The 66821-nt window shown below is 38.8% G+C and overlaps 2 protein-coding genes across 2 annotated transcripts; both read right to left on the bottom strand.

Moving 5' to 3' along the window:
- Nucleotides 1-976: 976 nt before the first annotated feature.
- Nucleotides 977-2469, bottom strand: LOC139742758 (uncharacterized). The gene has a single exon (XM_071653280.1). It carries the CDS (start codon nucleotides 2465-2467, stop codon nucleotides 977-979), a length of 1491 nt encoding a protein of 496 aa, XP_071509381.1. The 5' UTR covers nucleotides 2468-2469.
- Nucleotides 2470-17861: 15392 nt separating this feature from the next.
- LOC139742750 (uncharacterized) lies at nucleotides 17862-59094 on the bottom strand. Its single transcript, XM_071653271.1, has 14 exons — nucleotides 58567-59094; nucleotides 50226-50461; nucleotides 42757-42955; nucleotides 41186-41620; nucleotides 40639-40889; nucleotides 39616-40039; nucleotides 38547-38785; nucleotides 32766-32921; nucleotides 31874-31983; nucleotides 24208-24473; nucleotides 23251-23320; nucleotides 22400-22516; nucleotides 21655-21867; nucleotides 17862-20801 (listed from the first exon to the last, which is right to left on the bottom strand). The coding sequence occupies exons 1-14, from the start codon at nucleotides 58655-58657 to the stop codon at nucleotides 20564-20566; spliced, it is 3045 nt and encodes a 1014-aa protein (XP_071509372.1). The 5' UTR covers nucleotides 58658-59094; the 3' UTR covers nucleotides 17862-20563.
- Nucleotides 59095-66821: the final 7727 nt, after the last annotated feature.

The raw sequence follows: 66821 nt of genomic DNA, 5'->3' as shown, positions 1-66821 counted from the left end.
ATATAAAATATAGTAATATGCGGTATTTTTCCTTTTGTCATAATGTGGACATGGGACAGCTAACTGTATAGTAGAAAGTACAACGTTAAGAAGAACACCATTTATATATCGCACCTGAAGTCAACAATACAGCATGTTGTATCTTTCCGATAACATTCATGAGGATTTAGAATATAATAATAGCTGATAATGCTGCCGGAATAATATCCATAGTTACGATTGGTCACTAAAGTTTAGCATAGTAATACCTGTAAGCATAATTCATTATACAGCTGAAAATGTTGCCGAAATGATATCCATAATCATGATTGGTCACTAAAGTTTAACTTAATAATACTTGTAAGCATAATCTATTAAAAGGACGATCTAGGCAGTCAACTCATGGTTTCTCACTTTACGAGGATTAACCATTTAATCATATAAAATTTGTAGGAAGTTACAAAGGGTTACAATATCAACCTTTACGGGGATGGACAGAGGGGTTTTCGCATAACACAATTTAGAGGGCTAATCGACTTTTCTAGTAAACTTTAACCGTAACATCTTGAAAAATTCAAAGTTCATTTGAGAAAGGAAAGATTGAATAAAATGATGACGGAATAATCATTGACGAGTTCTTTATTTCCTCCTCCGTGTAAAGGGTATATTGTATTCTTATTTTTTTATAACAATATTGCAGACGAGAGAATTTATTGGCATTAGGATTTCAAGCTTGTGTCTGTCATCACCTCAAACGAAATATTCAAACTAAAATTCGCTCCTTTTGTAGCAGCTGATTGTCAAGATATGTTCAAAAGCCACACGGGCACGGGAGTAGCAATAATACGTACACACATGTGGCCAACTTGGTTGGTTGATGAAATATTTGAAATAATCATATGAATGAGAGGAAAAACATAATGATCAGGGATATGCTGTGCAGTAGATGACTTCTTTTCTACCCTATGTTGTTGTTCATGCTCTAACAGTTCCATGTTCATGGTAACTTGGGAAGTCCACTGGAATGGTGTTTGTGTTTTCTCCGTTGTTCTTTCAGTTCTCGTAGAAGCCTGCCCTCAACGTTAACTGGCGGTAGGCTTACACTAGTCTCTCTCTTTCCTCTCGACCTGCGTGTCACAGATTTCTTCATGGTCTTGGCGTCTGCAAGCTCGGGTAGCACGATGCCGACTTTCGAGCGAGCGAGCTGGAGACGCGCCACCACCTCGGCCTGATGAATGCTATTCAGCGCCTCGTTCGCGCTTGCGCGATTCATCGTCTCGTCGGGGCTGACGCTTCTTCGATTTTTGATGTCCTCTTTCGTTTTGGCCGCGAGATTGGAGAGTCGCTTTTGCATCATCCTGTCCCTGCGACGAGCGGACTCAGTTCTCGAGACCTCGATAGGTTTTGTGGGTCCCTGGATGTCTGGAAGACGCAACCTCTGCTTCTTTTTTCTCTTCGTCGGTGGTTTGGGAGAGTGCGGCTGAGTTGGAGGTGCGCTTTCATTCAGCTCTGGGACCGATGGCAGGCTTTGAATGGTCTCCTTTCTTTCCCGCTTCTTTCGTTTTCCCTCGACAAGCTCGGAGTCGGCGGAAGCTTCCGCGCTGCTGGGAGGAGAGAAGCCAGAATTCAGCGGAATGAGACTTTTAGGGGGTCTACTCACGGGGAATAGTCCAGGACTTGTTGTTGTTTGGGAACCACCCCTTGGAGAACGTTCCGAGAGCCCGTGTGATTTCTCACTTTCATCATCTTTTCGTTCATCATTCATTTCGACGGCAGGCTCCGTGTCCTTTCGTTCCGAAATAGACGCTCTTTTAAACTCCTTGTGGACCAATTTGACAAGGCTTGCCAAATCACTTGAGGGAGGAGGGTTACTCGCAGCGTCCGTGTCGACTTTGCTTACGTCTTTGGTCTCTGCGGAATCGCTTGCCTTAGCCTGTTGCAGATTTTTCAGAGGTGCGAGCCACTTCCCTTTGTATTTGCCTTCCTTGCGCGAGGCCTCCCGAAGAGCTTTCATCTCAACATTCTTCAGTTCAGAGGACAGATTCAGAGCAAGGAGTTTTGCATTTGGTCCCTTGAGCTGCTCGCTCAGCTTGTCGAGTTCCAGCTGTTTGTGTTTGAGCCGCTGGTACTCCTTCTGAAAGACCGGCGACCGGCGTCCGCTTCGCAGCTTGCTCTCGAACTCCGACTCGCTGTTGACGTACTGGCGCTTGCTCTTCGCGATATCCAGGAGCGCCACGCGCATCTCGTTCTTGACCCGGAAGAGTTCCTTCAGTTGCGCGTCGCTCAGGTCAGTGATGCGCCTGTGTTTCCGGGTCAGGCGATCCTCTTCGAAGCGGTTGCGGAGGTTGAGTCGGTCGAACGAGCGGCTGCTGCTCTGCCGTAGGGTGTTCCAGCGTTCCACAGCCGTCTGGAACTGACGTGATTTCCTGGTGATTAGCGGCTTGACCATCTCGCTGTCGGACGATGAACCCTGGACACTCACCGACATGGTGAATGGTAGTCTCTCGTCCCTCTACTGCGTTGACTCAAGTTTTAGGAGATCCTGAAAATTGAATGTACAGTGATAAAGAATCGCTTGTTAAATGTGGCAATAAAATGTCAACATCTGATGATATACTGTTAGGAGGCCTACGAAATTTGATTTCGACAGTAATGATCACAACTGAAATTGACTGACTTGAATTTGAATTTGATTTTGAATGAAAACAATCATAGACAGAAAAAAAAATCCACCTGGTGGTGAATTTTGATTGATTGAATATCAGCAAACAATACATACTGTGACCTTAAAGGACAAGTTCACCTTCATAAACATAAGGACTGAGAGAATGCAACAATATTAGTAGAACACATCAGTGAAAGTTTGAGGAAAATTGGACAATCGATGCAAAAGTTATGAATTTTTAAAATTTCGTGTTGGAACCGCTGGATGAGGAGACTACTACAGCTTGTGAGTCATATGCGTACAACAGTATAAAGAAAATGTAACAGAAAATTCAACATATTTTCACTTTTTTCGCATAATAAAAGAGCTCTTGACTTGCCTCTTTCTAAAGGCAGGGGGAATAATAATACCCATAACATTTGTCGGTAACGAGTCAGGGGAATGTGTACTTTTTTCAAAAGATGGCATTTTGTGAAATTCTCTTTATATTTTCCTTATATTGTTGTACGCATCTGACATCTAAGTTATTCATACACTGGAGTAGTCTTCTCATCCAGCGGTTACTGCACAAAAACTTCAAAAATTCATAACTTTTGAACGGATTGTCTGATTTTCCTCAAACTTTCAATGATGTGTTCTACTAATATTGCTACATTCTCTCAATCCTTATGTTTATGAAGGTGAACTTGTCCTTTAAGATGATTTTTCATTTACGCGACTCTGATGCCAACTGCATGAATATAAGACTATTCTTATTATCAACTTTTTATATTTCTTCAGTTTGATACGCTTCGCATGTTTTCACGTTCGTTTGAAAATAGAGCGATTGAAAACCAACCTTCTTTCATCTCCAAACTGTTACAGACTCATGTTCTTTCTTTACTCAAACACAATAAAGCTTACTGCGTTTTAATATTAATGTGAAATATAACAGACCAGGGACGGATCCAGCTTTTTGCTAAGGGGGGGGGGGGGGGACAATGACGATGGGCGATGACAAGCTATAAAGAGAGGTCTTTACATTTCTTTGCTGCCACTTCCCTCCCAAAGTAAAGAAGAAGAAGAAAAAGAAGAAGGAGAAGACAAAAAAGGACGCATAGACGCCTTACAAGAAAACCGTTGACTATAGTTCCCCGTCGATACAAGATTATGAATTTGAATTGACTTCAAGCAAACTCTAATTGCTTTTAAAAGGATCATGATTACTTGAACATCACTAAAACACACTTTCGAATACATTAAAATTGATCTTAAATCTTTGCAAGACAAGGGTTGCACTAAAGTCATTTTCAAGGATATTCTTCTTGATATCATGGAGAAGCCTTAACACACAAACAATCCATTCTATAAACCCCATAAGCCTTTGATATATACAGGCTGTAGGCCTAATCATTGTCTGGTGTCGTCACGGGTTGTCTGGTGAATCTGAAGTGTTATAGGAATACCAATATTAAAAATTATCCAGAACTTTTGTTAAATCCCATAGGCCTATACTTACTCTCCCTTCCCTCCCTCTTTTCAGTCTTTCCCTCTCCAAATATTGTATATCTTCCTTCCCCTCTCTAAATGTCTATCTATTATCTATCTATCTTTTTATCTATCTATCTATCTATCTATCTATCTATCTATCTATCTATCTATATATATATCTATCTATCTATCTATCTATCCATGCCATGTCTGCATTATTTTCTGAGCCCATCCCATATCCCTCTTTAGCACACACATGTTTGTTGAAGACGCCACGTGAGAAGCAGAGACAAATCTCTGTGTACATCCACACAAATACCCTGCCACTTGCCACTGGAATTCAACGCCGCTCGTTGACCTTAACCTGCCTTATAAAACACACACATACACACACGCACACACACAAAATACACACACCGTTGCCATGGGCACAGAGACCGCGGGAGGTAGCATAAAATTCGGGGGTCCCATTCAAGTTCGGGACGCGCACGAGCAGACAAGTGTAGCGAGTGAATGCCAAATAGATAGCAATGTACTGTATTTACACACTGAAACTCTTCGTCGTGTGACGATTTAACTCTTCAAAACTTTTTTATCGCTACCACCATAACACACAGTCATAAACTGTTAATAATACATGCATAACTGATAAAGAACCTTGGCATATAACCATATAGCCCCAGAAAAATGACGTCTCACTAAAACCTCTTTGATATCTTCGTGATAAGCAATGATCAGCAATTTTTACAATTATCCATATCTAAGCTTACTGGCTTTTAGATTTTGCTATAGTACACTGCTACTAGTGCAGTGTATTTTTTATTGGGTGACACGATAATTTACAAATATGAATGCCAGTTCAGGTTGCCTGGAAATCTATGAAGTGTTACTTAACAGTGATAAAGTTTGGATTGAAAAATAATCCGATTTTCCCCAGCAATTAAACCATTTGGCGTTTCATCGCAAATAAGTTGTAAAGAGCCTCCAAGAGATGAAAGAAGAAAGTCGTTAGACGTCGCAATAATAATTTGCGCATGGCGCCTCCTTTTTGGATGGTACTATGACAACATAATATACATATCGTTAAGACTTCATAAATAATAATATGGCACCGATGCAGTGGCACTATCATGCTAATCAAAAGACCACGTGATCAAAAGAATTCGGCAGGCTTCCAGATGCGTATGACTGATATTGGAAGTGGAAAGAGATGGGCCCATGTTCTACTGGCATCATTTCAAAGTGATCGCTGTGTGTCATATTCTCGATTGAGCATGAAAACAAATATAAGGAACCAACTGACTTAAGGCAATGCTCAGACGACACAATCATGACGTGGATAGCTAGGTTACAGTTTGCACGTGATATGATGGTATGTGAAGATGTCAAGTGACTACCACGTTATTGAAGTGGACGTGATGAACTAGCAAGCTTTGTTTGAATTGCACCTGCAGCTTTTAACAATGCTGGCAGACGCTCCTCAAATTGTTTCTCAAAGGACCAAAGCGTATGGGCTGGCTGCAGTATAGTTGGGACTGATTTCTTTCAGGGATGACAATGGACATTTTATTTATTGTTTTGCTTTGTTTTTTTAAGCAGAAAAAGAAATGGATTGCTACGTGACGCCTGTGTGTACAGTAACTCTCTCAGAAAAAAAAAGAACACACACACACACACACACACACACACACACACACACACACACACACAAAGAAACCTAATACTAATCAGCTTCACTACAGAACAAAAGCCAAAGGACCGGAACCAACTTTTGTACCTACATGATTTAATTATTTTGACTAAATCTCCAACTGTCCGCACTTTATTGATTATTAAATTTCTCTGTACGGCTTAACATCTAGATTTAGAACAGTTCATCATTGTAGGTTTCTTGAATCTCTCCTGTTCTTCGTTTTTTGGATGACTTTCCTTACATTAGGCCCTTATTAGTTCGTTCGTTTCTTTAATCGCATTCCTTTTGTGAAATGCTCGAATGAAATCCAATTGATATGTCTGAGAGTACTACTAATCAAGTAAGAAAAAACGTATGGTGATATAATGTGAGGTTCAAGTCAATATTTAAACCGTTTGTGGAAGGGTTTCTGCCATTTCCCTGTTAGTGATTACATTCACACATACACTGTAAACATCAAAAACAAAAAACATAAACTTGCATGACAAGGAGGGGACCCGCGTGGAACTCTACGGGTTGATAATCTAAAAGAGCATTAACTCATCTTTACTCCAAAGAACAGATTTTCGAAATAACACCGAGGCATCTTGGAGGGCTTCCCGCTCAAAAGGCAAGACGAAAATCCACAAGGCGGATTTTACAAGTGCTTGTTACAGTATTACACCTTATCCTCAAATCTTTGCAGCGTTGTGATTCTCCTCAGAGAGTATACACCAGTTAAACCTTGTGACTGATCCACCACATTTAGTGCCATAGAATTCGCCTACTCATAAATATTACCTTTGGAGTACATCTATGTCTACGTACCATAATATACCGCGACTTTATAGTCTTGTTTTCCGATGTTAAGTTTTCACTCGCTGCCTATTATTCTCTTTGAAACGGGCAACAAACAAGCAATTCACATATTCAATTCGCTAGCATTCAGTATGTCTTTATTGTCGGGGAAATATATTCAAAAGACAGTTTTGCAAAGTTTTGTGGAAACGAGTTGTGCAAACACAATCGGACATGCTAATGGGGCTGGTCGCGATGCGCCTCAAACGTAACCAAAACGGAGAGAAGAAAGAGTATGATAAATACGTCACAGACAGAATTATGGTTTCGAATGTTCGCGCAATCAGCAATGTGAAAACATCAAATCATGAATTTTGGGCATCTGTACACGATAGCCCCTTGACATCTGAAATAAGTGTTATCTGCGACTGAATACAACATAAAACTATAAAATGATCGTTGCATTGTACCTAAAGAATGAATCAAGCAAACAATAATGAACAATGTACTTTGACACTTGATCTGTGTTTGCTTTGTAGACATCTTGTGAAATGCGTGGTAAAAACAAACTCATGTTGCAAGTATATGTGCCCTCGGATATGATGATGAGGAAAATATGAGACAAATATTATGGCAGCAGCGTGAAATGCATATATAATCTTACCATGACGTCTTTCGTAACGTCAGTCTTCTTCAAACAAAGTTTTGTTTTCCCGAAGATATTTTCGCGTCACTTTATAAAGTTGTTCACCGTCATCCTGCAACCTGGTTGGTCGTTAAACTCGGCAACAAATCCATTAACAAGCCACAAATGCCTCGCAAAATGTCAGCTACGTCGATCTTAGAAAAGTCCGTGTCAGTGATTGCAATCGCTTAATTCACTGGTAACTCCTCGCTCACTGACAAAGAGGGTTTGATATCATATCACAGGAAACATTTACCACAGCGAATTCGATTCTTGAAGTAGTTGAATCTTAAAAGTTATTCCTTTATCGGTGGAGTCGACTTGCAGCTGTTTATACCCATGTTCAACGAGGTACTGACACGCAATGTCGCAGTCACCTTGCAAGCGGGTTGTCTTGGAATAAACCTCTGCGACCAGACTGCTGCGTCCGGGAACGGAGTGGAACGGTGACAGGGGTACGTGAAGGAATGGTCCAGTAAAACGGTACAACTAGAATTTTGTTGGTGGGATCCGCCCAAGGGGACATACATTGTAGGGTGCGAGAACTGGGGTCACGGGCTGACGAACCGGACAAAGTAGGCAGGCAACTGGCGGTTGAATGCGGAGACTTTAAGTAGCCGACCAATGTCATCCAACTGTGTTTTGCACGTGCTACAAAATACTATACATTCGTTCAAGTGCGATGTTTAGACAATGACAGAATATGCTATCAAGACAACCGCAAATATGTCTCATCGACAACAAAATTCAAACCACATGTTTTTCTCCGAATTGAACGGAGGAACAACACAGCGGTGGTGCAAGTTGTACGAGAACGTGGCTTGTAGTTGCCATGGGAACTTGCTCGGCTTTTGAGTCAGCTCAGGTCAAATGTGTCCGTTGTCGGAATTCGTAGTTTCGACTGTGTCGGTTTTTTACTCTCTGTATTCAATTCATATTCATTCAGCGGTTCAGAGAGCAACTGTAATGCCATTTTTGGATTTTTATTGTTTGTTTGTTTCGTTTATCAAACCGGGCAACTGTGAGTGACGCGTTTCAAATTGTCAGCACCAAACAGTCCCCCCCCCCCTTCTCTCTCCCTCTCTCTCTAAAAGTGTTTACCTCAATTCAGCGTTTTGCACCTCTTAGCTGTACAATACTCTGAATGCGCATCCAACCGTCTTTCTGCGAAGAGATCTATCTCGGTTTGTATTCATATTTCTGTCTTGAACTTTCATGACATCTTTTATTGTCTTTGAGCCTTTTCTCCTTCTTTCCTTTTCATAAAGTCTAACGATTTCTTATCATCAACAATAAATCACGCAGAACAAAACTAATGATATTACTGATGACATTAACAATGACTATGAAACACAGATGATAATGATAGAAATAATAATTGTGATGCAATGTGATAACAACTACATTAAGGACAGTAATGGCAAAATAGTAGTATTTTATCGTTATTGTCATATTCATATCACTTCATAATCACAAAAAGAACAACCATGTTAATAAAACGATGATATTGGTCGCAGTGACTATATCTTCAGCTGAGGATGATCAATATTTCACTGATTGGTCTTTTTGTCGATGCCGATATTATCAACTCTGCTTGTTTGCAATCGTCCGTTGTCCCCAAAGTAGCATCCTGTTTGTTCCTTGTTGCTCTAGCTTAGCCCATCGATCACTGTGTCGATGGGACTCAATCCCGGGCTCTCGACACTCGAGGGGATGTTTTACCACTCAAAAGAGACTCGATCGGAATGTTCCTTTACTGTCATGATATACGTTGTTGTCTTTGTTTCGGGTTTTTCGTTGTTTGTCTTGTCTTGTTTTTCTCCTTGTAGATTTGCTCGGTGGAACAGAATTAAGTGGCCACGGCCGACATGCGTCCATAAGGAGTTTGAAGGAGAGGGCTATTAAAAGGCACGAAGACGTACAAATGCAGATTGGGCAGAATAGATACAATGATTATGTGACAAGAGCGGAGGGCGCAAAGTCGCACGCGAACATGCAAAAAAAAAAGAAAAAAAAAGGCAACTTGAAAGATGCAATATAGAGAAAGAGACAGAGACAGACAAAGAAAGAGGGAGAGAGAGAGAGAGAGAGAGGAGAGAGTTAGTGAGGAAAATAAGAGGGGAAAATAAGGAAAGAAAGAAAGAAAGTAAAAGTGAGAGAGACAGAGAAATAGATGGAGGTAGAAGAATGAGAATCTATAGTGTATACGAGTATTATAGATGTGGAAGGAAAGAGATAGAAGAATAGATGTTAGTGTAGAAGAGAGAGGGAGGGAGGGAGGGACAGGGAGAGGTGACGAGGGAATAGCGGAGGAGCGAGGGAAGGAGAAAAAGATGGAGAAGGAGAGTTTTGTGAGATATCCATCAGTAGAAAAGTTGAAAAAAGGATGATTGAAAGGAGAGGGATTCCTTAACTGTAGAGTGTCATTTGCCGGACGGAAGTGGACGCTCAATTCTATAATCCCTTAATGGACCTTGACCATACCTTAACAAAAGAGTGCTTCTTGACGATACGGTGGATTCATGTCCATACAGTTGGAGACGTCGTGAATCATTTTTTTGAGTCATTTTCTGCGAAAATGCGACAATGGAGCGATGTGTACTATTTGCACTGTGTGACGTAGACAATTCGAGATAGAAAGTATTATTGCTGAGCAAATAGCTCGAGTTTACCCACAGCCCAGGTAAAGTGGTTGTCGATGGGTCTCAGCGCAGGCTAAGCAAAGATCAGCATTCATGTGCTACATAGCTCACTGCTTTGTTTCTTCGTGAGCTGATAACCATTTTATGGCCATGGGTTGGTAGGCAACAGCTTTTAGTTGCCTACATACTCGAATCTGAATATACGTTAACACGAACATACACAAATACACATAAATACAGTATGCGCAAAAACACACACCAGCTCGGCAAGTATTTTAGTCTAAACTAATAAAGTTTCAGTATTAAGCGGTGAACACAATATGTCATGCACTGTCTTATATGACCATACTAAGCAGGTATATCATATTCCAGACATTTCTTATGCAGAAAGCTTTTTTTAGCCAGGTCGCTGATATATTATAGAAAACATTACAGCCGACTCTTTACCATTTTGATAGTATCGTCTCTGCTTTGAAAACACCTAATGTTAACTAGTAAAAGCCAGAATCCCTGTATAGTGAAATGGAAGCAGTCTCATGTGTAGGCCGGGTGCAATCATTTGCAGTTCCTCAACTCCTCAACAAACACAATTATTACTGAGTCGCACCCTAGAGCAATGTCAGTCAGTGGTATTGCTTCTGGGGTCTAAAATGATACTAGTCTTTCCCCCCTTCGCAGATAGCTTGGGTTCCTCACACGATGGAGCCACTCCGTATATACAGGGAGATGGCCACCTCCCTTGTCCCTGGTATATATTAGTTCCATGCTCACACTACGAGAATAATGAGTGTAAAACTATGGAGTGTATAGTACCTCCATGGCAAAACGTAGTTCTGACACTTTTTCTTTCTTCCTTTTTGTGCAAGTCTAATCCCTTGTGGATAACACGTACGACTGTACTTCTAAGACTTCGTCATTTTTTTCCAGGAGAGTCGTTGAATTTGGCCAAACTCTCTGAGAGTATATCCAGCACAATGGCAAATACCTACAATGAATATCCCTTTCTCGTACTTAAGAAGTTAAGTCAACAAGAAATGAGAGTTTGAAAGCATTTTCTTTCTTTCTTAGTTCTTTTTTTTTTGAGGGGCAGTCCTGTCGTTACTTCTTCTTTTTTTTGAGAGGGTAAACTTATCTTCAGAAAACATTACTGAAGGGATCGTGTAACTAACACACTAAACACAGCGATCCCTCCAAATCGCCTCCTTCCACAAGAAAAAAACATTATCATTCTGATGCATTCTCTTGAAGAAATGACATTGGTTTACTTTTTAGGATCAATTAAGGATACAAGACAGGTAATTCAATATTGTAATTATTGTCAACATTACCATTGTCAAATTTTGTTGATAACTTGTCGTTCTTATATGGTGTGATGTGTAACAGACAATATACCCAAATATTTAAAAAAAAAAAGAAGAAGAAATGAAATGAGTACAATTTCAGACTGTAAAAAATGCTCTTGGTCTGATATAAACTTGTCAAACATTTAGAAGAGTGTCAATAGTCAGCGCCGCCATTATTTTATTTGTTTGTAAAAAGTATTGAAAATTGAGCAGAGAAATGATATATGGTACTTGTAAACTTTCCCTTTTGCTTTTTCGCTGTTTAATCCTCTTTTCCAATACTCCAATACTCCTTCCTGTAAAATACGTACGCATTATTTACAATCTAGATCATGCTATCATTCTTATTATTATCACTTCTATTACTACTACTATAGATACTGCCACGATACTACTTCTACTACTACTACTACTACTACTACTGTCGGTATTATTATTTCTATTTCTTTTCGTTATTGTAACTCTTTCCATTCTCCTTCTTCTCCCAAGCTCCTCCTCCTATTTCTATAAACGTACAGTCTACCTTTGCCGTTTATACACCATGGTCTGTAAAAGTCGTCCTATTTTTTGGTGTCATTACAAAACGTCAGTCTTATTCCAATATCGATAAACTTACCTTTCAGTGTTGTGGATTGTCCACGGGGTGGGTTCCTTTTTCGCCAGACGTTCAGATAAAAGGTTTTCTGATATCCTAGTGAACATGCGAGATAAATTAATCGGATGCAGGAATATGGATGGATCGCGGAGAACGTTGATGAGTTAACGGTGACGTTTGATATCTTCAGAATGCATACCACGGCACCGAGTAATGTTCATTTCTTGTCTTCGACAGTGAGCTTTCTGCAGCGATGTGATAAAGTTGTGAAGTCTGTCTCTCCTATAGTGACGCATACAGAGACAAACCGGATTCCGACGCTGGCGTCGTTTATCTTGTCATGTCTTCTGTGTTCTCTGAAGCAGCTTTCATGAACTGTATTATATCCCCCACCTTCACCTTCACGACGTAACGATCCTTCTCTTCTCCCCTCCCTCTCGCCGACGGCTTCATTCACCGTGTCCGCCGGAGCGCGACCGTCGCACGAAACATTTCAATACCATGTGCTACGACATGTAGAAGGGCGTTGAAAAGGTCCCCGCGGCTTGTCTCCACTTGCGCGGGTAATAACAATTAAGTCACCACGTAAGTCTCCTATTGTTCACGGTTGTTTGTTTTCATGTTAAAGTTGACCGGACCGACCAGCCAGGATGTTGTAAGCTGGTGGACAGCGAAGTAGCGACCTTCCGGGCGAGGCATCGAAGTTACGCAAGGACGTGGTACAGTAGTCAATGTTTTGCGGGGTTTTGTGAAACCGTGACCTTAATCGATACTTTTTACTTGTTTCCTATTCATCTCAATGTTGTCTTCTTTTTGACCTATCATTTTGTAAGATCGTTAACACCACTTTCCTTGTCCTCTCTATGAACTTCTGAGTGTTTCGTTACCCATCTGTCATTATCTCTTCTATCTGTACTTCAACCCATATCCCTCGATCCCTCAATTATTTGCGTATCTATATAACATCGTGTATGATTATCATCCCATTTTGTCTAAGTTTACTGGTGACGTTTTTCGTGTCCCAACCATCTGTCCTTTTCTTTTATAATTTCTTCCTACCTTTCTTTCTCCATCTACTTACTTGTTAATCTATCTCTTTGTCTAATTATCAATCTATTTGTATATCCCTAGCCAGCTATCTTTTGTCTGTCTGTATATTGTCTGTTAGTTTCTTCAGCTGATTATACCTGTGTTATCATATGAATCATGAAATTTTACGCTTAACTACATGAAATTCTAAAATGTTTCTTTGGGCAGAAAGGGAGTACATCCTGAGAAAGAATAAACAAAATAATAACATTCGCTGTATTTGATCAGGAGGCAACATTTCGTAACCGGTAAGTATTTGATTTCATTCTGCATCATTCGCATGCAGAGGACTGTTGACATTATTCACTAAAGGCCGTGTCACACCAGCCTTGCGTGCGACTTGCAAAGAACAATTTTGACTACCCGGAGGTCCCCGTAGATGATCCGCACATGACAGTACCTAGCATGTATCTCAAAAGTAGTCGCCCGGAGGTGCGCAAACATATTTTTTTTTTTACCCGCAGCCGCGTTTAGGCCCTGTCACTCCTTTCCGGGCAAGCTACTCGGGCTTGTTACGTGTAGGGATTTTCTAGCATACCGGACATTCCTGAGGGCGGAAAAGGATTTGAGCGAGTCAGCGCATGTGTCTTACTTGCTGGACGCGATATACTTGCGAGTATACTGTGTGACCTTTGTACCAGTCGCGTGGGGGCTGACAACTCAGTGAAGGAATTCCTCTAATGGAATGGCTGAAATCCCACAGAATTTCATTATCTTGGCTGCATACGGGACTGCGAAGTACCTGCGTGGGAATTGCCTGGGAAGTACTGCCGCTAAGGGTCTCCTACTGGCGTTCTGTGTGGACCTCTACGGGCATTCCCGCGACTCACCCGGAAAAAGTTTTGGTCATGCTCAAAACTTGGCTGCGGTTAAATCGGACTTGCGTGAGCACCTCCGGGCAACTACGCGCTAGATACTGTCAGGTGCGGACCAACTGCGGAGAGCTCCGGGGAGTAAATTTGTTTCCCCGCAAGTCAAGCCGCAGAAGTTCCCCCGTACGGTATGACAAGGCATGAATAAAAATTGCAAACATTCTTGTTCGCCAGCTGAAAATCTTCTACGTGCTGGAAACTACCTCCTCGCCACAAGCCCGCGTAGTGGTGTGACACGGCCTTAATATCCAATCTGCTGATCTGCCATAGGAGGACATCCTCTTTTCACTAGAATCCTGATTGTTGTGTTGGAATAATGAGATAGTAATGACATACTTTTACACTTCGGTCCTTTCATTTCATACTGCAAACAGTCTTCTCTATCCCCCTTTCTCTTTATCTCTCCCCTCTGTCTCTCTTTTCTCGCTCCATCTCCTTCTATCTCTCTATCTATATCTCTGATCTATTTCTCTATCTATTTCTTTCTTTCTCTCGAACAATCAGCTTACTGGTCACTGCACAGGTCATCCCATCTCAAGTTTGAGGAACATCTGCTATAGAGATCTATAATAATCTTCAAGATGTCGTATGATAAAGATAGCTCTATGTTACGCATCTCATGCTAGCATTATGGATAAACGATTTCATAAACTGTCAGTTGGTATCACCAGTGCTCTAAAAATGTTATGTTAAAGGTGAAAATAAATTCTTGTTGCCTAACATTATTATATTTTGGTGTCATCATGTACATGAGAAATTATGAATGTCTTCTTGTAAGAGTTGATTATGTGTATGTATAAGTATATGTTATGATGTATTATTACCTCATGATAAATTATACTATATCTATATGATATGAAATGATGTGATATGATACGACATATTGTATTATGATAATGATTTTATATTCTACCATACCTCATATCATAATCATAATATATTCTATAGATTGATTAATAAATTATAGTAAATGGTTTCAATAAAAGTACTGTACAGTGAAACAATCAAGTGTCTATAATGCAGCGAGGATCGAAATCGTAACATAGTGAGGAGTGATATCACGTCAGTTAATATAAACGTTATGTTGTGCGAGCAATGACGTCACGTCGGGTAAACCAAGAATTTGACTGCAGCCTTCCGACGGGGCTAAAATGAAATGATAATTGTACTGTGTAGACTATGATAATTAATATAACACATTGCCTTGTCTATCATGATTGTAATATAATATTTGACATTCACAGTCCCCTTGGAGTTATATTTTCCCTATAAAACAATATTTTTTGCCACAGTGTTGCGCGCTTTGGGAAAATATAGTCATATGAGGGAAATACAACTTCCGTAGGGATGTCAAGTGTTATATTACACCTTTGGAAGGGCAATATTGTTATGATAAATAAATATTACACAATTATATAAAGACGTACATGTATTGTGCCATGTGATATAATAAGCTGCAACGTCTACCTTGGTCACGTTGGTAGAACATGTTTGTGGAAAATCATGTATATACATACTAAAAAACATTATCACTGGAATCACTGGTCGAAAATGACAGGTTGCTTCGATTCAATAAATCAGGCAAATTTCCCAAACATGTCAAAACAAGTAATGCACACATTTTGAGTATCTGGTGCGAGAAATTAGTCCATCGGCTTTCATAGTGTGTGTCAAGAAATTTCGGATGGAAAAACAGTGTTTGCTCGGAAGCTACGATGCAATGACTTCGCTGTCAACATGCATGACGGAAGAAGAAGAAGAAGAAGAAGAAGGAAAAGTAATTATTGAGCGTAGGTTAGTATGTATACGATGTGCCTGGTCGGCTTGACAATGGCTTGACTCGTTGAGTGACGTCAAATCGAAACTCATTAAGTCTCGGAGAGTAGAGATTTGATGACCGGATCGATATATCGCCTGCGTTTTTGGTTTACTTGTTGGACCGATGAAAACATTGGATGTATTTGCCTCTTCCTCATCGGTTGATACGAAACGGTCTCGCCTCTAGAGCGAGTGTTTCACCATGTAATTGAATTGACAATTCCGTTGGATCGTATCTAATAGCATGACACCTCAAAGATAAAGCAGTGGCTATATATCGATTTATTTTCCCATACACTTTTTTCACCTACCAGTAGGTCCTATTGCCGTAAAATAGAATTCAAAGTAGTAGTTATAAAAAAAAGCAGTAGTAGTAGTAGTAGTAGTAGTATAAGTAGTGGTGGTGGTGGCAGTGAGATATGGTAGGTAGTAGTAGTGCAGTAGTAGAAGTAGTAGTAGTGTAGTAGTAGTAGTAGTAGTAGTAGTAGTAGTAGTAGTAGTAGTAGTAGTAGTAGAAGTAATAACAGAAGTAGAAGTAGTAGTATAGTGGTAGAAGTAGAAGTAGTATAATACAAGCAAACGTAGAAGTAAAAATAGGAGTAGTAGTAGTGGTAGTAGTAGTAGTAGAAGTAGAAGTAGAAGTAGAAGTAAAAGAAGTAGTAGTAGGCTACATGTGGTGTAGTAGGCATAAAAATCGAGAGATGGTTGTAGCAAGTGGAATTTTACAGTTGTATATGTATTTGTTATTGGGTTTGTCTGTGACGAATCCTCTAACTTTTCCCTCCCCTCTCCTTACCACCCCCCTCTCTCCCTCTCCCCCCCCCCCCCTCTCCCTCTCTCCCCCTCTCTCTCCCTCTCTCTCCCTCTCTCTTTCTTCATCACACATCTATCTCTCCATCCCATGGGAAATGAAGAAACAAAAAGGACGAAATCGATGTTAACATTCTTTCCTCTCAGTTTTCATGTTCAATCGATCATTACGGGGAAACGACATTTTCCTTTATTGTCCGCTTCGCATTGTTTTGTGCAACTTAGAGAAGCATAACAGCAAATTTACGTTATCATTACCACATTTTTTTTTCACTTAGGCTGGCTATGATGCAGTGTGAGTTTCGACTTGGGTTTTTCAGTTTAGTTTGGATTTGAAATATGTTGTTGTTGATTAGTTTGCTTTGTTTACTGTCACTGTGTTGCATTATTTTCTGATGCCGTTATTTTGCGTTCATATTCTCTTACTTTCTCCTTGAGCTTTGGTGTTCATGGTGCTATTCGTAAATTAGTGAGAGGAGTCAATTTCATTTCCCCTTCTGAATCTGACCAGAACATTCGCATGGTGTCCAAGGCCAAATATGACATTCCGCTTTAGCCCAAATAACGACCTGTTGTTCAGTTGAATGACCGCAATCAATACTTGCACATTGAACATTGAACATTATCTTATTCTTTTTGAATATGAAGGCTAATTATTGACAGTTACAGGAATACGACAATGGGTAATACGATGTGTCCTTGTACAATATTGTATTCTCCAAAGACTGACAAAGAGACACACACACAAACACACACACAGACGCTCGCTCACACATGCAGACACGCGCATACCCTTGATCGCTGTCTTGTTTCTTGAGACGGCGTATAAGATTTAACTTCAATACAACTGATATCCATCGGTATTAAAATCACATTTACTATTTGGAGGGATGAAACCTAAACAGGAACGTGGGAACAAAAGCCATGATGTTACACACGCTCAGCAAGGGGAAATTATCAAGTCTGTACAAATAGTTATTCCGGTGGACTCTTTCGCGTTGACACCAACAGGCAATTAGGCATGGGGCTAATTATTACGATATATCTTCGGAAAAAAGAAAAAGAAAAGACACGATAACCTCTGAGCGAGCTCTGCCATTTTATGTGAATGGAATGTATGCTTGTCATCACATGCATTTAGAGATTTCATGGATGCGATTCATTCATTTATAATCTAATAGCGCACCGTCATTGCAAGATATGTTCACGAATGTTGCTGTGCACAGGAGAGCAGTATTCCTTGCAGTCACACGATTATCATGATTAAAACAGGCAAGATACTTATACAACCCCCCCCCAAAAAAAAAAAAAATATATATATATATATATATATATATATATATATATATATATATGATTATATATATAAAGATCGAGCCAAAAAAAAATCTAATCTGATTTAAAAAAAAAAAACCTTAACAAAGGTAAGAAATCGGAAGTGTGCAATGTGTAATTAAGCTCAGTGCGAAATACTCTTCGCATATGAAAAAGGCTTCTGTACCGTCTCTTACAATGACTCCATCTAGAAATAATTATAATTGCTCCAGTCCTCGGTGCTAATAACAACCTGTCACCTGATATATGAACTGAGTGGATTAATTGCGTGTATTTTGATCGAAGCTTACTGATTGCGTGTACTATGTCAACACTTGTTACTCTTTTTCAGTGTAAACTCAGGAATAATTGAAATAAATCAAGAGATAACAATAGGTAACAACCAAGCAAATTCAGAGAAAATAAGTGATTATATTAAATAATAATCTATTCGGCAAACGCAGGAATAAGTCAAGCAAATCGATGGAATAATAATTAATTATTTGATTGATAAAAGCACAAATGAATGAATAAGAAGTGAATAAATAAATACACAGTATTTGGAAATAGATAAAATACGTGATCTAAAAATAATATTCCAGAAAATTCACAAAACTAGAGAGCTATATTGGAGCTTCATGAACATCCTTGGTTTTGGAACTACTCGATTTAAAAGATATTCACAGCTTGCATTGGGTATATATTTGGCACATTTTTACATATCATAGATCATCAAGAAAAGTGTTGATTACTACGTTACCACTCTCTTGTGCTTGTGTAGCAAATTAATCACAAGGACCTTTACAGACATGTACATTTCAGAAAAAGATATATAGTGTATTGGTGTCCATCTTATGTCATAGTATAAACAAAATAAATTACGAAGAAATGGTTCACACAAAATATACATTCTTGTATATAACAACTTTGAAAGCAAAGCAAATGAAATTATATAATTTGTATAATATAATCAGAAAGATGATTATAGATGTAGACATAGCAGGGCTCAACACTAACTTTCTTTTCCTCTTGAGGCACGTTTGTCCACTAAAATCTTGAAATATGAAATTTTGGTGGCCCGAAACAAAAACAAATGCAATGATCCATTTTGAGTCTCAGTTGCCCAAACAAACCATAAAGAGATAACTTTTTTTTTAATGGTGGCCCGACATAAATTGTTCGTGGTCCGGGCCACCGTCCACCACTAATGTTGAGCCCTGGATATAGATATATTACCTTGGTATGAGAGCAAACAACATCAATATCTCATGTAATTGAGTCATCCCTCGAATCGATAACGCAGTAAGTTTGTTCAAGTTCGGGCGATTCACCTCGAACTGCAGAGAGCTGCAGCTTGTGAACGATGTCGAAGAGTTTGAACAACATTTCTAGTATGCGAATCGTAGTAACGTGACAACAAGCATGAGAGAGATCGGATGAACCGACTCTATAAATTCTGTAAGTCCCCGGACATCCTCTCAGCAGAAACCCCGATGTTTCCGGTCTCACGTGGTTAATTCTTTGGATGAATGAAGATGCAAGCTTTAAGGCGGAATAACGCCTGTTCCCTTTGGCTGTATCTAGTATTGTGCATGCGTGAACACCATTCGCGGTAAGGCAAGGTATTTCGTATATTATGTGACATTGGGTGTGGTGATCAATCAATGCTAGGAGAAAGATTTGCTTCTTCGGGGAAGCTGGTTTCTCGAATAAATACACAAATATTATTTACATAAATCAGTATAAAAATCGAAACCGTTCCCAAAGAGTCCAACATCACACTTGCGTCACTTTCAACACTCTTTGGATTTTGGTTAAATAATGCTCCGTGCTTCATTTTCAAGATCGTTTTGAAACAGTCTCTCGGAAAAGGATGAGAAATATTCCCAAGAGTCATTTTGCTTTCAGGGACCGAACTCCATCGAATCAAGAATTCAGTGCTCCTTCATATACTGTCTGAAGATGGGAAATATATAACATGGAACAAGAAGAGTGACATGAAATGAAAGAACATGTTTCATCTTTCTGCCCTGAGCAATTTGCGACAAGCCATTCTCCACGTTCGAACTTCTCCACATTGTGGCCAAGCATCACTAATGGTATTGTCAGCATCATCTTCCCGGGATCTAATTAAGTACAAAGAGAAGAAAACAAACTAATCAAACGACACTCCCATTCGACTCGATAGCACCGATACAAAGAGCAACATTATCCAACTGAAATGAATAACGTAAAGGTATTCAGAAATCAAACACCTTGCCATCCACTTGCCATCTCTTTCGCGCTTCTAAACACATCGCATTATATAGTTTGCAATCAAACAGCTGTTAACTTTTGCCGATGTTTTTTTTTCTTTTCTTTTCGTTTCATTCTACTCATTACAACAATCAGCAGCATTAATACGTATCTCATTAATAAACTGAGGACAGTATTCATTTTTATTCATCCTCATTCAAGCAAATACGATATGTGCCTCCGCATACGAAGAAGAAGAAAAATGGTCCACCAACAGGCCAACACCCTGGTTGAACCGTGTCGGCAGCTTGTGTGCGAACAGGGTGGTGAAAATTCCTGGTATTACACGTCGATTGTTCCATCATCCGGTTCACATCAATACTTCCTATCCCATAATGGCACATGCTCACAACATAGCATTAGGCATCTCAAATGCCCCTAACCACCTTCACTTTACGAGAACGCTGATAGACTTTTTTAGGATCCAGAACACCGTTCGTTATTGTTCATGACGTTCGGCCGTTGAGCCTTCTGAGTACCATGACGGGACTACATTGTGAGTCTGCGGGATTATTCTCATCCCGAAAGGGTCCTGTTACAGGTGGACTCTGAGGAAAACTCCCTGTGCAGTTTTCCCGTGGGGTTCCACGTGTTCCCACTTGCAGTCGTCGATCGCAAGCAAGATTCCCGAACACTTGTACTGCGACTGCAACGCAGATTGTCCAACTCCGAGCTCTTGGCCGTTCCGCGACGCTGGGGGCGCAGTTTGAGCGACGGACAGCACTGTCTTTTCCACGCCCTGCGCAGCTCCGGACTATCAGTAGAACGAAAAACGAAAGAAACAGGAAGAAACAGTGGAAGAGAAGGGAAAACAACATGAAGACATGTAACAGAAGAATAAAGTTTGCATATTCATTTGTTTGTTCGTACAAATTTTCTGAAACTGTAGCGTGAACTGATAAAACAAACAGATTTTCTTTTTTCGAAGACTTCAAGGCACTGGTATGTGAACAATGGTGTATTTTAACTATCACAAATTTTGATATTGTTGCGCGGTTGAATTAATGTGCTTATTCAAGTCAAATTCAAACCAGTGTAGATTGCATTTTAGCACTGAAACCATGATAAAGTGATCCTTACAATGATCATCTTACATTCTTTGTAGATCGGTCTTGTAGTCCTAGTAGGACCTATACCAGTTTTAACATAAGACTTATATTACCACTACAAGACGTAGTGCATGGTGAACGTGGAGGAACAAACATTGTTACGATGTCTGATTGGACGGAAGCCCGTTAGATTATCACAGAAACTGCATTCTCTAATGATTTTTACCATTCACTCAGACATTTTATATGGCAGATTAAGATTCTAGAATTGCATGTTCTTCATATTCTTGGTTATAAAGTTTGGATTCCTCAAGCAACAACACTTTAGATGACTAAAATTGTTGTTGCTCTTTCAATTTGCAAAATTTCTTTCCGATTATGCACACCAGTAACGAATCTAACATGTTCCAGTTATTTTTTCTCAAAAATAAGATATTTAGTGAAAGATAGGTTTACAAATTTAATGGTAACGAACTTCTGACCGCCCCCCCCCCCCTTTTCCACCTGCACTTGATGGGCTAAAACATGGTTTCAATTGAGAAACAACTAAAGTCTTACCGAAAAATGCAGAAGAGCAAGAAGATGCAGACGCCCTGCAGCGAGTTACAGATGCAGAAGAGCCAGGCGAAAACAGCCGCAAGTTTCCCGATGGCAAAGAAGCCGAACAGCCAGGTGAGCCCCATGAGGAGACCGATGGCAAGGGCCTGCTGAAGCCTCGTGGCGAGGTCGTGTAACTTCCCCTTCTCCATCTTGATCACTCGGATTTTTGCTCTGACGGGACGACAGCAGAAACAACAAACATAGATTTTGCGAAAATATTCTTTCTTCACGGCATCGCGTGAATGCACATTTACAATGTGCCTTTTCTAGAAATAACATTTAATGTTTAATCCAATAAAATTAGATAGATAGATAGATAGATAGATAGATAGATTGATAGATAGATAGATGGATGGATATAGACAGATAGATTGATAGATAGATAGATAGATAGATAGATAGATAGATAGATAGATAGATAGATAGATAGATAAGATAAGATAAGATAGATAGATAGATAGATAGATAGATAGACAGATGAACTGTGCTAAAGTATTTTCCTTGTGTCACAGCTGCAACCGAACTATATATTAGGAAACAATCGCCGGCTCCAAATAAGGATTTTATTGCGAGTCTTCTCTGTCGCTTTTTCGTATATAAATTTCACGTTTGGCATGAATTATCATGTTCTGATATATGTATTGTATTTTCTATAGTCACTGATGTCAATTATATGAAGTACTGTTTTCTAACGACACCATACCTCGAGCATATGAGGGTCCTCATAACAATCACGTAGCAGACGACGTTGGCAAGCAGTACAACCGCAAGTGGAAGGAGGAGTGTGTAGATGAAATGCGGACCGCGAGACAAGAAGCAGCTTATGTGGGAAAAGAAATCACGTTCTAACATTTAGGCGTGTCATGATTCAAACCAGACGACAACGAACCAATTAATGGTAAGAACACTCATAGATCAAACACGCCATACACATTAAACATCACAATCACATTCATTAGCAGTATAATTACATTATAGATACATGTACATAATTATCTGGAATGGCACACGTCTAGCAACTATTTTCTTCGATAATCATTCATGTCCCACCGATAATGCACTTTCTGTCAATATTGAAATTATGATTGCATATTTAGTGATAATACCTAGATAGGGCATGTGCAGTACTTTCATTTCTTAACTTTTTTCCAATAGTGTTTGTCATATTTGTGTTTCGTATCTCGCTCTTATAGAGTTGAGTAATTCGTTCGTTCGTATTTATTCTGCTTCTCAAATCAAATCAAAATAAATTACATGGGTGTGAGAAATTTAAACAAAACATAACCAAATGATAAAGGAGCAATACAAAAGTGCAGTTTACACTACATGCATAACAAAATCATTGTTAAACATTTAAGGTTGCTTATTAATGCTGAAAAGGAAGTAGATTTGATTCAACAAGGAAGCAGGAAACCGTCAGCATAAGCATGGCTTGACTGGACTGATGGCCTCGTTATAATGTAAGGAAATGTTTGATATACAATGTAAAATTAAGTAACTCATTTCAAAATACCCATGAGGGCAAAAATCAGAGAAACTTGAAATTGAACTTACAAGCTCCCTTCTCTGTACTTCTCTGGACCACGATGGAAAACTCCCAACATCACAAACCCTATTGGGATACCTATAAATTAATAAAAGAGACATTCAATTAAATTCATTTTTTTCAATTCATTTTTTATTTCTATACTTATCATTTATGGACATTATAACAGAAATCAAAGAAGTTCTTTCACCTTGTAAACAATGTGCAAAACACGAACAACATACATGGTGATAACACAATGATTATATGTAATAATAACTGGTCAAAATCGAAATCGAGATGGGGTTGATCAAAGAAAAGTATGACGGGACCTACATGAAAGCAAGCTTGTTTGGCTGTAAGCCCCGAGTAATCAGTGTTTGTGAAAAAGAAACGGAGAAAGGATAGAAGATAAGACCAGATGATGTAATGGTGCAAAGTAAGAAAAAAAAACTAAAATGTGAACTATTACTGTGACCGAGCTAAGATTGGTTTCAGGAGTACAACATGATTTGCATAATCATAAGACAAGACCAGAACAGTGAAACTTTCTACGATTTTTTTTTTTTGTAACAGTGTTCTAGAAATTAAGCAGGTATTGTTCTCACATTTCCCTGTAATTTCTGTTGTACAATGTTTGGAGCTGCTAATACTCATTCGTAATGAATAATTACAGCGATACACAAAACTAAATTTTCCATTGTAGCTATAATTGGCAACTCTGAAGTTGCACATCACCGTCCTTCCCAGAAAATCTTGCTGATTATCAAACTCTACTGTGATGCATGTCAATGCACTTTGTTGACTGTGATTGGGTATCGAAACCAAGGAAGGACATCTTAACAATGTGTTTTCAACCCCAAATAGACTGTTATAAGACTAGTACTGGGACTTTACCTTTACCTTCCTAGAATTAGAAAGAAAAAGATAATGGCAGTTATAAGCAGACAACATGGTTTCACACCACAAACACTAAAGTGTCTTACCCCAAGCGACGGCGCACGCGATCGGAATGAACCGTCTTGTCGCGGGCACGTCCAGCACACGAACCAGGAGAATGTAGAGATTAGCGCCCTCTACGCCCATCCACAGCACAGACGCCAGGGTGAAGTAGTGGAGGAGGGCGGCGACCACCGTGCACCCCGTGCTCGAGTGCGTCTGGTCGATCCCGACGATGAACACGACGTAGAGACATAGGAGGGAGATACACCACTGGATCATGATGAGACGTGGCGTCTGACCCATCTGCTTCCTGTTGTTAGCGTAGAAAATCAGACCATTCTTCAAAATTGACTGTCTTACCATTTTACTAGTTAAATTGAGGTATCACCTCCCCGTTCACAACAATTTGGTAACGAACTTTCCGATTCTCACGCTGGTACTGGATAAATTTATCTCCCAGTAATCAAGTTTGCATTATTATTTGTTATAAAATGGGTTCAAGAATGTAGCCAATTGGAAGCGCTGAAATGAGTCACGTGTGCGTGCATTAATTTCTCACTAACATGCACGACCTGACGTCACAATGTTTACACTAGCAGTACGCACTCAATCAGTTGTTACAAGTGCGTCGCGCGCTACTATAGGCGCTGTCAATCCTGTAAACAACTTCTAGTTCGGGCTGCCGGCCGGCCTTTCTTGTGCATAACATGTGGCGTACGTATACTCTTATACGTACAATACTTGTATGTGCGGGATTTCCGAGTGCGACGTGCGTAGATGTTTGGGACGAACATCTTCGGACATCTTGACTTTTTGACTTGAGCGAGTACTACATGTAGCTGACTGGTATTGACCCACAAAGGTACGTGAAAAATGCTGTTAGTTTTCGACCCATTTTATAAAACAAATGATACACAGGATTATTTCGTGCACTCGGCTTCGCCTCGTGCATGTTTCACAATTGTAAATACCCTCGAGTGCGCTACATCTCCACTAATGCACTCTATCCTGTGCATCATTTGTATATTACTATACAAGGCAAGCTTTGGGTAATTTTCTCTTAGTCAGGAACATGAATGAAAGCTTGCCTCAAGTTGACTAACCGATGATATTAATCAATATTGATGATGTATGTGTGACTGTTCACCAGTTGGGTGCGCCATACATTCCTTTACCCTATATTTTATGAAGAATTACAACATTTACTGAAGCGGCAGGTTAAGGCATGCCAGATCTGTCTCAATCGCCCTTTGAAGCAGAAGCACTTTACTAACTGTCTCAATGAAATTCTTTCCTTGCATTTACACCAAGCCAGCTTGTATTTTCCCTATAAGTAGCAAGTCTTCCTCCAGAACATTCGAGCTAAGTTCTCAATATACACAGCCTCAGCCAAGAGGTCTATGACTCGCTATAGGATAGATATCGCGGATTTTACAACGTAGACATGACTTCCTTTATATGCATAAAATCAAATCGAAAGTCCTGCACAGAGTGCAGTTATAATGTAGGTCGTAGATATAGGGTCATTTACAATGATAGGTATACTTGTGGCAGAATCTTGACCTAGTATCGACGTAATGATGTATGTGGTTCGAACAATGGACGTACTCCATCACTCTTAGCCATCCAATAAATGAACGGTTTAATGTTGATTGTGGGAAATTTCCAACGACAGACTTGCTGAATTAAAGTGACAAAAGGGAAACGCTCAATTATAGGACAGCCATCCAAATGTTCTTACTCCATACATGAACCTCTCTCGATTTCTCTGTGGTAAGTCGTTTTACCGTGAACTGCAGATCATTAAAAAAAGCACATCTGATCCTTAGAGGTCGCGCATGTGTCTCTACTAGAATACTCAGATTAAATGTTTGATCCTGTTGTCAATGGCTGATTATGAACAACTTCCTTTATTGCAATATGCACTAGAATAAGGTACAACGCGTGGCAGATTCGTTCCCTTTTTGCCCACAAAATGAGGCAAAGCAGTCTCCTCGGCAACGCTCACAAGTTTTAAGAGGAAGCCCGGCAAATGAAATTACCTGGAATTAACTGGTAAATTAATCATGAGCAAGTTAAACGTCTTTAAGACGCGAAGACATGCCCATATTTACTATCTCCCCAGCCACCCCGCCCAAGTCCCTTTTAATGTTTACCGTCACGTCGAGTATACCCCTTTTTTTCTTTTTCCACACTTCTGCAGTGGAATACCCAACAAGTCTCTTTGTACAAGTCAGTTTGCAGTTTAGCTCACGGGCACACTGGTACGAATGACCTTTCTTTTTCCTCAGTCGGTCATAGGGGCACTTCACTCGTTTTCAGAGCGACAAATTTTATGCATAAGATTTATAAAACACTTTATGGGATCCATCAATCCTGTTCAAATAAAGAATGAACTTGCGTAGACCAGATGACCAGAATGATTCGTCAATTAACATTTGGGAAAGCATCCATTTCATTATTTTGCATTGAATGTATCAGAATTTCTTTCTTTTGCTCTTGCCAAATGCCACTTTTGCTGTCAGGTGGATATGCTGCAAGCAGCATCTATGAGGAATTCATGAATATTCATTAAATCACAGATGCTTATCCTGGTCCCTGTTTCATAAAGCTGTTTGTAAAGTTACGAACAACTTACGAACAACTGGTGATCAGTTCTGATATGCTATACCTATCAGAATTTCCATAATTCAGCACAAGAACTGATCGCCAGTCGCTCGTAAGTCGTTCGTAACTTTACGAACAGCTTTATGAAACCCCCCCCCCCCCTGGTGAATTTAAAAACCAGCATGCCTGTTGGTACGAATTACTTTTTTCTACTCATGCGCAAAGTGGAACTGCAAATCGGTTTATTACCATTGAGGTGTGAGTGGTTATTCTCTCATACTTTCCTGATGTAACCTACCTCTCACATTCCTTGTTACCATTATAGGTACAAAGAGTATATGTCTGCATTAAGCCTGTTTGTCCATAATATTTCGAGGCATGAAAAAAAAAAGCGCAACCGCACATTTTATGTACGTATATGGATCGAGACATTTTGACATTGTGATGCAAATGTCCTACTGCTGATAAATCCACTTTCATGACGCCGAAATAAACTACCACGCATGATACAACAAAACGAGCGTTTTCTGAATAGCATACTAAAACTAGAAATGTCGCTACGGCGACTGGTATGCCTCCGCCATAATGCATGGTTCTCCTAATAGGTCTATAGTACAATGTCTTGACAATGTGTGATGACAGTTTCACACAACTGGCAAAATATCAAAATGACAGGTTCGCCACAAATGTGCTGAATGTTCACTTTCCAAGAACTAGGTTCAATTGGATGAATGATTAAAACGTCAGAGTGCAGGTATTTGGGGGATCTGATGATTTTTACTTGACTTTAGACCCTTTTATAAGTTTATGCATTGAGTAATTTTCAAGGTATTGAGAAAAAATATAATTTCAGTATCAAATGGTAAAATAGTATTATCTAAACCTGGCCTTTGACCTTTGACCTCACAGTTCCAAAGAGAATCACTGTTAGGTAGAACATGCATAAATATGTAAGTTTCACGATAATACCTTGAGTTACTTTTGAGATATGGAGGAAAAAGTGCAATTTAGCACTTTCACTTGACCTTTGACCTTTTGGCACGAAACTTCCCACAGAATATATATTGGGTAATACATGCATACATCAAGTTAAAAAAATCCTTCAGGCATTGCATGAATATAAGGAAAGTAGTGATATTTTGAGGAGTTGACCTTGCCCATCGGTACATGCATATATACTAAGTTCCATGAAGATACCTTGAACCATTTGCAAGATATGGAGAAAAACATGAAATTTCAGCCTTTTTTTCACAAAATAACCTGTGACCTTTGACCTTTGACCCCGTGACCCTAAAATCCAAACAAAGTATCATCCCCCAGGATATACCCCATACCAAGTTTGATGCAAAACCACCTCGCGGTTCTTGAGATATCGACAAAAACAAAACGGGACGGACGGACGGACGGACGGACGGACGGACGTACGGACGACCCGAAAACATAATGCCTCCGGCCACTTCGTTGGCGGAGGCATAAAAAAAACCCCTCATAAACCTTAAAGGACAAGTCCACCTTCATATACATGTGGATTGAGTGAATGCAGCAATATTAGAAGAACACGTCAGTGAAAGTTTGGGGAAAATTGGATAATCCGTTCAAAAGTTATGCATTTTTAAAGTATCTGCGTAGTCACTGCTGGATGAGAAGACTACTACAGTGTATGATGTCATATGCGTACAACCATATAAAGAAAATAAAAAGAGAATTTCACAAAACTTTACTTTTTGAATAAAGTGCACATTTCTTCGACTTGTTACTGACACATGTTAAGGGTAATATTATTCCCCCTGCCTTCTGAAAGAGAGAAGTTAAAGGGATCGTACAGTTTTGGTTCAGACCTAATTTCAGGTTTCTAACATTTTTTGTGAGATAATGAGAAACCTCTTATGAAATATGAAAGAGCATGTAATTCTATGAGGAATTCAACGTTTATTTGGTGAAAATTGGTTTTGAAACGGCTGAGATATCCAAAAAAGAGCGATTCTAATAAAGTGTGGGACCCACACTTTATTATGATCGCTTTGTTTTACTTTGTTTTTGGATGTTTCAGTCATTCCAAACCCGATTTTCATCAAATAAACTTTGAATTCCCCTTAAAATGGTATGCTCTGTACTACATCATAAGTGTTTTCTTGGTATCTCGCAAAAAGTTAAAAGCCCAATTCTCATCTCCACCAATACTGTAATATCCCTTTAAGTGTTGTTTTGTTAGCCGAGAAAAGTTAAAATATGTTGAATTTTCTTCATTCGTTCTTTATATCGTTGTACTCATGTGGCATCACAAGCTATAGTCGTCTTCTAATCCAGCCTTGAGTGAGCAGAAACTTCAGAAATTTATAACTTTTGAACGGATTGTCAGATTTTCCTCAAACTTTCACTAAAGTGTTCTACTAATATTGTTGCATTCACTCAACACACATGTCTATGAAGGTGGACTTGTTCTTTAAGTGCGATTACTCGCGAGTCACTTGATCTTCTTTTCATAAACCAATGTTCCTGGCAAAGTTTCGAGCATATGACACACCTGCAAACACATATATACAAACACACGATCGTACTACACAAGCTTGCACACATTTATTGGTTTACATGACGCCACTGTCGCGTTGTAATACGGATGACAATGAGCCAGGATAACAACGTGTTCACGGAAATAAAAAGCTCATCAAAAAGTTGGGGGGGGGGGCGGAGGGATCTAGAAGAAAGAGGAAATACATGCAACCACCCGTTTTGTCCTCTTAGGGTTTATGTTTTTTTCACCAATCCAGTCACTTTCTGCAAGTAAATTTATCCCTGCAATGACCTTCAATAACAGTTGCCCCCAAATTATTTTAGTTAGCACTGTCGCCTACACGGGGCGTAACGTTGGGATGTAATTTGGTTGTTTTTTCGTGAACTATATAGAGAATAAGAACATGACATGAAACGCGCACAAGGTGACAAGTACATAACGACCCTGAGGCAAATATTGGCACCTTTATTTGTATTACGAATAGCGTGCAGCACACATTTTGAGATAACGCAATGGAAAGAAAATTATGTCAAATTTTTCCTAAAGCCCGTACCTTGTACCTTTTTAATGTTTCAATACTTATCTTTAACGCTCTTGTTTAACCTTGTGTATCAAAATCTTGCATTTTTTTAGAGTCATCTTCGGGAAAACACTTCTCAATTTTTGATGGGAATATCTGCACGAACAAGATTTTATTCATTTTCAAAATATTTCAAACCATGTACAATATACCTGAAAAAGTGTTTTTTTTTTTTTTTTTTTTTTTTGGTCTGCGAGTAACATGTGATCCGTGATATTTTACTTCTCAAACCCAAATTTGCTTCGATAGCTTTAGAATATAGTCATGATTTAAAACAGTATTGTCATTTTTGTGTTCTTGTGTTTTTGAGGGGGATTATACTTTATATCCCTGAGTCGAATTCATGGTCGTTACACCAAATAAAATACCGTATGCATGCTGAATGCAATGGGATTTTTTTTCACCCGGACACACACACACTCATACAGACACACACCCACACACATACACACACAAAAAAAAACACACACCCAGACACACGTATTCAAAACTGGCAATATCCAGACTCATCTTGTCTGTTGCGGTCTAATTCAATATCCCTTGGAATGCAATGTACCTGAACATGTAATGTCGTGAGACACTATGCGAAATTCCCATTGACTTCGGAAGCGACATTCCAGCTCCACGGCGCGTTCACACAACAAGAAACGATATGTAATTGTCATACCATGTGTGGGCAACACGCAGCCATCCTACGGCGGTTGCTCCAAGTTCATTGTCCCAAACGATCGCTACCGAACCTTCTGAACTCACCAATATACCCACCAGAACAGATGTGGGACCCATCGCAATAACAATGTTTTGGGGGTTAGTATCTGTCTGGCCCCCGGGAATTCGCAACTGAAACGGTATTCAGGTTTGGATAGTCACCGACGTTGCTATAGCAACAAGTGATCAACGAATGTTTCCTTCTTAACGCAACAGACGCTCAGAAATTTCGTTCCTGTAAATAATCGCTCCCTCTCTCACACGATATATAATGGAACAGTTGGGGAAATCGATCGCGGAATTATGGAGTTACTCTTCACTAGTAGCTCCATGGTAGAATGCAATAGCACAGAGATGCACTTTTTGCCATCCCGTACCACAACTACAAGCAAAGATCGCGATCAAAATATGCAAATTTGCACCATCATCGTCCCAAATGCTGTGACCACGTGACGCATCACACCTGCTCGCCACTGAAAGGTGCATCCCTGACGCAATCAATGTCATAGCTCGTATATCATACTCAAATATGTTTTTGTTTTCTTTTAATGAATGGCATTATTCCGCCCTGCACTGTGTCACTTGCAGTCAATGTCCCTTTTTTTTTCTCTGAGTGGAACCGTGACAAGAGTTTTCACATAGAAAAAAAAGACAAAAACAAAAATAAAAAAACAAAAGAAACATATATATACATATATATATATATATATATATATATATATATATATATATAAAGAGACAAAGACACATACACAGCAACAAACAAACAGCAAACTGATCATGGGGTAAGGCAATCGCATGTGCTTCATTTCTTTTCCCACGACTGTATACAAGGTGGTTTCGCTTTTTGCAACCCATGTGATGGTATGTCCGTTTCCTGAAAAACCACAAAAGGTTTTGTGAAACACACATTCTGTCAAAGTTTGCTGAGCACTGGAAAATCCTTTCGCACTTTACTAAATTGTTCGGAAATTCTGTCTGCACCCATCTGTAGATTTAAACTCTCCAGTTGTTATGTCACAAAAATACAACGATACTATTAAAAAAGAAGCAGGGAAATTGCCTCTCTTTCACCCAGTAAGACGTCAATTGATTCATTACAAGTGAAATTAGTGAAATCCTACCTTATCAACTTCACGATAGTCACTACACTATTTATAGTATCCCCAATTGTTGTAGAATTCATAACGTTAAAGGGCAACGCATGGAGTTAACGAAATCTGTATGTACATACACGGAGAACACTGCCTCTTTAACATAATTTTATACTGAACTTGGTAAATATTCTCATGATGTGGCTTACCCGAACATGACGTAGGTCACGATGGTAGCTATCAGCCCCAGCGCTGAAACCACACAACCGACCTGGCTAACGATGTCAAGCGCGTACGGATGACAGCCGTAGCTGGGTGCCTAGAACGGAGAGGTCAGAATGACAAAATTGATCAGCGGTTCAGAGGAAAAATGAGAAAACAAACACGTTATTGAGGAAAACTTTAGGCAGAAATGTTTTCGTTGCAGGATATAAATTCATCGGTACACAGAAAGGAGGATTGCAGGAAAGGGGCAAACAGAGAAAATAAGTTACAAAACTTCAAAGAAATGACAGTTCAATATTTCACTTGTATAGTGGAAAGGACCAGTCTGTGTCTCGTAATAATGATATTTCTGGCCTGCTTATAGTAATCAGAAACTTTGTTTTGCCAAAAATGCTGTGATATTTTATTTTCCTCTCAGTTGGATGACAACTGAATGAAGAATAAACACGTTAAGTGTCTTTGCTCGGGAGATAAAGTTACAATAACGTGGTATGTCCCGATTTGAAATCGAACAATCTTATAGAGATACAACTGGATCATGAACGATTATTGTTGTTTGTAGCCTGCCTACTTTGTTTGGAAATTATGTTTGTCGAGACATCCACTTCTGAGATAAGTCTACTACTGCAAAATTTTCTGATATAGAATGCGCGTTAGATTTCTGTTCTTGTGTGTTGGTTAATACCAGAGCATTACAAACTATGAATTGTAATAATGTATACAGATAAAAATAATTTTGGCAATACCATGTAAGCCTACTTACTTCGAGAAAACAAAACAGACGATGCCAAACGTGTGCATTGCAAAGCAATGACTTGATATCGGTGAAACAGCAACGAAAAGGAAAAGCAAAGAAATAGGCAAACGATTGGTTACCATGAGAACAGCAAAGTTGGTAAGATGATCACAGCTGCAGACGGCTTGGTCTTCGGACTCGTCCACCAGATCGCAGCCGAGTGTCGACCAGTCACCGAGACCGTTGTTCAGGTCGAAGTCCCAGTACGTGCAGGTCGGTGTGTACGTCGGATCGTTCTGACGTCGTTGAATGCAGAAGAAGCAGAGCGAGATGCACATCAACATCGACGACGATGACGATAAGGATATTGAGGGACAGTCGAGACAAGAAAAGATTGACAGATTAGAACGACCAACAGTATATAGTAACTTGCAGGTAATTGGCTTTAGATTATATTATCCTTGAAGTGGTCTTTATCAAAGAATGCAATCATTTCGTGAATACGACAATAGAGTATCGAAGTAATGATGCACCAGTCTTTGTTATGATTGTTGTTATTGTTAATTTAAAGAAAGAAAGAAGAGAGAGAGAGAGAGAGAATTGTATCTTGCGTTTGAACCATGGTGCGAGCTTGGTTAGCAACAATTGTGTGCAGATATTCGGGTCAGGGCGTGAGGTTATTTAGAACCAGTTTTCACGGCGATGAATGGCTATTGCATTACATTTTGGTTCTCCATTATACGTCAATTTCAAGGATATTTTTTTTTCCTTTTGCACACTGCTACTCAGCCGAGCTTTATTGAATGGTTGTGTCTGTTGTTGGTTTTTTTTTTCAACCAAAGTAAAGTACTTGTTCCTCCATTCTTGCTTTCGACATGCCTTTGTTACTAATATCTTTGACCACACATTGCACTGAAAGAAACCAATACAGTTATCTGGTATATATTATGAAAAAGGTAATTGTATTGCCCACTTTCACATTACAGCAACAGAAAAGACGAAGAATTTTAGAGAGTTACCAGCGAAGTGTCCTATCATGGGAAGAATATTCTTTGATAATGGCGTCGTGGATTGTATTTCACATCAAGTATCTTTCATACGAAACTAACCCCCTTTTCAGACTGGAGAGTTCTTGTATTTTGATATGTACGACATACTTTATTTTATACATGGGACGCTTTTATGGTCTGGTCATAGCATTCATGCGTCGTATATTATAATGAATATGCGTCTGAAACGCTGTTAACAAGGCAAGGGAAGTGAACGCGTGAGAGAGTAGCGTCCCAACGCCAACTCCTTTGTTACAAGTGACTATACTAATCAAACCCAAGGGGGTGTTGCAAGAAAGTTGCAATCAACGACAACTTGCAATTAAATATTGCAAGCTCCGTTCTTGCAACGGAAACTTGCGATTGATTGCAAAAGTTGCGTTGATCTATCTATTGCAAAGTTTGCAATAGATATTTGCGATTGATTGTAACTCGATTTGCTTGCAGCACCCCATCAAATATCTCTGAATACACAATTCTGATTGGCCGATACCTGACTTTACGTTTGATTTTATGACTTCAGTATGGCCTCTTTTTTCATGCAACAGGGCTCAGGAAAGGTGCGACGCTCTTTTCAAGTTGGCAAAATTGGCTGGTCCAGCTATCAGCTCAATGTTTATTAGAGTTGACCCATTACGGGAATCTATTCTAAAAACCAAACACCACTTTTGCATCTATCTTCTTCGATAACATAAAGTCACGATTTGTTTCTGTAAACGCTACGTTAACATTTGTCATTTTGAGTTTTTGCCTGAAAATAATATTCTAATTGTACTTTAAAGAATACTACCGTATCGAGTGATTCTACTGTTCCATTTATGAATCAATATGGACGAAAGAAACACTTCTCGAGATCGAAAACAAGATCATCTTTCATGATATGAGATGAAGATTCAAATCTCATAATCTTAAAAAGGTGATCTCGCATCTGTATACTACTGTTTCCGTGCGTGAAACGCTTGCACTCAAGAACGGAGGTTGCCTCTCCAAGCATATTGAACAGTTGGACAAGTGCACGGCTGGATATCCGATGCTTTGGTTTCCATAATAGATGAGCTGATAGAAACTCGAACTATCGGTTTACATCGTCACGGTTTTCATAAAGTTTATACTGTACTCAGATCGGTAAGAGAGAACCAGCTGTGTCTGTATAACAGCTGATACAGAAAGCGTGCAGACTCCCCCTTATCTTGTTACACCTTTGCTGCCAAACACATCTGCTCTCTCCTCCGCCGGCAGAAGGCAAGGTAGTTTTTTTTTGCGTGTTTCGTCTGCGGACTACATTACCGTCCTCCATGTGATTCAGAAACCCACTCCATTCACGCGATAGTCTTCGAATAAAGTTTTGAGTGCAAGTGGAGTGACTCACAATGCATTGTACTCCTCGTAGAGGATGATTTATTTGAAAGATGAGCAGGGATATCACATCAGCACGGAACATAAGGAGCGAAATCTCTTGACCCGCACACGCGACTGCAATAAATTCTTGATAGCAATGATATCTCATGCTCTCGAATCAGTTCTAAACGAAATCAGATCCACTCACATGTTCACGGTAGCCCTACTTCCGTGTGACTTTGACCTCCATTGTATAGTTTAACCCATCTTTCTTTATTTTTTTTTATTTGTTCTTTTTTGTTTCCGGGAATCAGCCGATTATTCTACTTTCTGCAAACATTTATATCTTACTTCGCTCTTACAAAATGTCAGTCAGAAGCGCGAGTATGGTTTGGAATAATGTCACAGACATCCTCGCAGGGATCTTCCAAATAAAATATCCCATCAATTGTCCATGGGCAATACGAATGAAGAATGCATGATGAATAAATGGATTCCACAACGACAACTGCGCATTTATGGATATTTTCGTTCATATAACCCTGTTCGGACAACTGTTTAAAGCATAAAGATTGACCGAGGAAGTAAGGACGCAAATGGGAATGTGTTGTATTCTCCCCAAATGGTGGTTTTGTTTTGTTTTTTTCTCGAAAAACAAAGTATAGCAAAAAACAAAGCGACGGAAAGACATACAAATTGAAGTTGTGATTAAACAGTTTATAAAGCAGTATCTTAATTTACAATGTCTAACGTCATCATCACGACCGCATCATTTAAAACTTTATCTAATCAAGAGGATGAATTTCATACTACACGAGAAAAAAAAGTAAGAGATTTGCTTTCAAAAGCAAAGCTTTACTAGTATGATGGCCTCGAAACAACTTCGATTAAATCAAGAAAAGCAAATAACTGATTGTGATATCCTTTACTTTGTATAATGAAATCTATACACTGTATTCAATTTTTGAAATACATTTATACGTTTTTGTTGGAAATGAAAAATAAATGAATGAATGAATGAAAAAGTTGTATGTGTGTGCCTGATGTGTGTGTGTTTGCGTGTGATTGCGTGCACAGTTTATGCTACTACATCTGTGTGAATCTTGATTGAACTAAGGGCCGAGAGAGAAGCCACCACAACGAGGAAAAATAAAAGCATTAATCAACATTTGGCGCTATCAAAGATTTGTACGAAGAATAAATTTAGCGCCAAAACATTTCAGCAGATTACACACAAATTCTCAGCAATTAACATGGCATGCGCATGAGGTTTTACGTCGCGTACATTCAGTCTTCATGGTGGAATGGCGAATTTCATAAACAGGCATTAATAATAATGGAAAATGGGTTTCACGTTGATACTATAGTTTCGTCGAAGCGACTTGGAAAAGCAATTAGTTTACCAGCCGCCTTTCTTCGAATTTTCCATCCATGCATGTCCAGTTTTATTTCGCTGCACCCCAATTATCCGAGCATGTCAATCGACTTAATTTTGCTCGCCCCATCACACGTCTATGCCTCCTGCATTCATCATGTAATCATATAACTGACTCAAATCACGGTCGTTGTTGTTCTTTTCCTTCCTTACTTGAAAGACGAAGCAAAATAGAAATATGATTTCACCAAGATCATGGGAATTTGGTGATGTGGGTGCCAGAACCTCTGTGCGAACAGTATATACATATATATATATATATATATATATATATATATATATAGATATTTCAGGGTCTTTTGAAAGATAACGTTCGAAATATGCAAACCCCAAATCAGTGTACATAACACACAAACAAACCATATTCACAACGGGAAGTCTCAATCACGTCAATTGCAATATACATCGACCTTTTAATATAGATACGCCTAAATGATACAAATCTGAGAGTTGGAGTGTAATCAGCATCCATTGCGTCGTTCGACTTCAACAGATTCATTTTCATAATACATGTACGTCAGTTTACATGTGCCCGCCCAATGTGCTCACTTTTGTTTCGCTGCAGCCACACGTGGGCCTTTATGGGCGTATATAGATCACGGCATGATTTATGACCGCCATATAAACTCTATGCGCAATTACCGCAGCGAAGTGGTATCAGTTTGCTGGGTTCTTTTTAATTACCATGGCTATTGCGTTTTGAAGTGATACATTACTCTCATTATCCTACGCATATGGATGTACCCACACCAGAAATATCCTAGTATATACCCTTACCCCACTCTTCTAATTGACAGGAAAGAGCATTGAATCTGAATGTTGTAGGAAAGTATAACACACTACATGATATCAATTTTTAAAGTCACATTCTAGTGCAAGTATACACTGTAAAAACATCGGTGTTAGATTTAACACCACGGGTGTTAAATTTAACACCAATCAAACTTCAATAAAGGACCACACCCACAGGTGTTAAAAATGCACTGTGATGGTGTTGAAAAATGTTCACCTGACACTTCGTGGTGTTAATTTGACACTGTACTGGCAGACTGGTGTTAATTCAACAATGACACCACATGGTGTTGATTTGATATTTTTTGGTGTTAATATCAATGGTTTAACACCCGTCCAGCTTCAATAAGAGACCACACCAGCTGGTGTTACTTTGGTGTAAATTCATTTTCACATTTTTTCAAAAATCTAGTATTTTAACGTAAAATTCTTGATCGTCTTGTTTAAATTAAAAATCAACAAGAAGTGCAGTTACTAAGAAACTCTTCTAAAAACAGTTTAAAATTTGGAAATGACACCCGGAGGTGTTAATTTAACACCATAAATGAGCACCGAAAATTTACCACCAGCTCGGTGTTCACTATTTAACACCGGACTTTTTGCAGTGTACCCGTTCAAATCGGAATTATGGTTATTCTCCACATCGTCATTGCAGGCTTAGATGCCAAACCCCGTTCTTCAAACTATCAAAGCTCGTATTATCATATCAGATGTAGATACTCTATCTCGTATATGTCAGATATGCTTGAGAGGTTAAAGGGGCATTCCAGACGATTTTCATAATTTCACATCATGTAGCACATAAATCGACAACTCCATGTACAGATTTTTGGAATTTATCGTGGTTCTTTAGCAGAGAAACAATACTTTGAAAAACCTTTAAAAATTACACTGAACAAGGATGATGACATAGGAGGTTCACATATTTCAGAAATGTAGCAGTGTAATTCCCTTACAATACCGCTTGCTTGCGAGTTCACTTGCGCATAATCTATGATTACCTTCTTCTTTCGTCCTGTTTCCTTGAGCCCCAACTCATGAATTCTTATGGTGACTCTGCCATGTCATCATCTTTGTTCATTGCAATTTGTTCTAAATTTTGAAAATATTCTTATTCTTCATCCAAATTATCACGAATTCTGAAACTCTGTCCTAAGTATAACTATAATTTATAGTTGTTCAAATAAAAAAAAAAAATCTGAAAATCATCCGGAGGTCTCCTTTAAGCTTTCATCATGAAAATACGAACCCGGACTGTCAATACTACCTAATTCTGAGAAAAACTTGGAGGAATATAAAGTATATACCTTGTGAATCTTGAAAGTCATATTGATCGGTGTCTCAAGGTCGGTGATCTCCTCCTCTCCTCGCCTGACGCTCACCGAGAGAACCTTGCTCTTGATTCGACAATCTCCGCCGCCGCCTCCGCTGTCACCGCCGGAGGGGTTGCCATGGGAACTGGTGGAGGTGGATGGGGCGGAGGCGAAGAGCGAGTCGTTTCGGAAGACGATCAGATCGATGCGCAGGCCGCTGTTTGGTCCGTCGACTAGGAAATGAAGCAAGGATGAAGCGCTTAACTCATTATCGATGATCTTCATTGTTAGTTGGACAGACGGCAAGATTTTGCAAGGCGAAGGTCATGTTTGTGTTTTAGCAATGTAGGCTGGATACGAAATTGGTTGTGTTGAAAATCACAGGATTGGAGCCAGCGGGAATGGAGCCAGCGCTCAGGTTATCATTCCCTAGATTGAGTCTGAAAGTTATACAGACTTCCGAAGATAATCAGTTCGTATAATATCATTTGCAATTACGTTAGTCGAATGTCTGATTATTGCCAAAGACAGCGTGCCTAACATTACAAATCAAAGTGACTTTGTGACTTATGATGTCTACATATCAGAGCATTCCGTTCAAGAAGGGCAGAAAATGACTAAATGGTTTCAGGGAAGGAGCTTCAAGAGTCCAAAAGCAACCCTCGGAACTCGAGGGATTACTTCTCCCACCCAAAAAAAGAAGAAAATAAATAAATAAAAAAATAAATAAATAAAATCTAGTCTCAGCTCTAAGATTTAGACTTGCCACTAGATCTCAAATGTTAGTTTGGTTTTTAAGTACACTTTGGTGGGAACTGAGGGATGACAGAAAAAAATATAGACAGGGTTACAATACAATAATGACTGTTTCATAATGTGACTGCTAGATATCACAGTGAGGGCATGCATGAATACAAATACTCTTATAAAGCGACCCCCAAAAAGAGAAAGAAATAAGTTTGATTTGCAGAAAAAAGAATAGATAGTGATCACACTTTGTTCCAGTCACTTAAACAGGTCAGATAGTGCAGAAAACGGTGAAAAACGTCGGAATATGAATTACTGGAATTTAGCAAGGTTCCCGTCTCCAGCTCCACGGCCACTTCGGTATCTTGGAGTCCATCAACAACGGAATCGTCGACCGTTTCGAAAACAAGCTCACGGGCGTTCCCGCTTTCATTGAGCTTGTCGAGCTCGTCCCTGACCCTGACCCTCATGACATTTCTGTTGTGTCCAGCGACGGCGGGATCGTTGGTTTGAGGGACGATGTTGAACAAAGCCACGGCGATATTTTCCCTCGATGTCGAGAAATTCGACGTCGTATTCTTGGATAATTTGACATTTGAAATGAGGCGCTCGACACTCTTGACAAGGCTCGCGGGAGGAACACCTTCTCCCGAGATCGACTCTCCGCCATCGCCCTTGATGTCAGTAGTCGAATCGATACCAATGATGTTGTCGATGACGTCTACGACATTGGTGGCAACCTGTCAAATCAGGAGATCAGATAATATCATTTATCGACATGTCAACGACGCCCTCAACCTCTGTTTCATTCAGCTCACAATTGCATTCGACCTAGAAATATAAAACGCCCAATTTTTACTGTAGTGTGATGAAGAAAAAGGCTAGTTGATCAAAACGTCTGATTACGTTATTTCGGGCCTGCCGCAAATTTATAGCTCTTAAAACTGTCGTTTCAAAAACAAAAAAAAGAAGAAAAACAAGGTCAAATACAGTCGGGAATCTAGTATGTATACCTAATCAATGAGAGTACAGGATGATTCGATTTATCATTGTTATCAATACAATTATTATTCGACTGTTAATGATACTGGGCCCTTTGAGGATAGACGTACAAAACGAGCTAGAAGGAAGTGGTATTTCAATTTAAATGTATGTGTCAGCAAGGCAAAAGAATTGAAAATTAATGTATTTTTTTTCTTTCTCCTATCATGATAGGTGCCTCTTCTCACAGGTAGTACATGTAGCATTAATGACTTGATTCATGACACACACACACACACACACACACACACACATACATACACATCACATCACAAGCCATATGCAATCAAATGTTTACCTCGGGTGACACATCTTCGATGTTTGAGAGTTGATCGATCACCTGACCAGTCAAGCTAAGTTCTTCTCCGGTGACGTCATCGAGCTCATTTGTCCAATGAGCGAGCTCCGCGGAAACTTCCTCAGGTGATTGGTCTTCGTCATTTGATTGAGACCCATCCTCTTTGAGAACACGTGACAGCCATTCAACGAAAGTAGGCGTGGTCATGTCGGGAACTTCGGTCGTCGTGTAGGGTGTACTGTGCCTGTTCCCTTCAATGAAATAGTCACAAGAATTTTTGCTAAAACAGATGTTTATTCTTGCGCAAAGTAGAGTCGATGTACTGAGAGTGGGTTGCAGTTAACATGCAAAGATTGTATGGACTTTAATTAAAGCTGCTTCACTTTTTCATGTGTTTACTTCATTTCATTTCCAAACAAAGCATAATAATTTCATTTGAACTTAAGCTTAAAAGGGAAAAAAGTATTATATTTTCACTTCTTGAAAGTTTAGCGTAAACGCGACAGACTATAAAGTACTTGTATGAATAAATTCCTGAATGTCTTACTCATTCTTTCCGGGCATGTCTCATTGACGGGAATGCACTGCGTTCGGATCGAAGCATTTGGCTTGCTCTGAAGCTCGTAAGTAGCGTGCTCCCCGCGCCGAAACCTCACGCAAATTTTAGTCGCAAGTCCACACGAGATCTCCGTAAGATTCAAGTCGTACTCCACATTCAGAAACTCGAAAGCTTCTCCAGCGATCAGTGATTGGCTGGCCTGGGCTTGCGTCAGCGCCTGATCGACCAATGAGAGCCTGCCTGAAGTATCGTTGGACACCTCCCCCCAGATCTTCAAATGCCAAAGGTTAGCGCCCGTGATGTTATTGGACACCGTTCGATTATACAGGATGCTCACGTTAAATCTGAGCTTGTTGACCACTCCCCATTCGACGCTGACAGGTGATTTCATCCGTATGTCGACTCCGTGAACGATGACGCCATCTGTTAGAAAGAGCAGTCATCGGATAAGATATAGCGATGTCTGATAATGAGAAGGCAGAATTAAGTACTTTACAATGCTTCAAAATTCTCGCAAAGTTGTCATCTTCCGAAGATATTTACATACAGTGACAACACTTAATATGCACACACGCGCAAACCCAGTCGCATACACGCACACACACACACACGCACACACACACACACACACACACACACACATACATTTATATGTATGTACTTACGCATATCTACAGAGATGATTAAGAATTCCTAAGCCCAATGCCATCAAATCCAATCAAAGTCTCACAATCAAACAGACCTATCGACACGAACTTGAATCATGTACAATGATTTACTTTTTATTATGTTGCCAATAGCAAAGTTCTTGTCGAGTCATCTGCTTTCCATTACATGTACTGATTCGTCTATCTATTGGTAATCAATACATAAAAAGTGTTGTCATCGATATATTCCAACAATTTATCTGCTTGCACGTTTATATGTTCTCTATAATATGAATCTTTCTTTTTCTGTATTACACATGTATACTTATACATGCAACCACGGTAATTCTTCGTCGGTTCTCCCAGTACACCAGCCTCTCCCCCCCCCCCCCCCCCACCCCCAACCCACCCCCAAAAAGGGAAAATATCAGAGAAAATTGAACAAAAAAGTCCATACTTGATACAAAAAAAAAAATGAATATTAGTCTTGTAAGTGTGTTACCAATTTCACAATCAGTATTACTGTTTAGGCAGTATAATTATGAAGATTTTTGATAATTTGACAACCGGAATAGATAGTGGTATATGACCGAATGAGGAAGAAATGAAGACAGTTTTTATTCTATACCTCACAAAGCACTAAATATGTTTGGTAAACCAAATGAAATAAAACAAGCAAAATAAATATCTATATACAATAAGGGACCTATATAGATAATCAATGGAATGATACAACACTGATTTACAGAAATGAGGATGGAGAATTCTGGGGGGGGGGGGGGTGAAGAAAAATTGGAAAGTTTCCTTTTTTATCCTTCTTTGAGTAAATGATGAAATGAAGTCTTTACTTTTATATTTGATATAATGAACAATGAATGGCGGCTTTTTTTTTCAAGAGTCTCATTTTCTCACCTCTGCATGGGAGACCAGGTATGCACGTGTGAAGGTATCCCGAGTCCGTGGTCTGCCGCGGGACGAGCCGGGCGCAGAGGAAGGCTGAACCCTGCTGACAGGTCGCTTTACTGAGGTTCAGGCGGTACTCCACGGCGGGCTGGAATGTCAACGGGCCGTGGGATGGGAGGGGCTGGTTCTTCTGACTAGTATCCAATGCCTGTATTACACATCACACACATATTATGATAGACACACCAATAGGTTGAACTCGATTATGATGACTATACAAATAGGTAAATGAATGAATGAATGAATGAATGAATGAATGAATGAATGAGTGAATGAATAAATGAATGAATAAATAAATAAATACACACATACATACATAAATGGATAGATGAATAAGAATTATTTTGTATATATTTATCTCCCTCTCTTTCAATACAGTGTATGAAATACATTTCTATACAAAATAACTGTCTTCTATTTGTGAAAATTATTCTCTACTAATGTATAATATGACATTTCTCTGATGCGGCAGTGTAAGCCTGCAGTGGTATTTCAACTCTTACTAAAGGCAAAAGGAGGTTGAAGAGTCAATCAGACCTCATGTGGAGTTTGCCCATTGAACTTTTTAAAAAATAGATATTTTTCATCTCTTGGGTTTTTGAAGATATTCCTGAAGGCACACTTCTTATGAAATATTGCTTGTTTATTATATTTATACATAATATTATATTCACTTACTTATCCACTGGAGTTATGAAATGAATATGTGTATGAGTAATCTTCTAAATGCGTTATACACATCCATGCTGTCTCTACTTTCATCATCACGCTTGAAATTAATGTCATGACAAAATATAATAATGAGAAGATTCTCACGGAGTTGAAGGTATCGCTTCTATTCATTTCATATATCCGTTGCGTCAGCTTAAAGAATCAAAACATAACCCTTCATATGTTAATCAGTTTTATAATTACTTTCGCTCTGATACTCATTGTTTTATCACATAATAAAACTTGATATAGCTGTGAGACAATATGTGACCCTCCACCTCAAAACAAACAAAAAGTCGCCAGACATGAATTTTTAGTTAAGACCATATTCTGAAAGAGCAGACTTTAAACTTTAAAATGATGTATAACTCAAATTGAATGGACTTTCCTAACCTATCTAAATATTGGAAAGAAAGCACAAACTCAGGAAAAGTGTGAACTGAGAAAAGAGGCTCTGAAGTACAGTGTCTATTCAAGCGCTTAATCTTTACCAAACCGTGCTGGCTGTGCAATGAATGGGACAAAAAACAGGAAGTAAACCACCAGAGTAACAACAATGAAGAGATTATCAGATTAAACTGAAATTAAGCATGCCTCATTAACACATTTTGTGCATAATTAATGCCATCTTTGAAAGCAGTAGCACTATCATTTCAAAAGTTATTAGAGTTGATAGTGAAGAGTGTGGACAAGGTTTTTCAGAAATGAAAAAGGGATTCTAAAGACACACCTAATCACACTATTCTACCAAAAATGTTCGAGATAAACTGCTAAAAAACACACTTTCCTGCCCGTTTTATGATACCAAATTTTAGCATAATGTAAAAGAAGACCCGCTCTTTCAGAAAATATGGAAAAGTCAAGTTCGGCTAGGTTGACCCATTTTACTTATTTTCAGTCCTCACGCAAAATCAGTGTGTGCGACTTCATGTTCGTTTTCAGGTGCACGGTCACATATAGACAGAGAAAACACAACAATCAAGACATGTCCTTGCTACCATGTTTGAAAGAACACAGTGTCCCACAGTTTGTTCACAGTGTGTTCAAAACGCTCGAATTCATAACAGTGTGAAGATGATTTCACACTGTGGTGTGATTTTCTTTCAGAGATTTCACAAAGTAATGTTCTGTTTCACACTGTAAATTGACGATTTGCAATGTGTTCACAATGTTAAGAACGCTCAATTTTAACAGTGTGAAGAGATTTCACACTGTGTTCACGATGTGTTCACTCTGTTGGACACTGCGTTCTTTCTAGCAGGGATAGTTCTTCGAGACTTCAAAATCCCCACCCAACCCATGGTGCCTTTGTTTTCTTCAATTACTATTCCATGATATCTAAAGCCAGAACTAGCAGATTGACTTTATATTGTCATATCTCACAAGAGATGGTCATGTTCGTAATAATAATCACTTAGGGACAATCTACCAGGGCGAGACAAGCGGATGTGTGAAGCCCAAGTAAAGAAACAATAGCCAAGCTATCTCGAAAGTCACAGCTCAAGTTCCACTCTTCCTGTTTGGACAAAAATGAAGACGAGTTACCTCAAACCAGCGGGAACCCATAACATTATAAAAAAAACCAACAACTTGCGATAACACACCTAGATTATAATAAGAGCGCCCATCTGTGGAAGAAAGTGTCATCCAATGATCAGAGATGCAAAATGCTCTTCGCAATTCTTTGCTCAGCGCGGATTCGAAATTTAGTTAACGTACGTAATGCGCGGAACGCGTCTATCATGTCTATAGATGTAAAGTCCGAAAAGTAGAGAAAAGACTCAGGGATTCTATACCCACGAAAGAATAAAAGAAGAAGAAGAAGAATAGATCAGCTAGATGAAAAACGTGACCTGAACTTGAAGTTCTGACAAACTGGTCATGAATGGAGTGAGGCGTGACAAGAAAAGTGGCAATTAATCATGTCACACGCATGGCATCTTTTCATGCGAAATGCAACGGAGCCAATGCCACAATAGAGCGACAACAGCGAATCTATTTACTGTCAGTGCTTTTTTATTTACGAAAGGAATGCTAGTCTCATAAAGAATCGGGGATTTAAAAAAAAAAAAGCAAATGCACAGTTCTTTGTTAACCTCTTCCTTCTTTTAAAAACGATTTTCTTGCTTGAAGCTTGGGCATATTATCACAGATTCCGACACCGATGAAATGAATTTGAGAGAAAAGACATATCTTGCCCATGGGATAGAATAAACAACTGCAAATCCAACAGCAGTATCTTTCCCTTTCTTTTAATAATAAAGGGATGTTAAATTTTTGGTTGAGGATTAAGATTCAAACTTTCTGCGAGATAATATTTAAAAACCACTCATGAAAGATTCAGATGAATTCAAAGTTTGTTTCATGAAAATCGGTTTTGAAACCGTCTGAGAAGTCCGAAAACAAAGTGAAACAACGTGATCATGATAAAAGGTGAGTCCCACCTTTTATTAGGATCTCTTTATTTTGGCATATCTCAGCCATTTCAAAACCAACTTTATCAAATAAAGTTTGAATTCCTTCTTATAAAATCGTATGCTCTTTCATAAAAGGTTTCTCATTATCTCGCAGAAAAGTTGGAATCCTGAAGCCCCATCTGAACCAAAACTATACCATCTCTTTAAGATGCTCATTGATGTTGAGACAAAATCTCTCTCCCATATCTTCCAAAATGGCAGTACAACCAGGTTTCAATAATCAGAAGCTAACAATTACTTATATAGACAAATCTCAAACGTCAAACATCAGTCTGATTCTTCAAAAAGCTTGCATACGAATTTACAAAAATATTCCTTCAAAGAAATGAGAAGTACATGTAGTGGGAAGTTCTTCACGTCGCAGGAGTTTCAAAAACTAGAATCTACACGACCTTGAATTATCTCATCGACAGACATGACAAATTTTATCAATGATAAACGAACAGTCATCTTCATCGTCGTGTCATACCAACAGACATGGAAAAGAGAAAACATTGGAATATTTATATCAAAACATTTGTAATCACATCTTCAAAAAAAAAAAAAAATGAGCATACGAGATATAGCTATTTATCTCGCTGAGTTCCCCCAGAAGCATTGTACCTTGTTGTAAGCAACTTTGGCTATAAATAAACCAAAACAAAGCCCCACGAGTGAGTCATGGGCGCGAAAGGTTTACCATGTCAAAATGTGCAGTTAATTACTGTGACACGAGCTACCCGTACACAAGCATGAGGGGCTGAATGTATACCAAACGACACGTGAACGAGATGAAATACTTTTGTGCGATGAAATACACAAACGTAAACACTCAAAATGTGGTCACAATAAAAGGCGATTCTTCAATCACATGCAGTATATAAACAGCACATACACACACTCTCTCTTCGGACTGGATTATAATGCCATGCAGATTAAAGCACCTAAATCCGATGATAAGCGATCATAAGTCTTTAATTCATCTGCAAATCATAATGCCGGCTATTGGCAAGAGCAAGAAAGGTTGATTATGTAGCATTTTCATTTCACTCAGGGTGGTAATTAACAACCAAAGGGCTGTAGACCAGCCGTCAGTATGACCTGCTGGAGCAGGCCAATTAGTGACCATCGAGGAGTAATTATCGTCATAATTGTAAATAATTATCACAATTTTATGATAATCCACAAAAACAAACAAACAAACAAACAAACCAATAAACAAAAATAAACACAAGTGTTTAGTATCTATCGTAACTATGTCTGTTTTCGTTAGGATTTTTTTAATCATTGGGAACCAAAGGAACACGAACTTTTCCTTTGAGGTGTCTCTTCCATCTCTCTTGTGTAATGCAATGAGTAGAGAGATTCCGAAGGATCAACGTCGAACAAGAGCATATTATTTCGTTAAAGTATTCGTCCCTAATTTCACACTTTGGACACACTTTGTATGTTCTTCCATTGCTTTTGAAAGAAGTTTCAATTTTTACGTTAGGTGACAAAGGTGGGCAAACTATAATAATGAATAATAATGCGGCCTTCTTTATCCAGGGTAGTCTCTTCAGTGTTGTCACTGCTCTACCAGAGGGCCGTGTCATTATCCCACCACTAAACCGTTGCCAGGTACCATGCATACACCTGGGTCGAGAGGGACATGTTGGGTAAAAACATCTTGTTAAGCACTGGGAGGGAATCGAACCCGGGTCCTCCGATTGGGAGATGGGAGTCTCATCCACTATGCCAACTCTGGCATTCTAATGTGGCGGACAATTTCTGAATTATTGGTTGACTGGAATAATGACCAAGATTTGCATTAAAATCGTGTCCATCATGGTGCTGGTTCATTATATACATGCTAGCAGTCTCGCAAACTCTTTCCCTTATCTTGCTCCTTGTGAAACTCCCGTTTGTAACGTACTAAAGTACTATAAAAACAGCACAAACACATAGGGTTGGCTACGTCCACACCGTGTACAGTATATGCCATATAGAAATATGCCAGCCTCGTATATGATTACCACGTAACATGTGAGCGATTATGATAAACAAGGCATCTTCAGAAAATTGCATTGAACCAAATCAGTGCGGGACACGCTGTATGCGTTGGAGAGCAGGTAGCCAAAACGTCAAATGAAACGTGTGTTAACCCACCCCCCCCCCACCCCTCACTTCCTGGTTATTTCAAGAGACAGAAGGGCTAATGTTTTACACTTTACGTCTATTCGGTATTTTGTCACGTTCTGATGTTACTAAGAAATATTTCAACGTGGTAACTTTATCAATTGCTTTATCATTTTTGTTACGGTTCGAGCTAAATGTAATCTTTTAGATTATTATATTTGTTGTACTTATGTGTGGAAATTAAGATAAATTGAATGAATGAATGAATGAACGAACGAACGAACGAACGAATGAATGAATGAATGAATGAATGAATGAATGAATGAATGAATGAATGAATGATGAAAGAATGTAGCATGTGCCAAACTTAGGTCAAAAAATATCTTAAAGCGTCTTGATCAAGCAGCGATATAAGAACCATAGGAATCAATTGTCGATCATTGTACTTCTCTACCAGTGCTGGATTATCCACCGGGCGATTGGCGATTATACTCGCACTTCAGGAGGGAAATCGGTCATCAAAACCTATCCACCTGCCGAATTTAGTTAGCGGTTCGTCACGGACACCTAGGCCCGGCAAATTGCAAGTGAAGTATACGAATGAAATCACCCCTCTTCCTCATTTCCTGTACCACTACATGAGCATATTCCCATAATCATTGGAAATCCCCATACGGGAAGCGTCCAATCAATGCGAGCTGATTGGTGATCAAGCAGCTATTGGGGGTAAGGTGAAAAGGTGGAGAGTAATTTGGTGGTAAAAACTGGTACATATGCCAGCGGTGGTGGTGATGGTGGGAGGGGAATATGCGGTCGGGTGACTTCCATATTGCTCCTGCACCTGTTTTTGACTGAGAAGCAGAGATTATGTACGTCATGGAATGGAGATTGATATCGTGAGTCAAAAAGAGAGAAGGGGGGGGGGGGAGGGGTGGACATACTGTAAGACGGTGATGGACCAGTGGGTACTAAACACCGGTTCATCATCTCATTATAACGGCGTGATTAGCATCACTGCTGTCACTCACTATAATTTGGCTTCTATCTTCCATAGATTTTTTCATATCTGATGAAACGACATTATGACGTCAAACTAACTATAAATCAATATGTGCACATGTGTATATATGATATAAACATTCATCTTCGTAAAATGAAATATATTCGGTTATGCATTTATCATTAATATAAAGAAATGATATGATTGTATAATATATCATGGGTGTAAAGTGTTTTATCATTTGAGAGACCTTTGAAATCCAGAATCTTGGATGGAGGCAGTTAAGGTAGTAAACTCTGATATTGGAAAAAATATTGTGTTTCATGTTTTCCGTCCAGGATACCATGCATTATTGTGATTTGTTGCTATATGTTGCTCCATATCTTTAGTGTTTAGTAATGTATTGCTCAGAGAAACAAAAACAAATATTTGCTTAGAGCCTTTTGTTATTCATAAATTGTTTGGGTTGCGGAAGTTTCAACTGTTTCCTATTATGCTAAATTAAGTTCTGATTCTTCAATTATTTTAGAAGATTAAAGATCCTGTTTGTTCAGTTATAGGCTGCTATTTGCGCTAAATTTCTTTATATGATATTAAGATTTATAAGTACTTCAACCAATTTCATCAATCTTTCTTCAGCATGAAATATGTAGTGAGATTCAGTGTTGCCAATTTCACGATGACGTAAAGCCTCATAATGATCGGTTCGGCAATAGAATATTCCCCGAGACTTGAGGGATTAAAAACTGAGTATGGTTGTGGTTGTGGTGGAGATTCAGCTTTTAACTGTTGGTGAGAGAATTAGAAACCTCTCATATGAAATATTAAAGAGCCCATGATTCTTAGAGCAAAGTTTATTTGATGAAAAACGGTTTTGATATGGCTGAGATATCAAAAAAGCAAAAGAAAGTGGTCTTGTAATAAAAGGTTGGGTTCCATCTTTTATCAGGACCGCCTTGTGTTTGGATCTCAGCCATTTCAAACCGCTTTCCATCACATAAACTTTGAATTCCTATTCAATTCTATTGAATTGTATTCAAGATGTTTCTAATTATCTCACAAATAGTTAAAACCTGAATCCCCACCTAAACCAAAACTATACTATCCCTTGACTTCAATCATTTAAGGCCAACCTGTCTTTCAAGAGACACCTGATGGGTTCCGTTTGTCTCGTTGATACTGCTGCCCCACACGCTCAGCCGCCAGATGGACGCAGTCTGGTTGCCAGGCGAACCGGTGTCATTCGCCGTTACTCCATTATCTGTGAAGTTGTGGTGGACGGTGACGTTGAGTTTTATGACGTTGATGACACCGCGGATGACCACGGACGGCTCGATGAAGGCCATGTCCAGCCTGTACAAGCTCGCCCCTGACCAACAACAATAGAGAGAATCGGAAAAACAGCATTACATGAACAGTTCTATCAGAGCACAACTGGTCAAAGAAGAAGATGATCATGATCATGATTGATGGTAATGTATGACGATGATGATGATGATGATGATGATGATGATAATGATGATGATGATGATGACGATGAAGATGATGATGACGGTGATGATGATGATGATGATGAAGATGGTGACATGGCTAGAAATATGGATGATAATGATGACGACAATGACGATTACAATGATGACAAGAATGACTATGAAGTTGAAAATGAATGGGATATGTGAATATGATAACACTGATGATTATAAAAGGGGTATCATAGTGGCTTATAGTGGGAGGGAGAAGAGTCTTTTATAACCATCGGCGCTAAGTTGTTGCCGTGGTAGAAGTATCCAAAGTTATTCAGTTATTGGGCCGGCCATGCATCAAAAGTATCACGAACCACTGTACGAAACTTTTGACCAATCTGAAACAGGCATGCACTACCTATATTTTGGCATTCATTTTTCTAATGGGAAGCATTTGTTTATTTCTGGCTGACAGAGAATGTTATTTCATGCCACCAGCAAAATCTATCTAGAAAAAAACAACAACAACAGCAACCGAAAGTACGATCAAAAAGAAAAAAATATAAAGAGGGATAATATCAAAATGGGGGCTCTTGTTAAGTTTAAACCATTTAACTGACGAACATGGCATTATTAAAACAAATTCATAAATTAGTCTGCGTCCTGGTGTGTTTCAATGAAAGACAAAATTATAATGCGAAGATTTGTCGGTCAAACAGAGTAAGCATAATATTATCATAGGATCCTGCACCCCTTTAATTTTGTATATGTCGTTGTGACCATTCACACTGTTTCGAGAAAACGGAAAATATGATTTTACTTCTGGTAAATCAGCCTTTACAACCATACAAACAAACAAGGAGTGGTCTTTACTGTCTCTAGATGCAAAAAGTACTAACTTTTACAATGTGACCCATGGAGTGGGAAAAATCACACAGCAGAAACTAAACCAGATTTGCATGGGTCATGTGTCATTAGTCTCATGGTTTTCAAGCGAGAGAATTCTCGAAAAGCAAGCCGTCATTTTGGATGTGATGACTTGGCCTTGCACATACATGACATTCATCAACAACAATCTACAGTTTAAAGACATCATAACGGAATTCTCTTTGATCACACCTGTTTTCAGTTTCTAAATCTATTCATAACTCCAAGATCAGGATTGGACTAGCACGCAATGTATACCTGAAAGAAATATCCGTGAGAATCGACGATCGAAACATATCAGAAATTCACAAATGATTGGTATCAACAAACAAACCATAAAAACCACAAAACCAGATCTTACCAATCATCATCATCATCACCACCACCACCACCACCATCATCATCATCACCACCACCACCACCACCATCATCATCATCACCATGGTGATAGTATAATGGTTATAACGTTTCAATACTATACATCCAACTCGATGATTTCAAATGTGTTGCCATAAATAGAGTGCTAGCGTTGGTCTTATATCCCGAACAACTGCGACTTTCTTTTTGCTTTGTCTTTTTTAAAGATCCAACTCGGACGGTCAGAATAAAGATTTCGGTCACTGTACCAATCGATTCCCAATACCTAATGTTATCTTCACACCACTATGAGGTCGGGGGGGGGGGGTCACACTGGGGAAATCCCCGAACAAAATGTGATCGCGGCTAGCAAAGATGTTAGATAATAACATGCAACCATCATGACCATAGTTTGTTTGTTTTTTGTTTGTTTTTCTTTGGCATACGATGAGTAAGAATTATTAATTAAAATATTACAAAGTCCTGAACCTCGGATCTCCAAACTACAATGATTCTTATTTTGCTCCAGAGCGTTCGAGCAAGTTCTACGACCGAGGTATGCACGTTTATTATATGTTCTATAAATTGGATCTCATACTACAGCAATGAAGAAACCAACCCAAACCTTAAAATGACATTTTCGATCATTTCTATGTTAACCAATGATGGGAAAGGGGAGCATTCAAAACGCAAGCACAAGGAGTGGCGCTAGATACGACTGACAATTTTCAACACCAGGTCTAATTCTCACGGATACTTACAGCTACCGCAACTTATGTAAGTGTTAACCTGATAATACAGAGTGATTTCAGTTTCAGGATTAGGCCTATCGCTGGTGCTGGTGGATACTAGGATAGCACGAACACCAGCATCATATTACAGTAACAGCATATAGCTATCTATTTTGATGATATTTTTGCCGAAAAAATAAAACCACTGGAAAACGTTCGTCATGAATTTTAAACCTCTAATAGAGAATCTAGAGATACAAACGTCTGAAATGAGAAAGAAGAATAACTTAAAACAGCTAAAATGTCATTGGTGAAGAAGATCGCCATCCTTGTCATCAGAGTGCACAAATATAAAAGGTGAAATGTTGAATAGCGCAACTCAATCATCATTCTTTATTTCTCCCGTGCAATGTATGTTAGACTTATAACGCAACATCACAACCAACAACATTTCTCATGCATTGCCTCGAACACGAAGGATCACTTTCAAAACAACGGCTTGCTAACTAAATCAACTTAACTCAACTCAACTCATGGCTTAGGTAGGTGCCTAATTGTTTGAATTACTGTCCAAAGTGGTTTTGGACGAAAACCATAACCGAAAGCAGGAACTAAACTTGTGTAATTATACTCTTTAATCGTATCGCCATTTCGAGTAGCGCTGATTCTCAACCAAGCATGTATAGATATCCAGTTTTGAAGGAGCTCGTCTTAACTGCAAGAAATGTATAAGCGACATCCGGGTTGCATACCGTTACGATATCTAAACACCCGCAGGGGGCTGTTGCATAAAACGTTTAACCTGAGAAAAAAAAAAAAACCCTTGTAAAAAGTGGAAACTCAGGTTAGTATTCTGTCACTAACTTTAACTAGGAATAATGTATAAGTGTCTTACATCATTACTAAAAACCAACCTAGGTTTTCTCAGATAAAAAGTTTTATGCGACAGGCGATCCCTGGTTTGATTAACCCCCTGCGCGCCACATTGATTACTTGTCCATGTATTCGTATGAAACTTTGTGAACACTATTGACTCATTGGTACACAAAGACTTAAGTAGAAATCGCATGTGGTCTCATACAGTAACCCCCCACCCCTTTCTCTCTCTTTCTATCTCTTAGCGTTGGCCTTGCGATAGCCTTCGAGTAGATCATTTTTCACTCACTTTCTACTACAGGTTTCCTTCGTGGAAGCAGTGGTGTAGAAAATGATACATTCAAAACCAACTCAGTATTGCAGCGTAGAGTTCTCCCTCCATCCTTACCTGTAATATTTGATTTATGGATGGATCGATGTGCATGTGTCTACAGATAGTGTGTATGTTTCAACATAATCATATACAAATATAGGAATATATAATACGCACTATATAATACATCCTTGATAGAGAGTATGTATACTGTTTGACATGTTTCATCAATTATAACGAATTTTAAATAATAATTAAAGCTGAAGCTGAAGAACACCACCATTGATTGAACACGAAGTGTGATAAAGCCCTGTCATAAGAAAAAAAATGCATATATATTACATATATATATATATATATATATATATTTGTATCGTATATGGGAAGGCTGTGGTACATTAAATTGGGCCTTTGAATTGTGAGCAGCAAATCATGGGTTCGAATCTTTCCTGCCACGCGTGCATCGCTGGAGGAGATTGTTTCATCCACTTTATCCCTAGTTTGATCCTGGTCCTCAAATGGTTACCTGGCAACAGGAGTGCCTCTTAACTCGAAAACGGTGTCATTTTACTGGAGAAGTTACCCTGACTTTGAATACAATTCCAGATTCACATAAGTCGATCTTAATATGAAGGAAAATGAAATTTTATATAGCCTGTTCATGTAACATCGTGTACACACGAGACACGGAATTGTGACTCGACAGCGCCGCCATGATCGCGTGACCAAGATAGTTCGAGGTCGCTATCATGCATTATGGGACGTCTTCTCACAATGATTTTTGACATTTGACTGGGTCGACGTCGCTGAATTCGTGCCCTTGGACTCTCTAAATTTCATTGTTCTTTCTCCTCGTCTGAGTAAAAAGATCCACTCAAAAGTGGAGTGGAATTTCCTCTTGACGCCCAATCTTGTCATCACAACCGGGAAATACTCGGGAAAAAAAAGAATGGTCTGGAACATCAGCCAGCTTAATTTGGGAATAGACCATCGAATTTCCAAACTATTCTTACAATGACGCTCTAAAACACACACAAAATTGTTACTATACGCATTGAGTGTTGTCTTAAACAGACATCAATATATCTCCCGAGCACTGCCAAGAGCACTGTATTACCCACCCAAAAGTGCATCAGTGCCATAGAAGTTGGGTTTGATAATTTGAGTAAAACTACAGTAGCAGAAGTTTCATTAGGATTGACTCTGAAATTGGAAAGCTATGGAAATTCAAAGTTTCTCATGGTTTTATACAAAAAAATAGTTATGCTTTCCGCAATTGCATACGCAAATCAGAAGAGATAGCAACGGCATCATAACAGTTCATGATCCTTCCATCATAACTTTGGAAAAAATAACTTCGGAAAAATCTTTTCACCTTTCAAATTTAGAATCAACAGCCCATTTCACCCTTAAAGGGACTATGCAATGCAAATACATGTTGACTTGTAGTGCTCGGTAATGTCATAATTATCACTTATTTGGCCAAAAAAAATATTTAGATAAATATTCTTCTGTCTTTCTTAAGGTTAGTACTTGGATACGCCCATCCAAAAAAAACAACAACTTTTAACTAAGATCTTTTTCAAGGACATCGTCTGTCAATTGGATATGTGGCCACATATCAAAATTTTCATACAAGGAGTCCTTGACGGATCTTGAAGTGCCCTCATCTCCAAGAGTAATTCACAAATTTTACAAGCTATGCTTTTCTTGTAAATTCCTCTTTTCCATATAGAGTTACAAAATAAGATTGTATTGCTTACTTATTTATCTATCTAAAAACCAAAATTGATATTACAAATGATATTGTAGGCCCTATCTAGGTACTGATGTATGTTGAAACTTTTGTGATTCAAGGTTCCTTGAAATATGTGCTCATATACGCGTTATGTATTTTGCTTTGTATTTCTTTACATGGACTTGAAATCATTTGAAATCGAAAATTGAAATTGATGTTGGAATGCACCTTCACCTTGTAATGTCTTTGTTGAACTCAGTTTATAGGGTAAGGTGCATTCCAATGTATTGTGTCAGTCATATCCTACAAAACTTAATTAAGCAATGCTTGACAAGTGATGTCATTGACAAAATCTTGATTGGGGAGTTTGTCTTTCTTAATTTTTGTTTGTTTGTTTGTGGGCGTATCCAAGCAATCTGAAAGAAACTTTTGGCAAAATGTTATGAGATATATAGCATGCATTTAGATGCTCATTCGGCCACATAAGTGATGTTGAGGTTATCATGAATGAACCAACACAAGTCAACATGCTATTTCATTGCATGTAAATGTAGTCCCTTTAATGTCATGATTACAGTAATGGTGTTAAAGATGTATTTATGTTGTCTTTGAAACTCAGGAAAAGTCTATGTACAGATTAATAGAGATTTAGTGTTCATGACGTCATCACACCTAATTTGTATTAAGTTATTACCAGTATCACTGTTTCACGAAAACAAGAGAAACTTTTACATTCTCGCAGCTTTCTTCATTCAATGGCCGACTTTGATACGACTATATTGTCCTTGTTTCTCCTATCACGTATTACTTTACTTTATCGTTAACTTAAATCTAGAGTAAAAATCAACTCTTTTTTTAAATTTAGGGTGGAATCGCACTTAAACTATCACCCTCTCACATGACTATCACCCTCTCACACGACTATAGCTTGTGTACAGCTCATGTGATACCACGCACAGTTACTCTGTATCGTTAAACAGTTGCAAGGTTGAATGACCGCAACATTCGAACCAAAGTCGCGTTGGCAAAGTTACTTTCAACAGAAACCAGAATTTGGAAACGAATGCAACGGTAACGAGGCAATTACAGTGTCTACTCGTACATTCCGTATCCTTCCTGCGAGATACGTTGATATCCGATATGAGAAATGTGGGACCCACAGACAAAATAAACATCCATTCCTCTGCCGTAATTGTACACCTTCCTCCTATTTTTCTATTTCTTTGAGCTATCAAAAAAAAAATCGGATTCTATATCATCTTGTTTCATTGCATATATCGCGTCGAATTTCTAGCGTGGGAAAGTTCATCGAACACTTGTGTCGAACACTTGTGTTAATGTCCGATACCAATGATCATGTATATTTTTACACACAAAAAGGAAAAACTTTGATCCAGCGAAACGAACATACTGATATTTCTTGTCACACTGATGAATGATGAATGCGGAGATTTTTCGTTCTCTGTAGCATACTCTACACAACTGTAGCAAAACTCAACTGGGAGAGAGAGGGGAGCGAAAGAAATGGATTTTATTAATTGTTTCTCTTCAAAGTAATGGCCTTTTCCATTTTCCTTTGGTGATTTCAAAAATTGCTGCTTTCCACAAGTAGACACTACACTACAATACCTTCATGCGGGATCAATATGATCCATCGACATCTTGCGCTCTATACTTTTCAACAGGCACGTATGACATAAGCCATAATTTTTTTTCCACCCTGTGAAATTTACTGCTGTGTGCTCATGTGTAATATGGTATTGTGTATGCACTTATAAAATAGAGCTGCTTAATTCACCTCATGAATTACTTGTACAAAATTATTTCGCTTAATGGGTGAATTAAATCATTTTGAATTGTAACACGTTTTTCTTGATGTGTTCGACACTACATCGCGAATGGTATTATAGTCATGAGGCTGAGCTTAGTTTTATCAACATGGATAGAAACGTTTGAACGAAAGATTAAAAGAAATTGTTTCGTTTTGATTGTATTTCACATAATTCTCTTCACCATAACTGAAAACTGCTATGATAACCTTACGTTATCATGGTTATTGTTATGGTTACCATGGTTACAGGTATATGTCCAAATTGTATGTTTATATGCGTTTGACTATTTGGTGCATGTTTCAAGCCTTAATTCGTAGATATAACACGCTTCACCCCTATTCCCCTCAGAGAAATCTGCTATTTTAAGTAGGGCTTGCAATAGATAAGTTTGCCTACATAAAGTGAATTCACTTCTGCAATGTTTTGTTTTTAAAATAACGAATGCTAAATATTCACCTTGAGCGAAAGAGCTATAATAAACATGTACATGCATGGCACGATGACAAAGTGTCCTCGCAGTATAGTTCACGCTACTTTTGTTCCTTATTTAGATACTCTGCACATTGTAGTCCATTGTGCCTGCACTTTTTTTTTTTCATGTTGTCGCATGTGGTTATGTCCACATACCTATTTCTTTTCATCGCTTTGGTTACTGGTACATCGATAAAGAAACGATGTTAACGAAACTGAAAAAAGAGCAAGATTTGAAAATCATAAGCTGGGGTTCTACACCATTGATCTCCGCATAGTCGACCGAGCACCATTTAATAACGCTCAGTCGACTAACAAAGCGAAAAATGAAATAAAGCTCCTGTCGCAAAAAGAAAAAAAAGAAGAGGAGTCGTTGTACGTGAGCCTCTATGATTGAAAATGCACATTCGTGTGTGTTGTGAAGAAAGAATATAATGGTGTTTATTGTAACCCTACGGGTATGCCGCCAGACATTACTGTACAGAGACACGAGAGAAAAGGCTCGGCAAATAGATGATCATAATAGCTTGTACTACAACAGCGGCTCTAGACTGAAAACAAAAATTCAACATCCAAAATTGACACATGTATAACTTCTGGACCACTGTACCGGCAGGTCTGGAGGACGTTGTTGGAGAGCGCTATCAATTGAGCGTTGTTTAACCTCCGACAAGTAACTGTTTTGATATCAAAGATAGAGTTTTAACCATATTTATGATATAATTCTCACCAATTATGGAAAAAGACCAGATCAAGATCAACTCACCATTGCCCATTGTGATATCCGCCCATGCTGGTTTCATAATCAGTAGAGATAAGATCAGGGCTAGTGATAACATCTTCGCTGTCCTTGCCATTTTGGTTTTGTTTTTAGGATGACGTTCGCGTAGAGCAAAAGATCAAAAGAAACACGAAGAAATGAATCCTGAAAATGGAGAGCAATTTTCCAGCTTCTGTTTCTACTTAGATGTTGCGTTGCAATCCGATAGGCAGCGGTAATTCAGTCAACATCACGCCTACCTGCATGTTATTCCAAAAAGTTGGTGAATAGAAATAAAAACTTTGCCGCGGGCTACTTCATGAAACTCGGGTGCTTTTGTATGAGCGCCGTGTATTCTGCATGTCCTGTCAATAGCGGTTAATCGCTAAAAGTTCAATCGGTGACGGTGGTTTTATGGTACGACCAATCCAAGGAGCTCGTTCAAAGCCGCTGCCAGTCAACATCACGATCACCCAGCCATGCCAACGAGTGTCTGGCGGTCCGATGAAAGCTGCAATTTGTCAGCCCCGAAGAGATTTGTATACAGTAACCTCGCATCGTGCGCGCGTAATCCGCGAGCGCGCGTTCAGTCATCCATAACTCATCTCCCTACACTACCACAGGGCGTAGACGTATTCCTAATTCATATATTCGTAATTTTTTGAATTTACCTCAAAAACACACTTTTCATCCAGATAGATCGGCGGAAATGACGCTCGTTCACTCATATTGAATGAAATGGACCCACTTTCATCCAAGACAAGTCCGAAAACCGCACTTTCTTTCCGGCGGACACGACAATCCGGCCCAGAGCTCGTATTTCCACGTCCATGTTTTTGTAAAGGTATTTTTCTGTCTTCATCGATGGTTCTCAAGGAAGGAAGTTGTCCTCATATTTCTATTGCGAATATGATTTAGGTAAGGCCATTGTTGAAACAAGATTCCTCCGCGATCAAACAGTGACGATTAAGTGGTCTGCAATGGATTGCTTTATCAACACCATTATTATTCCTTGGATGAATCATGGTCATGGATACGAAATCCTCTCTAGAATAGATGACCATTCAATCTGCATTTGTGTGTGATAAAAAGTTAACGGGAACAGAAGGTGGAGGCAAAAACAATTATTGTCTTACAGAGATCGTAAACAGGGCGTAAAATAACATGCCCTCCGGTGAAATTATCTCGAACTTTATCATACGTCCATTCGCCAATTATTACGTCACTTCGTGCGCGCAACGTCACATTGTTCCTCAGGACAAAACAGTGACGAAACAGCCACACGGATTCAGAGAGAGATCGAGAGAGAGAGAGATCGTCTCAACTCCTTTAAAGGGGCATTCCAGACGATTTTCATAATTTCACATCACGTAGTACATAAATCGAAAGCTCGACATTGACAATTTATCGATAATTTATTGTGGTCCTTGAGCAGAGAAACCAATACTCTTAAAATCTTAAACAAATTACACTGAACAGTATTGATAACATAGGAGCCTCATATCCTTCAGAAATGTAGCAGTGTAATTCAATTACAAAGAAGTTTACCTGTGTTTAGAATCTATGCGTGCCTTCTTCTTTTGTTCTGCTTCCTTGAGCCCCAGCTCATGCATACCTATGGTGAGGCTGCCATGTCATCATCCTTGTTCACTGCAATTTGATATAAATTTTGAAAACACTCTTATTCCTCATCCAAATCACTATTAATTCTGAAACTTTGTACTCAATACAGCTAATTTATAGTTGTTTAAATGTAAAAGTCTGAAAATCATCCGCTTCTTTAATGTACCTTTTATTTTACCAACGTAAGGCCTTCTCCAAGTTCATGCATCACTACGACAAAATGTTGTTCCCGACATCTATGAGCGCTTGCCTGAGATTTGCCAGACATAATGATTTTCAACAATCAAGAGTATTGGAATGTATCCAGTATAAACAGACTCATTCTATAGTGGTCTCACAGTTCACTGTCACAAAAGTGGGTGGGGGCACCTATTTCCCACAAGCGTGTTGTTCCTCGGATCCGCTGATTGTTTTACTGTCTAGCTGCCGGTGAAAAAAGACACAAGTTCACCTGAGCACTTCTGGAGGTGCGCATTAAATATCTACCTCAAATTAATGCTGCTGACACTGTGTGCAAGCAGCGGTGCCTTGTAGTAGCGACAGATTTCAGTAGAGGAGTCCACCACTAACCGCAAGATTTTCATAATTCACATGAGAGGTGCTCAGCCAAACTGCCGTGATGCCTAATTACCTTTGAGCAGTGGGGCAGTGACGATGACCTACCGTGCCTAAATTGCAAGCTGACAAACTGGTGACAAAATTAGTGCTAAGTGGAGATATGTAGTTAAAGCAACTGCAAGGATCCTTCTCCGATACCTCAAAGTTTGTTTTCTTCTTTTTCTTCATTTTCCTCTTCTTCTTCTTCTTCTTCTTCCTTTTCTTCCAAACACAACACAAAAAATAAGTTCTCCACAACAACAACAAAAAAAAAAAACCTCTGTAAGTTTTGAATCAGAAACCTTTTGAGGAAATCTGAATACAGGGAAAAGTGAGCATGCCCTAAAGTGAGCATGCCCTAAAGTTAAAATTGCTACTTTTTTAAGTCAACAAGCCCAGTTTTGTCACTGAATTTGATTCAATAATATATCGGAACGAATTTCAAATTTCTAGCATATGAAAGTACGCAACGTATAAGTATGTGCTTCCTGTCGTACCATATTGCTAGGGTGCAAACTTTCACGGTTGAATGACCATGCAGGGTGAAAAATGGTCAAAATAGCAGTTTGACATTTTTCCCGTGGCAAAATTGCCACTTTTTGAAGTCAACAAGCCCAGTTTCGTAACTATGATTCAATGATATTTCGGAACGAATTTCAAATTTCCAGCATATGAACGTACGCAACATTAATTATGTGCTCCCTGTCGTACCATATGGCTAGGGTGCAAAATTTCACTGTTGAGTGACCATGCATGGTGAAAAAAAAAATTAATGGTCAAAATAGCAGTTTTGACATTTTTTCCCGTGGAAATTTCTATTGAAGAGAATTGAATTAATGTTTTAAAAAGCTAGTTACGACTTTTGCACGCAATATATGCGTTAATTCAAGGATGAATGATCACATTATAAAGCAAATAATCATAATTTTGAATTTATGTAATATTATGCCTTGATTCTGTTCACTATTAATCATCTGAATCGATGATAACATTTTATCATTGTGTTTCTGGTCGATGTAAATCTATCAGTGTAATTTTCCTATGAAATTTCATTCAAAATCTTACGTCTGCAATGAGCACGAGGTGGTGTAAACACCCCTTTTACGCCAGCAGACTAGAATTCAATGGCTACTCTTGATTGGTTAAAGGGGTCGTATAGAGACCTAATTTCAGGTTTCTAACATTTTTTGGTGAGATAATGAGAAACCTCTTATGAAATATGAAAGAACATGTAATTCCATAAGGAATTCAACGTTTATTTGATGAAAATTGGTTTTGAAATGGCTGAGATATCCAAGACAGAGCGATTCTAATAAGTGTGGGACCCACACTTTTTACGATCGCTTTGTTTTACTTTGTTAATTTTTTGGATGTTTCAGTCAGTAAACATAGAACTTTACAATACAGGGGATGTAAAGTGTGGAATGATCTCCCAGATAATATCAAGATTATGATTTTTAATAATTTCCGGTTTCATTTGAAACAGCAGCAGTTGTAGTTTGATATCCACTGCATTACATCTTATCAATTATTATAACGTTTCCTATTATGTTACGCGATGAGTACTATTGACATTTGTTTTATATCAATCTCTTGTCAATATCTGTATTTTTTTTATTCATATGCTGTCATATGTAGATATACTTTTCTCTTTTTTGTGATTTTTTTTCTTTCAATCATTGCTATACGCTGTTACTGAATCTATGTTTCGTTTTGTTATATTGTATACATGTACGGACTTGCAGAATAACAGCCGATGGCTGAGCAAGTTTCCTTTTTATTACAGTGTTGAAATAAAATGAAAATGAAATGAAAATGAAATGCCAAACCCGATTTTTATCAAATAAACTTTGAATTCCTCTATAAATGGTATGCTCTGTACTATTTCACAAGTGTTTATTGGTATTTCGCAAAATGTTAAAAGCCCAATTCTCATCTCCACCAAAATTTAATTGGGGGGGGGGGGGCTTTGATCTTGCTACTGGATATCAATTTGGCTTTAAGTTCTTGACTCCTAGTGACGTCCTGAAGTCAGTGCATGCATTTAACTTTCAGTTAAGATGAACACAATCAATGAATTGGCGCCAAATTTCACTTCTGTTAAACATCAACACCCTCCGTTGTTGAAAATATATTCTGACAGTCGGAGAAGGCAAATGTTTGAAATAATTTCCGCCCTTTTTAGGAATGAGTGATCAAAGAATGCATGCTCGGATCTTGGACAATAGGATTACATGACATATTCAACACACATGACATGAACATGGCTTTTTCTGTAATAATTAAGCAAATGTCTGATCTTTTGCGCACATTAAGTGAAAGTCAAGAGCATGGAGATTCGTGCGCCATCATGTCTAGGCTGTCGCTACAGGATTGGGGAATCGCCATCATGGGGCCCGCTACTCCAAGCAGGTACTAATGTGAAAGCGGTTGCTTGGAAGGTAGGGGTTTTACCCGATGCTTTTAGGAACAAAATATGGTCAAACATTATCACTATTCATATTTCATTAACACTTCTTCATAAACATAACCACTGCCATAAATCTTATGGATTTAATTCACAATTTCATAAGGAATAATCTGTCTCACACGAATCTATACTGCTTGCAATAATGTTTCCTCACTGTAAGAACATATTCCTGATAATGGAGGAAATTGATGTTTAACTATTGGAAGTTAGCACTTCTTGCATTGATGATCTGTGTTCATGCTATGACCGTGAGTTACTGAATGAATTCACCGTCATGTCACCAAGAAGCCGAAATTTAACTCCATAATGTTCTCTGAGGGCAATTTTAAACCCTTAAAATTACTTTAATTTGTAAAATTTGCTCATCTCGTTTGCTCGATGAAGAAAAAGACAATGGATTTTTATAGAATTAAATCAGACTAATTCCCCAGGAATAATTTTGAAACTAAAAAAAAAAAGCAATTGAATTTTACCCCATCACGGTAAAGAAGGGTTTTCTAGCGTGACACTGTTGATTGAAAATTAATGACAGATGGTTGGTGTAAGTGTACATTGGTTTTAATGGACAAGTCCACCTTCATATACATGTGAATTGAGTGAATGCAACAAAATTAGTGGAACACATCAGTGAAAGTTTGGGAAAAATCCGACAATCCGTTCCAAAGTTATGAATTTTTAAAGTGTCTGCGCAGTCGCTGCTGGATGAACTGCTGGACTATACGGTTGTTACATGCGTACAACGATGTAAGGGACATAAAAAGATAATTTCAAAAAACTTTACTTTTTGAATAAAGTGCAAAATATCTGCGACTTGTTACTGACGCATGTTAAGGGTAACATTATTCCCCCTGCCTTCTGTAAGAGAGAAGTGGAGTGTTCTTTTGTTATGCGAGAAAAGTGAAAATATGTTAGATTTTCTTTATTCTTTCTTTATATCGTTATACACATGTGATATCACAAGCTATAGTAGTCTTCTCGTCCAGCCGTGACTGAGCAGAAACTTCAAAAATTCATAACTTTTGAACGGATTGTCCGATTTTCCTCAAACTCTCACTGATGTGCTTTACTAATATTGCTGCATTCACTCAACCTATATGTCTATGAAGGCGAACTTGATGTCCTTTAGACACAATAAAAAATATAATTCAGTTGAACTTAGTGCACAAAATGAAAACAATACTTACTTCACAGTCCTATTATGTCGACCTTGAATTAATGCAAATTGTGTGCAAAAGTCGAAAAAAACACCTTTCCATCAAAACATGAATTCAATCTCAATATAGAAAAAATCCAACAAGGAGAATATGTTGAAACTGCAATTTTGGCAATTTTCAGAACATAATAAGGTTTTCCCGGTCAATTTCATACTTTTGTCACTCAAGTTCATTAATGTGCATTCAAATTCACGCAGCGCACGCACGCGAAAATATTGGGGCATTCAAATTCAGAATCCGAGCGATCAGTTTCATTTGTGAGCGTTCTATTTCGTTTTCGTGAAATCAAATTCACGATTGGGCATTCAATTTCAAAATGCGAGCACCGACTTTCCTACTCGTGTTTCAAATTCATGCGATAGTCACGTGATAGTCCCAATGAGCTTGCTTGAAGCGTTCAAATTCATTTTTAGGCGATCAAGTTCCTACTTCGTGCAATCAATTTCACGAGGAAAATGGAGGAGACTTTTAAGAAAGGAAACAGGGCCAACACAACCAATGAATGCTTGCATATAGTGTAATTAGGATTGTTTACATGTTCTACATTTTTCTCTGTTCATGTATTCTTTGTTATTCATCTCAATAAATTTCAAATTGCAATGTCCAATCAGCAGTGCATCCAAACAACACAACGACTAGTAATCATATTTCTTGATGATACTGCAACGCCCCAACACCAACCACATGATGACAATTCATCAATTTAAGACAAACTGACACACAATGATCTCACATAGTCCAGCAAAATTAAATCAATAAGACAGCAATACACAACAAACAACACGTATAAAATGCTCATGTATCAGTTTCAAAATAGTCGAAATCGTGTTTTTCCCTCGAAAGTGTCAACCAACCCTCCGTATTATGCTCGTCTGTAGGCCTATACAGTGCCTAATTTTTGTTTGTTTGTTTCATTTTCTATCAAAGAAGATGACTGGATAACCCATATTCAGCTGCAAAAGCTGGTCTTCCATATGGGGTCCAGTTGGATGTTTTGCTCTTTGCGATGAATAAATGAAGTAGGATCTTTTACGTGCATGAGTTGTGACTCTTTTACACGTGGGACCTCCATTTTATGTCCAATCCCAGGGACATGTGCCTGTATATTCCTATTTGCTAAGCGCGAGTTCAGAATTGTCAATTATTAGGTGGACCTCTACTGCAAAATAAATAATCATCATAAATCCCAATATATTCAAAGCCAGAGTGAGAAACACATGCATACACGGCCCCAAACTAACTAAATTCAGGACTTCTTTTAAATTGAATGCAGTTATTTGGAACATGGTTGCCTATTCACGAATTTGAATGACCGACGAGATTCCGTTGCCAGCTTGACATGAATTTGAATGCTTATTGATGAAATGCGTGCTCCTCTCTTAAATTTGAATGCTCCGATAGTGAATTTGAATGCTCCGATAGTGAATTTGAATGCTCCGATAGTGAATTTGAATGCTCCGATAGTGAATTTGAATGATCGGATAGTGAATTCGAATGACCGGATTTTGAATTTGATTGCTGATTCAGTGCTGCGAGCGTAGAATGCGTGAAATCGAATGCTCGGAATAGGAACTTGAATGACAAAAGTATGAAATTGACCGGGAAAACCTATAATATGATACAAGAGGAAGTTCATAAACATATTGCATGTTGCGTGCCTTCATATGCTGGAAATTTAACATTCGTTCTGATATCATTGAATCAAAGTTACAAAATTGCGTTTGTGAACATCTAGGGGTGACCATTTTACCTTTAGGCAGGGCTCGACACTCTTACTATATCATTTTCATCTCTTCTGTAGACTCTTTGTGTCCTAGTATATGTTCTCCCTTTTCTCTAGCTCAAACTTCTTTTTCCAACTTCTCCTAGTGACTGCCATTGTCCTGTTGATATTGCATTTTTTTTTCTCACTGGCCTGAATTCACTTTTCTCCATTCTCATCATCAGTAATTAATACGAGTTTCGGCGTTCAGTATAAAACGACAAACGGAATATCCTCAAAGAGCTGAACAGCTGCACGGTCAGACGCTCGGCGTCAGTGATCAATGTTTTGTTGGCAGCGTTCATGAGCATTGGTAAAGAAAGTGTATATGTCAATTTACTCATGCCTCTCGCTTTCATTCTCGTCTGGATGAAGATTTTTTATCATCTGAAGTGATATACAACGAAACTGCCTCTGACACGCAAAGCTATCATAGTCAAGAAAGAAAAAAAATCAAATAAAAACATTAAGGAATGTTCTTCCTCTCTTAAAGACAGCTATTCTCGTCAGTGCACGTGGTTAGCTGTACAGTACACTTAGTTTTTGGCATCCCCATGCAATAACCAATTATAATTCACCCAAACAAAGTAGTGGG

The sequence above is a fragment of the Diadema antillarum genome, unplaced genomic scaffold, assembly GCF_040938485.1.
Source record: "Diadema antillarum isolate AM-2024a unplaced genomic scaffold, OU_Dant_1.0 seq00001018_RagTag, whole genome shotgun sequence".
Lineage (NCBI taxonomy): Eukaryota > Metazoa > Echinodermata > Echinoidea > Diadematoida > Diadematidae > Diadema > Diadema antillarum.
The sequence above is the reverse complement of the archived record's forward strand: the minus strand, read 5'-3'. Positions and strand labels throughout refer to the sequence as shown.

What these genes read in the sequence shown, in the direction of transcription:
- LOC139742758 (XM_071653280.1), bottom strand. Translation starts at nt 2,467, where the DNA reads ATGTCGGTGAGTGTCCAGGGTTCATCGTCCGACAGCGAGATGGTCAAG.
- LOC139742750 (XM_071653271.1), bottom strand. Translation starts at nt 58,657, where the DNA reads ATGGCAAGGACAGCGAAGATGTTATCACTAGCCCTGATCTTATCTCTA. An exon ending in ACCTGGTCTCCCATGCAGAG is followed by an intron (nt 41,621 to 42,756) that starts GTGAGAAAATGA and finishes TCTTTCTAACAG; the next exon opens with ATGGCGTCATCGTTCACGGA. An exon ending in TCGAAGATGTGTCACCCGAG is followed by an intron (nt 40,040 to 40,638) that starts GTAAACATTTGA and finishes CTGATTTGACAG; the next exon opens with GTTGCCACCAATGTCGTAGA.